Source organism: Nelumbo lutea, chromosome 2 (assembly GCF_056320005.1).
Source record: "Nelumbo lutea isolate HS-2025 chromosome 2, American lotus-T2T, whole genome shotgun sequence".
Taxonomy (NCBI): domain Eukaryota; kingdom Viridiplantae; phylum Streptophyta; class Magnoliopsida; order Proteales; family Nelumbonaceae; genus Nelumbo; species Nelumbo lutea.
The window spans coordinates 55,442,415-55,514,503 of record NC_142685.1 but is presented as its reverse complement, the minus strand read 5'-3'; the positions used below and the strand labels follow the sequence as shown (position 1 = coordinate 55,514,503).

The following is a 72,089-nucleotide window of genomic DNA, read 5'->3' as shown; positions in this document are numbered from 1 at the left end:
CATCAGCAATTTACTAAGTCGGGTGGTTGAATAATCAATCTATTCAACCTAAACAACGGTTTTAGCTGTTATTTTGTTTTAATTATTTTTTAATTTAAAATAGATCATTCATTTGAATCGGATGATCAAACCATTAATTCAAAAACTAGTAACCAAAACGGTTCTGATTCCAGATAGATTTTTAAAACATTGATTTGGAAATGCATTTGCATCTATACATGCATTTAAAGAAATCCTTTTTTTTTTTTGAAAAAGGCACTTTTTTGGTATTTGAATAGATGTTTTTCCTTAAATTTGAGAAAAATATAATAAATACAAATATATATACAATAAATATATATAAAATAATATAAACTATAAAATTTTGCACTCTGGGTATTTGTGTTTATACACCTTCCAAACTGAACCTAAATAATTTTTTATTAGTTTTCACTTCTTCCATGTAAGAAGGTACAAAAAAATTGGAGATATATCCCAACGTGTGTACGTAAATGAAAACAAGTGATGTCAAGAGAGGACCACATACACATGGCTGTCCAGAGCCCACAGAAATAGCGTGCAATCTACTGAAGATTGAATGGATTTGACCCTTAGGAATGGCAATTTCCACACAATGGAATGGGTTTTCCTTTTGTTGAGAAAAAAATAATAATAATTTTGGGACGGAGATGTGGTATTTTAAAACCTGTACGGACATAAATAGGTACAAGTTTTGGCTTAATCCAACCCTCCCTAATCTGTATGTTGAATTTATTAAAATGCCTCTAATATTTAAAATAATTAGAAATTATTTTAATTATTGAATTTTTTATGTTTATCTATGTTATTTTGATTTTTTTGATAAACTTATGATATTTTGATTGTTTATTTGTTTATTGCTAAATTGTTATTAAGTTTAGAACTTTATTAATTCTTACTAATTTAAGTTTTTTAGTAATTTTACTAGTTTTATTAGATATGGGTTCTGGACCAGAACTTTCAACCTAACCCACCTCACCCTCAAATGTGATGAGCAAATGGCTAACGAGCAAGCCAACACCAGAATTGCTTTTGGCCATTGGTTTTCAAGTTAACGGTTTGATTGTCCAGTTTGAACAATCAATTGATTCCAATTTTAAAAATAAAAATAATTAAAATAAAAATGGTCAAAAATCATTGTTCGGGTTGAAGAGGCCAACAGTTTCACTGCCCAGGTCAGCGAGTTGTGACCAAGTCAACAGTTTCCTTGTCAATGAACTGATTAAGGGTGAAATAGAACCAGTTGCATGCCTGGAGGGTTCCTATGCCAAATGATCTGATCGTCTAGGTCAATGATGGTTTGAAAACACTATGGAGAGAATTGTACATTTCCGGAGAATTTGGGTTTTAAAAGTCCAATCCATTTTGGATTTTGAGTAGAGTAGAGGTTGCAAAGTTTGTGGAGGTGGGGACGGTTTGGAATTTACAAAACACCTATGGAATATGTCCCATTGCTAACCTTACCCCGTTTTAATGCTTCTTTTTTAGTGCTCATTGGAAAAAGTTTTTAAAAGATTCGAAAAGCACCCAAAAAACATACTTTTGAGCATTTGGTAAAAAATATATATCCAATAAGTGTTTTTTCAAGACAATAAACCTATTTTGGGGAAGAAGCCCAAATTTTTGAACTTTTAATAAGCATTTTTTAAAATTAAAAACACTTATTGTGTTTCTGACCCATCTTGGCCTGCCACCTAATTATCAAAATACCTATATAACCCCATTTGAATAAAAACACTTTTTTCACCAAACACTCATAAACTACTTATTTAATAAGCACTTAGTTAAACAACAATCACTCTCAAACATTACCTTAATTACTTGTCCATAACCTAGTAGTCAAGCTTAATATAGTCGCACTACACCCTTTAAAAACTCAATCCACGCCTATCCACAAAACACTACCTCTTTGAATTAAAATTTGAAAACATCAAACATCTCCCAGATGGGATGTTTCGCATGTGTGGTTGCGATGCTACGTGAGTAGGGGGTGGGTAGAATAGTCGTGAGGCGCAAGATCAAGTCCATAACCAAAAAAAAGAAAAATTAGTGATTAATTTTCCTCGAATAAAAGAGTTCACATCTCCGCCCCATAAACGGCGGGATGTGCTGCGGGGCGTTTGAGGGGGAGCTCCTTGTGGGCGGAGATGTGATCTCCGAATAAAATAAACCTGTAGAAGGTAAGAAAGAAATTATTGGTGAGTCTAGCCGCGAGTCCATTATAATTCCGACTCGGTCCCTGTCCTCCTGGGCCCGGCTTTCTTTTAAGACCACGTCCACTGCTTTTTCAAAACAGTGACTCGGTTTTTTTTAAGGACGACCCAATTTCAATCATCCCACGAGAAATTGGAGACAAAAGCTGAGGAGGCCACCAAGTATGTATACGAACTTGTTTGGTATTACAGTTTTACTCAAAGAGATTAAATTAATGCCAAAACAAGCTTTTTTCTTGGCTGTTTTTTGTAGTTTTATGTGGAATTTCTTTCACCAACCCACTTCAACAACCAAAGAAAGAAACAAGTTTCTTCTTTTATCTGCCCATCAATATTCAATACCAAACTTGTATCTAATTTTAGGTGCAGAAAACTTTGGGCGACCTCCTTTCATCTCCACCAATGAAGTGGGAAGATTCTTATACTTTGCTGATATTTATGTTATTCCAAAAATATGGTCAGATTTTATTAAATTAATCATCTTCTAATGCTTTAAATTAATTTAAATGTTAATGAGCTAATAAATTAATTTAAATGTTACACTGCAGATGCTGGCCGGCCCACCCGGCACAAAGTGGTTGATAGTAATAATTATATGTAATAGACAAGGAATGCAAGGGGACTTCACATGAAAGGCCCACAGCATAATCCAATCATGTATGGGGAATATCTCTTCATCATAAGAAAATATGAGGGCATTGTTTTTCTAAATTTTGAGATAAAATAATAAGGGTCATTTATTAAAACATCCCCTGTAGTTTAATGGTTTTACTAAAACTTATCCTATAGTTCACAACTGAATTACTTAATCGATGTTTCATTAGATTGAAATAAAAAGTGACAATTTTAACCTTAGCATCTGTTATGGTGACCAGTTTAATATAAATGGGAATGTCATTCTTGCCCGTAGTAAAACATGGGCAACAACTCTTTTCAATCAATTTTATTTTATATTTGAAAAAGGAAGACATGTTGTTGCAAACCAATAACCTAGGATGCATTCTTCTGTCTTCTTCTTCGTTTTATTGAAATCAAACATGTGGTAGATCTGAAAATCAAACATAGGTTAATTTTAAAAACTCATTATAAATAGTTAGGGCTACTGTCGAAATAAGATTCTATAGGTTCATGCCTTCGAACATTTTTCACTCAGTATAGGTGGTCAAGTTACTATTTTCAGACAACAATATAAAAGATTCTTGATAGAAGGTCGATTAAATAAATCGGTTGCAAACTAAAATGGGACTTTTAGTAAAACTTAAACTATAGCATGGGTTTTAGTAAATCCATACGGATTGCTTTAGTAAATGACCCATAAAATAATTAGTTGCATCATCATTTTAGCACAGATGAGCAAAAGTTATGTTTGTCTATGCCTCTTTATCTTTAGCATATATTGTCAATATTTGCCTTGGCTTTATGATGCAAAAAATCTAATCCATTTATTATCCTCTCTCTCTCTCTCTCTCTTATAATCTGACACATTAGAAAGCAAAGAAGAAAACCACTTTTATGATTTATACAGTAACAAAATTAAAGTTAGCCATCAGTAACAAAACATCTTCCAAACAAGCAGCTAATCACAAGGGAGGGGGCCACAACTATTTGTCCGTAATACAAGAAGAGCTGGCCAGGAATTAAGGGGGTGTTCGACAAGGTGGATGATTTTCGAAAACAAACCATCCATGTTGTAAAACCCCCCTAAATGCACTATATAGTTTTCAATCCTAAAAATATACAATTTCAACTGTTTGATTGGGTGGAATCAGAATCCAATTCCGATTCTTGATGAAATGGTATTTTCCCATTTAAGGAATGACCATTCCCTCTTCACCCCTTAGGAGTTGGGAGTGAAAATCTCATTCTAACTGATTCCAATTCCAATTCCCATCTGAACCAAACAGGCGGGGAAATAGGGCATTTCGTTTCCAATTCTAACTGCAAACAAACAGACCCAATATGTTTTTACTGATGTGGCAGTTGTTTTGGGAGAAAAAAAAAACCATTTTGTGGGACACCCCCCTAAAATAACCACTCTAATGCCTAGATTAAACCCAAGCAATCTCACAAGAGATCGATGCATGGGCCATAGATTCATCACTAGAAGGCTATAATCACAGGATTTCCACGGGAAAGCCTTGGGCATTACTCTGAACTACCATAAGTGCTTCCAAAGGATTTTTAGCTTCATCCAGCAATAGATCCACTAGCTGAGGATCCACAACAATCTTTCTCTTCAACTGCCAAAAGTAATAAGCAATTCTAACAGAAAGAATTTGCAAAAGTTGCTTTAAAACCATATCATGCTATCATTTTGCTTACTATAAGGCATATAGATTCTTTTAACTTCCTTGGCTATGCCTTGACGAAATAAGCTAGCTGTTAAAGAAGACTGCTATTACAAATATGATCATGGTGATTGATGAAACCACTAACTGAGATCACTAGACAAGGAGATGGTTTATCAATCTGGACTTCTAACTCTTGGGATTGTGGGAATCCGGGGATCATGTCAAATTTTTATGAAGCACATCCTCCTTTGGACAATATTTTGCCTTCAAAGCCATAGCCAGGCCCAACAATGTAATAGGCGATTCAATGGAAGGGCGTTTTGGTTATTGATGGGATTTGGTCCAATTTGATCTGGTCCACTGTGGACTCATTACATATGGACCAGGTCCAATCCAATCTGATGAATTAGACTATTTTGGACCAGTCCAATTCAAAGTCTGAATTGTCCAATTTGTTCAAATTGGTTCCAACCCAAACCTGGTCCATTGACACCCCTACCTCTTTTTGCGATTTTGCATTTTTCAGGCCCGTTAAAGATGATGAATTTTCTAATAAGTCTAGAACAAAATTACAAAGTTGTGTTTTAATAAGCTTGAGGATTTGTGCCTTTAAAACCCAAACCACATAACTCCAATTTTAGGCTTTGTACTTCTTGGCTAACTTTAAATTAACTTTTTTTCAAAAGAAATACTTATCAAAGGCTTAAAACACTTCTTATCACAGCAGCCCAAAGCTCAAAAGCAGAAGCTTATCCAAACATAATGTCTATACTATATAAAAAAGTGTGAATGTGTGGAAGTTTTTTTGGACTAAAATTATCCTCTATTTCTTTGTTTGAGTAAGGGTATAAAAGTCATTTTATTATAGCTTTAATGGCTATTAAATGCCCATATTTGTGTATTTAATCCATCTCTAATAGTAAGGGTTGAAAATATAATTTCAATTACCCATTTAATCTCCTCTAGTTAATTAAATCTTATACTTAAGGTATTAAATCCCATATATATATATATATATTTGAGCTGCCTTGCGAGCCTCACGAGCCAAGCTCTATTAGAATTATAATAAATAATAAAAATTAATAAAATATAAACATAAAAAATAATAAATACATATGTTTTGCAAAAAAAGCATTTAGACACATGTGTAATATCATATATTTATCATATTAAACAAAAAGTAGGTGTAAAATATCATAATTAATTTTACACATAAAAATACAAAAAAAAAACTATAGTAAAAATTGAACACATCTATAATTCTATATTTACACTATTGTAAAAAAAATGAATAAAATTATGGAAGTTTCCTTTGACTAAAATACTCATTTTTGAATTTAGTCCCTATTTAATTGTGAGGTTTAAGTTGTAAATTGAACTACTACTTTTCACCACATTCAATTCACTCTATTTAAATCTTACTTTTTTTTTATAAATGAACAAAGGAATACACCAAAAGAATAAAATTTACAAAATGAAGAATCTAGCCAAATAGTAGGGGTGCAAATGGAACAGATCATAATTTGATCCGGTCCTTTTTGTCGAATTCGGGAATCCCCAGTCCGGATCTTCAGATCGAATCGGGTCAAATAATAGGATCCAATCAAAGAACTAGATCGAATTCAAATCACTTCCTATCCAATCTGATGTGTGTGTGTGTGTGTGTGTGTCATGCTATTTATTTATTTAAAAGTATATTATTTATATTGCATTTTTGTAAATTTGTTATATTATTTATTGTTTTATAAGAATTTATATATATGATGAAAATAATTGAAAAGATACTTGTATTTTTTGTTTTTCTTTATTTAAATCATTATATTTTAATTTTCTTTTAATATTTTATTATTTTTTAAATTAAATTGGAACGAATTAGATCCAAATATCTGACTTCCTCATTGGATTCGTATTCAAATCCATTTTTGTGAGATGCAATCAGATCGGTTGTTAATAGTATTTGATCAGATTCAGATATATCATAATTCGAATATGATCCAATCCATTTGCATCCCTACCAAACAGGTAGACATGTTAATGATGCTTAAAACTTCACAACTCAACCCGATTATCACATATTTGGATGAGATGTTTATATAATAAGATTTGGATTTTACAATCTACATCCGATTAATGATAGAAAATATAAAATATAAAAACAAAAAAAAACTATAAAGGTTTATAGAAATATTATATATATTATTATTATCATTATCATCATCTAGAATTTCCATGTGCAAAGCACATGCATGCTTACTAGTACTATATATAAAAGTGGAAATGCAATATAATTTTTTTTACTGAAATTACCCTCTACTTCTTTGTTTGAAAAAGGGTATAAAAGCCTTTTTGTTGCATCTTTATGCCCGTTTTAATGGCTATTAAAATACACATAATTGTGTATATAGTCCATCTCTAATGGTAAGGGTTGAAAATGTAAATTCAATTATTACATCACACCTCATTTAATCCCCTCTCATTAAGTCTTATACTTAAATTATTAACTCCTATTTTCTCTTATTAAATTAGATCTATGACAATGTTTTTAACAATATAAACTCATATGTTTAATTCGAGTAGTGGTTAAGCAATTCAACCCTCCAAATCAAATTGATCAACCTACAAAGTCATAGTTAGGTAATAAAATTTTTAAAATAGAAATTCACAAAAATGTACACATTTATGATATTTTTATTAATCAAATTAAAAAAATAAGTGTAACAAAGAAGAATGATTTTAATTGGTAATGAAAATGAAATACATAATTTATAACCGACTAAAAATGAAATTGTTTTATCGTTTTGCAAAGATATATATATTCGAGCCGGCTCACGAGCTGAGCTCTATCAAGCTCAAGCTCGGCTCGTTTATTAATCGAATCTATAATCTGGGCTCAAGCTCGAGCTCAAACTCGATTGAAGTCGAGCCAAGCCAAGCTCGCGTAGCTCGTAAAGGACTCAACTCATGGCCACCCATATCTAAATCCAATGGTCATACCGGGCTCTGACCCACATTTTCTATTGATAAAGAGGCAAAGCCTGACCCGACCCAACCATGAACACGTCTAATGCTGAGAAAACCAAGAAGAAGAATTAATCAAAGATTAAAAATTCAGAATTAGATAACAATGGTAGGTACGAAAGTCAAAGATTTGATAGTAGGTTAGGAAGTCGTCATCCATTCGTGGATGCGCACTCAACCTAATCCTCTCAGAAGCTAATAAAGAGTTAATTGTGGTTTTCGTTAATTGTGACAACCTAGTTTTTTAATTAAGACTTGAGAATGTTCGGTTCCAAGTTCAACCATTAGCAGTAGGTTTGCATGTCAACCTTATCTAACTTGTGTGGGTTATATTCATATCTTGGTCTTTCTTGATTATCCACTTCTAATGTGAAGTAGTTGAGCTTACATTAAAATTATTAAAACTTGATTTAGACCTATTTTTTGGTATTACATTATTAAACATTGTAAGGGGATTAAGAGGTTGACGGACGGGGGATTAAGAAATGGGGAACGGAGCAGGGTGCTTATGAAATACATTAATCCTATCACATAAAGCTTGCAGTTCTACGGGTATCTAGCCTGCGTCAGGGTCGGGGATGACAATTTTTGCCCCAACCTGATCCCAATTATATATATTGAATACTTTATCTATAGTAAAATATATTTAAAATGTTATTATTATTTAATTTTTTTTCTTTATTTTAAGTAAATTTATCTTCAAAAAATTAATTAAAATATTCTGGGAGTCTGGTCCCTATGAGGAATCCATCTCCATTGGGGATTAGGGATGGGGGATAACTTTCATCCTCATTATATATATACATTAAAATTAGGCAATCCATGTCAGCATGTCTCTCCTCTAAAGGAAGCTATTTATCTATTTTCTCTATTTTTTGTATTTTTTTTTTGTTTTAAAATATAAAACAATAATCATTGTTTATCTTGATTAGATTAATAAAGTTGCACATTATTAGAGAGTGACATTTGGATTTTCTACAGCCTCTTATTTTAATGCATATCATTATTACATTTAAAAAAGACATTTAAGAGAGAGATACCTTTGGGTTTTCAAATGCCTCTTACTTTAATGCATATTATTATTACATTTAAGAGAGAGAGAGAGATAGAGAATAGTAATAATATGAATCAAGGTTTTTAAAACCGAATTGGTCAGAGGTTTGGTTCCTAAGTTGAACGGTCCAACCATTCGAACCGAACGGATGGCCCATTCTGACAAAAAATTTTAAAAAGTGGCCAAAACCGTTGGGCGGTTCAAATGGTTTAACCCCTCTGGTCAGCAGTTTGTTGACCAAATCAACGGTTTTTGGCGAACTAATGGTTCTGGGGTAAAACGAAACCAATCACCTAACCGGCTCTTGGTTTTTCCAGTCTAGTCCGATTTTGAAAACCATGATATAAATCAAATAATATAAGTAGGTTGAGACTAAACAATCAAAAAATTATTAATTTAAAAATCCACTAAACTTTCACTAAAAGTAAATATTAACAAAACATAGTAAATATTAAAAATGTATTTCAAATCCACTTACAAATCCAATTTAATAAACGCTAATAAAAATAAGAAATTTAAATATAAAAATTTTAATTGATAGTTTTAATAATCTTATTAGATAACTTATCAGTTAAGACATTAATAAATGCTAATAAAAAATATTAATTAGTTTTAAAATACCAAAAATTAATTAAAAATCTAAAAAACATAAACATAATTAAAATACTAAAAATAATTATAAAATATGGAAAATTAACAATATTTTATATTAATAAGGGTATTTATTGAAAATAATTAAAAGTACAACTAATAGTATTTTATTATTAAAAAATAACCAAGCCATAAATTATTGAAAATTAGTTGTATTTTTTATTAAATATGGTATTTATTTAGTTATTTAACTTATTTTTAGTGAAAGCAATTGCAAATTAATTTTGTAGTAACTAATATACAAAAATAAATGATGAAAATACTGCAAATTATTGAAAAATACTCATGCAAAAATTTCTGAATAATAACGAAGAAACCAAAAAATAATTAAAATATGAAAATTCTGAAAAACCTAAAGCTTAATTAAAATACTAAAAATAATTAAAGAAATCAAATTAATTGTATTTTATTGCAAAAATAATGAATAATAATGAAAAAAATAATGTATTTTAATTATTAATAGTAATATAATTAACAATAATTATTTTTAAACTATAATTAACAGTAATTATAATTTAAGCTATAAATAGTAGAAAATTACATTTAATTTCCAAAAAGTTATATTTAATTAATAGAAAATTACATTTAATTAGTTTTAGCCAAGAAATTAGCAATATTTCTGAAATATGATAATTTTTAGAAATTATTGTATTTTAAATAAATACATTAATTTAATAATTATAATATTTTAATAGCTAACAATTTTTTAATAATTAATGATAAAAAGTAATAAGTCATTTATAACTTAACCTAACCCAATTAGATCTATAAATTTATAGGCTCAAGCAACTATTTTCTTTTAAGTTAGGTTTAGCTGAGATATTTATCATGCCCACACATTATCAGGGACACTAATCAGATTCGAAGTCTAATTGGGTATCAAACTTTTGGAGTCTAATGATGGCTTTAGCGGATCGAGCCCAAGTTAAAAAAAAAAAAAAAAAAAAAAAAAAAACCTAATAAGCTCAACATGGAAGTTATATGCATATATGGTAAATATTATTATATAATATTTAAATAATAAATTTTATATTAATATATAAATATATATATGTTATACATTTTTTTTATTCTAGACTAGAATTAAATAAAATTTTAAATTTATAAAAAATCATAGTTTTATAATTAACACAAGCCTTTTTATCAACAGAAAATGTGCAAGTCCAAGCCCAACCCTTATATAAAGCCCGAAGCTCAAGCCCAAGCCCGAAGCCTAATCTATACACAAAATGTCTTATTTTTAAGGTACTTTTATAAACCAATTTATATTTCCTAATAGTAAATTGATATTTATTAATAATTTAAGAAGCATAAGTACTTTTTTATATAACAGGTTGGGCTTATTTGAGGCCTAAAATTTCGTCCAAGCCTGAAAAATAACAAGTCAGTGGCCTAAAATTGTATATATAAACAATTGTATACATCAAAAATCATATGAAATAAAAATTTAAACATACTTTTCAATTTTTTTTTTTAAATGGACCTCTCATAGCTTGGCCCAGTCTGTGGCCTGACCCGGCCCAATATGACCCGATTTACACATCTACTTGAACCCACCCAATATTGGACACAGGGCAAGAAAATTCGAGGATTTTCCATCCTTGATGAGGAGTGGGGTGCCTTGCCTTTGAACTTGCTCGACATTGAGGAGTGGTTGCCTTGCCTTGAACCCACCTGACACTGGGGATGGGGCGGGGATGGGGTAGAATATCATGACTATGGGGCAGGGACAGGAATGGGGTTCCCTACCCTGAACCCACCCCGTTGGCAATCATATATAATTGTTCATTACTAGTGAAATTAATAAAAATGTTAGTTTTTGTAGCTGTTTTTACTTATTTAAAATTAATCAAAATTACTATAAATTAGTAATAAAACTAAATTTATTAAAAAATATTTATTCATATTAAATTAACAATAATTATTTTTTGTAAATCAACATTAAATGAAAATACAATTATTAAATTTTTAGATATTAACAATAACTTTGAATACTTATGGTTAATTAACAACAATTTTTTATTATTAATTTAATATTAAATAAAATTATTAAATCTTTCAGATTTTTATGTAGATAGCACAGGTCCCCGCTAATTATATACATTAAATTAAATTCGAAGGAAATAAAATCCCGCTAGCCACTACAGTGCGGGCGGCAAAAGTGGACCGTCACGACCCGCGTTACCTACTTAAGCTTGGTTATGGATTGATCATTGATCATTGATGGAAGAGGAACAGGAATAGGAAAAAGTGTGCAACAAATTTAAACAATGTTAGTTAATAAAATTTATCTGCCCAAACCAAAATTTCTTTAAATTCTTATTCTTTCCATTTGATATTTGATACATGTATAGTTTATCAAGAATCGGGCGTGCCCAAATCAGCTCCAAGGCACCATTGCTTGGTTCAATCATAAAATCAAAACCTTTTTTTTTTTCTTGTTCTTTATGATATAAAATCAAAATCTTGGGTTGATAAGTGTAAGGATGCGGATTCGAGTTTACTTGCTGATTGGTGATTGCATTGTCTGGACTTGTAATTTGAGCATTACGGGTGCAATTTACGTGGGTTTGGATTAGGATTTTGGTAAATTTCCAACGAATTCGAATTGAAAGCTCGGGTGCGATGCAGTGTAAAATCTTTAAATCGAATGGTCGACTTGCACCCCTAGTAAATCTCGCGTCTGATCCACCCCCTCTCGAGACTCTAGATGGTTGGAACTAATTTTGGATAATAATTTTACACGATTGAACGTAAAATTGTTTTATCACAAGCAAAATCTATGATATCGGAAAGGCTTTGACCAATTACAATTTTCTATGAATTCTGGTTTAAACCCAATTGATTGATTTCTAGTTTTACAATGCGGTTTGATTGGTTGTAAGTTTTTTTCCATATCAATTTTTTATCATCATAGTCGATTAAATACAATTGAACCATTATAATGTGGAAAGAAAAAAAGTCTCTCAAAAAACTGTTTGTCGGTAAAGAACTTGGTGTATTGCGTTCATGGTTTTTAGAAACAAATCGAAAATAGAACCGATTGGGGGATCGATTTCTGATTAAGCAGTTCAATTGTTTGGGTCGAATAAAATAAAAAATATATTTATAAATAATAAAAAATAGCATAAAATTAAATAAAAAACAAAAAAAAAATACAGAAAATAAAACTAAATAAAAATAGGGTAAATTTCAAAGACCCCCTGTACTTTGTTTTGCGACAAAGACTCCCCTTACTATTTCCGTAAGACAAAAACGCTCTTCCGTTAACTTTCCGTTGAAATCCGCGGTTGTAATATTTTTTAATCCCACGCTATCCTTGTAATAAGAAAAACACTGTTCATCTTCCCCACGCGCCCAAACCCCCTCCAAGCAGTGGCCCCTTACTGTTTTCTCTATCTGTTGGGCCTATTGAGGTATCTCTCCATTTGTTCGGTTCTTCTCATTGATCGGGAAATGGGGAGAGCGACAAGATGGCTGAGGGGCTTGTTAGGGTTGAAGAAAGATAAGGACCATAAAGACAATTCCAATGCCGACGACCGGAAAGATAAGAGAATGTGGATTTTTGGGAAGTCTGGGAGGGATGCGGTGTCTATGAGCCAGATCCCAGCTATTATCCCGCCCAATGTACCTTCGGTAGATGCTGCCTGACTGAGGTCTTATTATAGCCTGACCAAGAAGGAGCAGAACAAGCACGCAATTGTTGTGGTTGCGGCAACGGCTGCCGCAGCTGATGCTGTCGTTGCTCCTGCGCAAGCGGCGGCGGCCGTTGTAAGGCTCACGAGCCAGGGCAAAGAGATGACGTTTGGTGGAAGGCGGGAAAACTTGGTCGCTGCGAAGATTCTGACTGTTTTCCGGGGGTATTTGGTGAGTGGGTTTTTGATATATTTAGAGATTTTCCCCTTATCTTTTGATTCTTATAATGGGAATTGTTTGCTCTCTCGACCGAGGATTTAGTTTTACTGATCTTATTCTGCTTCATTATTGCTCAGCTGAATCAGGGGCAAGCAATGGTTATTAGTATTTAGGTACACTCTTCTTTGTTTGAATTTGTAAATTGCCCAGTTCTTCGTTTATCTCCTTTTTTTATTGCTCTCTTCTTTTTGACTTTAATTCCGAGTTTGGAAGTTGTTGATTCAAATTTGGGCTGATTGATTTCCTTTTCGTGTATTACTTTCGTTGCTCACTTGGTCTCAAACTCGTAACTAATCCGACCATATTCGACTGATCTTCATTCCTTTAATCTGTTAAAGCACTCGTGGCTTTGCCTACTTCAGTAATTAGATTTTATCAGAGTTCATCATTTCTTTCTGTTGGAAATTGTTTCAGGCAAGAAAGGCTCTTCGAGCTTTAAAGGATCTGGTTAAGTTGCAGGCACTTGTTAGTCGTTAGTAAGAGTTGGGAGAGAGAAAGAATGAGAGAGAACGGTGAGTAGGGGTGGATTCGAGCCGAGCCGAGCTGAGTAGTGTCATGTTCGAGCTTGGCTCGAGTCGAGTTTGAGCTCGAGCTCGGCTCGAGTCAAAAGTTCATAAGCTCGATCTCGGTCGGCTCAACTCGTTTTACATTTTACAAAAATATTTTATTATATATTTTATAAATATTTTATTATAAAAATATTTTATAAAAATAAAAAATTATATATATATATATATATATATATATATATATATAATACAAAAATAACAAATTACATAACAAATACAAATAGAAAATACAAAAAAAAAGTACAAAAAATACTGAAAAAATACAAAAAATAATAAATCTCGTGACCATACTAATGCACCTTACGCATATTAGCATAGCTTCTTAGATGCAATTGTTTTTCAACCAGCGAGTAGTGAAAACTGAAAACTAAAAAGGAGTGAAGGAAGGTTAATGATTAACGAATGAACCTCAACACAACTCCGAAGCCATCGAGAAGCTACTGAACATCGTAAATATTTTTGGCATTGGGATAGCAATTCCTCCCTTGGAACATACTACAGCCCCAGGTGGCGAAGAGCCGACATCGAGGTGCCAAACCTTCCCGTCGATGTGAACTCTTGGGGAAGATCAGCCTGTTATCCCTAGAGTAACTATTCGGTATTTCCTAGATCAAAAAATGAAATGATATTTATTAATACAGTTTTCTTATTCAACTCAATTAGTAGTACTTCTAGAGTCCACTTCTTCCCCATACTACGAGCGAAAGAGAAAATGTAAAGACTACCATTAAAGCAGCCCAAGCGAGACTTACTATATCCATGTGAATTATGTCCCCTATCTCTATGAATATGAAAGAATTTTTTCAAGTGTTTTTCAACCTTCGACTGCAAATTCCCCGCCCGCTGTTGCAAATTTGCCGAATAGCCATTGCAAACTCGCCACCGGCCGCTGCAAACTCGCCTGCCACAACTGTTACAATTGGAGCCTGGAAGTGCTGCAAAATACACTGGCTGCTGCTACAAATTCGTCATTACCGATCGCTATTAATCGCAGTCAGTAGCTGTGTGACCATTGGACGCTGTAGGTGCTGACCGTCGCAGGTGGTCGATTGGGTGTGAGGGCTGATAGGAGGGAAGGGTTAGAACAAAAATGGGGTTCAGGTCTAAACATTCGATTTGGGATAGGGATATTGAAGTCATTTTGTTTTTATTTATTTAAAACAATAAAAATAAAAAAGATAACTCACGAACCGCTGCCTGGGTTAAATGGTTAAGCGGCCCAACCCCGATTCAGTGGTTTTCTGACTTTTTCAACATATTTAAGGAATTTCTGATTTATAGTATAACCGAACAGCCAGTAATCGATTTTTCCGGTCCGACCCGGTTTGGAAAACCATGATTGCGTTAAGTACCACCAAACCGCACCATCGCAAAGAAACATCCGTGAGACAATGTTATCCGGCTTGGGCTTGGACCAGACAGAAAACGGAAACTAATAAAAGTTATCCTCATCCCAATATCCATTATAATGGCTTATAATGGGATTCCGTCAGATACAAGAGTTCAAATCAGGGCCCCCACAATGCAAACTCCCACAAGGGTAGTGGAAAAGACTAGAAGAAAGACAAAATACATAAAACATGGCCTCAATACTAGGAGAATATTTGTTTTGTGGAAAAAATAGATGCTATAAAGTATTCTAAAATACAAGACTAAAGAATGATCACCCATTATTTATATTATATTGATCGATTTTGTGTGATCACCCATTATTTATATTATATTGTAAATTTAGGTTAGCTTTTTAGTTGATTTTTTTTTTTTAAATTTCTGGACTTGTTATTTGATTTAAGAGATTAAATCAAATTTTATTTGTTAATAATAACCCATTTTTAGGTAATTAACATTTAAAGTTCATGCTTTAGCTCGCCGCTGGCTGCTTCGCTCCGCTGGATGCGTCGGATCCCGTATAACAAGCGAACTTTTTACCAAAAAGTTCATGTCGGCGCAAAATGCTATCCTGTTCTATTGTTGCGTAGCAATACAAGCCTGCTCAATTGCTCCTGCTGCTTCGGCGGCGCTTTTTCGCATTCTCTTCGCTCTGGACAGGTGCGCTAATGGACACGTGGAGGGAGCAGGCGAAGCACAAGTTTTGATAATATCTGCAAGAAAAAACTAATCAGCAACCACCTTAATTATCTCCGATTCATTGTCACTCCAAATTCTAATATCAGATGCTGGAAGAACAAAACTAGTAGTGCATAACATTGCTGTATTAACTCAGGAGTTCCTCCTTTGAAGTTTGACACCCGCAACATGGGCATCCGTATTGCAGCCACCGCACCCGGCTCACTAGAACCACCGCTGCTTGCAAGACCGAAAGCTGAGCCCGGCATCAAGATCTTCACTTCCTTGTAATCCTTAATCTCCCTTATATCTGGATCGTTTATGAGGACGGTAGGACGAGAACTCCTCCCTATCAACTCGTGGGTCAAGTTCATCTCTGTTCTGATCTCATTGGTCATCCAAATCGCACAGTTCTGCAGTCCCAAAGTATTAGATAGCTCAACCAGAGGGGTATACACGATGGTATGCCTATCCAATGACTTCCGAATCTCTTGCGTCAGCATTCGGACATGGCGGCCAGCTTCCTTCTGTCTGATCATCCTATCAACCTCTCTGTCAAGCTCCCAAGCCGCCTTCTTCAAGAAAAGCTCTCTCACCACCTTAACTTTAAGCAGCAGAGGGATGAGAGTTACAAGGGTGATCGCAGTTGAAAAAAAAAAAGGATAATAAGAAATGAAGAGAACAATAGGAGAATCGGATATTTTTGGTTCATCTGCTCTGCTATGAACTACAGAAAGAACCCAGAACCCAGAACCCAAAACCGCTTTTCTCCTCCTCCTCTGCTGGGTTTCAGCGGCCTACACGGCGCAACATGGCCGGTTTTATGTCCAGAGAACCAGACTGGTGGAGGGTGGTGTTCACGACACTGGTTTTGTAGGTTGTGCTCCGACACTGGGTTTGGTTTTCTTGGAGGAAGGAGGTGGAGGAGGAGAGGAGGGGTCTTGATTCTTCTTATCGTTGTTGTCTCTGTTTCTGCTGTTCTCATTGGAGATTGGTGGTTTCTGTGTTCTATACGTTGCATGATTGGATACGGCGGCAGGTGGCGAAGCTACTACTGAAAACCATCAAAATCAATCAGTGTTTTAAAAGCTTAAAGGTTGGCTCGTGAAGAAGAGGAAAGAAAGAAAGAAAGATCCGAAGGTGTTACATTGAAATCGTACTGCTTTTAGTTGCCTTGCATTTCTGGTGTTGGTATCTGGGCTTTTAAAGGTCGTTAGTAGTGGTCCTTCTTGACATTCTTTTTGTTAGTGGTGTCGTGAGTTGTAGAGATCTCGTGCTCTTCAAATCCGCTATCATACGCAACCACTGAAGATGGAAAACAAGTATATATCTTTCAAGTAGATAAACAGAATTTAACAAAAGAGGAAAAACAGAGGAAGCAGAAATTTTCAATTTTGGTCTTTGGAGGCTTTGAGACCTGGAAAATGGGTTTCTTTTAACTCTGGTTTTTCTCTTTCTTTCTTTTTTTTTTCCTTTTCGGGGTTTCATTGATTTCCTTACCACTGTAGCCTATTTTTCAATCCCTATCGAACTCCTTTGCTTCGTTAGCTGCTCCAACGTCCCATTCAAATGGGTCCTGGTTCAGTTCATCGCCTTTATAGTCCTTTGTGGGATTCGTACCCAGAAAAAGAGATATTATTATTTATTTTTTTTTTTTGTCGTAAATGAGCATTTTTCTTATTCTGTCATGGCTCAACGAATAGTGACAACTGATAATTCTGAACAGTGCATTAAGAGACGATGAACAGTGTTGCCTTCTCGTTTCAAGATGTCTATTGCCTTGATGGGGAATTGCGTACAGTGAAAGGCAGTTTTATAGCCGGCCATCAATTTTGATATCGTTGCGTACGTTGATTGCTCTTTTGAAAGTACAAGTTTTGAGATTCATTTGATAAACAAAATTAGATGAAATTTAAGGGGCAGAAAATTCGGATATTAGATTTTCGCATTTTTAAGTTCGGTATTAAATTGAGACTTAGCCTAAAATAGGCCTAAAATACAAGGTAACTATCGAAAATTTCCCTAAAAAAATGGTGCTATTTGTATAAAGGAGAAGCCCTCTGCTCGAATCAAATTTGAATCTACCTATCATCCATTTGTAACCCTATCCCAAATAATAAAGTCTTCTTTGTGCTTCCATAAATACCCAATGCACGAAACAGGATGCAAAATGTGATTTGACCATATCAAATTAAATTGTTCAAAATCATTTTTGTGTCAGCAGTTAAACTATTTTTATGATATTTCACATCGAATCATAACATCATGATGGGAAGTAAAACCAAAGGGCAAAATAAAATAAAAATTATTAATTTTAATAATTACTTTGTTATCATAATTAATATTTATTATAAGATAAATTATTATACTGTTCTGTATACTATATTGCAATTTAATCATTCAATTTACACTAGACCATCCGTTTTGTCTACCTTATCAAACATTAAAAACTTTTTTTTATTGGAATTTACGATGGGGATAGGACCATAAATATCTTGTTTATTGTCGTCAATATTCAAAATTGTCATTCTCTGACTCTAATGTTAGAAGTTAAAAGATATCTCAACCACCCATATTTGTTATAACTATTACTGTAATATTTTCTATGAAAAGAATTCAACAAGAAGTTATCAACAAAGTATTAGCTTGGGTAAAACTTTTTCAACTTACTGATTTGTTAGAAAGCACAAAAGCTAATAAAGTTTCTCTTCAAGTTGTGAGCGCCCAAAATTGCCACATATTAATAAATTTCATTTCATAATCACTCAAGACCATTGTCGTCATTGTAATGACTGGAGTTAATGGCATTTAGAAAAAAACGAAAATTAAAAAAAAAAAACAGAAAGAAAGAATTATGCTTGGACAACCTAGCCTTTAAAATATAAATATTATTTGGGATTTAATGAGACAAGAGAAGTAACAATAAAAATAAGGATAAATTTCTTAAACTATCCCTACTGTTTAGCTAATTGACTAACTATACCCTTACTGTTAATCTATTGTCTTGCACCACCCTTACTTTTTCTGACAATTGGCATCGTCGTTAAGTGCTAATGGAAAAAATGAAATGTCAAATTTCCCCTCCACTATTCCTTGATTTCTATCTCCACTTCCGTTTTCCACCTCCATCTCATCTCCATCTTCCACTCTTTTAATGAACCCTAGATGTGAAATGCTGAGGGTTTTCTGTCCCGTCTTCCACTCTTTGATGAATCTTCAGTTGCGAAATGTTATCCCCCAAACACAAAGCCTGGGATGTCTCAAAATATAAGTCGCTAGCATGTTTATGCCAAAACCTTCAAAGTCGAATTTTCTCTTTGACATATTTGATTATTTGGATGGTATTGAGTTGTATAGAGGTTTGACACGGCGACAATCTATGAAATCTGTGAGAGGAAATTGAAAGTTGAAGATTGGAATAAGAGTAGAATCTAAGAAGCACGAAGATGCAAATCATGATCGAGAAGAGATGGTGCCGATCATGTAGATTGTAATTGGCTCGATAGTGTGCCGTACATTGAGTTCCTACTGCTGCTGATCCCGCCATTTAGATCTACTTTGGTCAAAGAAGTATCGCTTGCTCCTCTATTACTTCCGGTTACTATCTACTCCTGCCGTTTAGATCTACTTTCGTCGGAGATCTTTCTCCTCCTCCCTCCTCAACGCCCCTATACAATAGTGTACCGTACACAGAGTTCCCGCCGGCACCAATCATGTAGATAGTAATCGGATTGATAGAGTTGTCGTCTAGATCTACTCTCATTGGAGAAGTATCACCCGCTCCTATGTTGCTTCTAGTTACTATCCACTCCCGTTGTAAGGTTCTGTTGCAGGACTTCGCATGGAGCCTCTATTGTTGTTGCTTTCTCATAGAGGGAATAAAATCAAGACCATGAAATCTAATCATGGTTACCAAATTATTTTAATAAACTTTCTGATTTTGATAATCGCTTTCTTAGGAGCCTCTATACCTCCTAGCCCTGCTTCAAGACTTCCCCATTATCTCCCTGTCAACAAACACCTTCGTTCATAATGACGACACCTTTTTCTACCTTTTAAATTGACTTCGGGCCTCTCATGCCACACTTCCAATACCCCTCATCATCTGGACTCCGCAAGACTACCCTATTGCTCCCCTGATTGTCTTCCTCTCACCGACTTCTGATCACCCAATTGTTCTCAACCACCCTTTTGTTTATCCATCTGGCTTAACACATTCCCTTACCTCAACAACTGGAACCGCTCTCGCTCCAACCTCTCTGACCTTGCATACAACCTTGTCCAAATCTTCACCTAGGTTCACTAACCCCTTTGTTGCCTCTAAGGTAGAGCTTTGACATTGGAAGTTGACGAGCTGTAAAGTTGGTTGAAAGCTTACCACTTCAATTCTATTGTTGCAGCTCAGAGAGGGCAAACAAACAAAAAGGGCATTTTGGACCATAAAATGGTAAATTAAGAATTTTTTATAAGTATAACAATCACGTGATGGCACATGTGAACTTTTTGACAGAGCATTAACGGTAAAGGATGTTTTAGGCAATTGTCAAAAACACTAGGGATGGTGCAAGACAATAATTAAATAGTAAGGGTATAATAAGTCAGTTAACTAAATAATAGGGGGTAGTTTAAGAAATTTATTCTAAAAATAAATTTTGATACATCTCTAAATACAAATGGTATGTGCTCATATGAATGCAAAGTTAGGAACCAAAAGGATTTTTGAGTTGCTCATGCAGAAATGTTGTACATCCCTAAAAAACTTTACTTGATGCGAAGACCCACCATCGAGATCTGAACACTGAAGTCTAAATCGAAGTGTCAAAGGCTAAAAGAAGAGAATAGGTTACAGGTGACAGATTCTCATATTTGGGGGGAAGGTAACCAGTTCGTAGCTTGGCTCACTAACGAAGGTCATGAGCACAGGTAGGGAACTGCTACCAACAAAATGCTCTCAACAGGCCACTGCAGTGCAGTGGATGTAACAGCTAGTTGGGACTAGACCTATTTACGAGCCAAGCTTCGGGTCTGACATACTGTGTTGGGTTCGGGCTTCAGACTGGGTCTCATTCAAATTTTGGTAAAAGTCAAACCCGAGCCCAGCCTATAAACAGGTCTAATTGGGTCTATTGGAAGCAGAACTGAACTCCACGGGTGCTCAATGAATCTTCATTGCAACAACCTGTGGGATCAATCCTATATTGGTATAAGGAGCAGATCCGGATTCAAACTTTTTTGCCAGGTGTTTTCTTTCAATAGTTAAGAGGTTTTTTTTTTTTTTTTTGAAACATTGGTATGTTGACTCGTATTTGAGTAAACTGTTCCACACAGGGTGGGCTATTCTTGGGGTATGCAGAATTGGCCCATAATATTGACAGTCTATTGATGATTTTGTCATGTTAACGTGGCAAATAGCTGCTGAGATGGTCACTCAATGTTCCTCCACAAACAAAGACACAGGATCAAACCCGCATCCTGGTAAGGTCAGTAGATAAACTCCCTTACTCAAATAAATACAAAGGAATGGAGCCTTAATTAAAAAAAAAAAAAAAAAAGGGAAAGTAGACAAATGAAAAGTCCAGAAGCTAGCTACGAGTAAAGAAATACCATCACATGATACTGATTTACCCAAACAATCCCTACAAAAGTACAAATGCTTATAATACAACCATCACGGCAAACTCATGTAATACAGCACAGTATACACTATAAACCTCTAAGCTTGTGGTTTTTCATGGTCATGGGCCTGGGGTGGCACTGGAAGAACAGGTGGAGGCCCATAATACTGTGATGGAGCAGGCCTTGGCAGAGTCTGACCCCGGGCCCTTCCAAGAAGGTAACAAGCAATGGCTAGTATCAAGATGAATAGAATCACTGGTAACGATATTACCACCACGAATCCCATCTTTCAATTTCCCTTAATCCCCACTTGATTAATTTGAACGCCTTCCCCTGAATTAATCGACACCGAATGAATGATCAAAAAACTGATTTTCTCACAGTAAGCAACAAAGAAAGTAGCTTCAACGATTAATTGAGCGAGTATTGGAACTTCTGACTGAATAACCCCATGAACCCAGAAACTACCCAATCATACGTTGAAGAAGAAGTTGTTTAATTTCAAGATCAACCAGGATACAACAGAGATCCACTCCACGTAGTCACAGAAAATTGAAAGAAAAGCTTCTCCGTCGTCACAGAAAAATCATAAACCATCCACCCAGCAATAATTCAAGAAAAGAGGAATACCACGTACCTCTTCCGTCCCCAACTGAGATTGAACTTCAGAACTTGATCGGAATTCGGAAAGACCTGAAACAGTTGTCGAGCGAGCGAGCAAACGGGTGATCTCGTGTGAGAGAGAGAGAGAGAGAGAGACATATTAGATGAGGACGAGCGACGTGTCATGTTCAAGCTCAACCGACACTCCATCGAGGAAACTCGCTTGCGTCCTAACATTTTATTGGCCCACGTCGTTTCTTATATCATATCAGATTAACGAATGACGTTAATTTTCAAACACCATTATTTATTAGGTTGTTAATCGACTAAGACTATAACCATGGGCCTTGGTTTTGCCGACTAATCAGGCAGTTTGCTGATTTAGCCTGTAAAAAAGAAAACCCATAAAAAACGTCATTTTAATGAGACCCAAAAAAGAATTCAACGTCCGTTTGGTTTATAGTCAAAATTGAAATAGTTTATAGTTTATTTGGGTCAGAATGAAAATAAGAATTGAAATCTGTAGGAATAGGATTTCATTCCCAAGGGAGGGGCACATAATGGTCATTCCCTCAAATGGATGAATATCATTCCAACCAAACAGTTGGAATCGGAATGGCTCATTTTCAGAACCCCTATTCTTGTGAATCAAAGGGAGCTTTAGATCTCCTGCCCACATGACGCTACAGTTATACATTGGGAACATCTCCTGTGTCTTACAACCATTTGGACCAGGCTGAGTCTTACAACACTGCTTTTACCAATTTCTACCGACTTTTCAAAACCTCCAAAAGATTCTCTTGTTCCCCATTTTGGGTGTCCAGCTATAGCATTAATTATTCTTAATGACCAAACTAACCGGGTGCTGTTAAATGGTGGTAAAAAAATAAGTAAAAGAAAAAAAAACTGTCCTCCAACCCAAAGGTCCCAACCACATTTGGTCAAGGAGATAAGCCCCCAAGTCTTAAATGCAGGGATAATAAATTTCATCATCGCACACCCGGATTTCCTACACTGGGTGCACTTTCAATCAAATTCAACCATGTCACACGTCACACGCCTCCCCATGTCACATGTGTGTTGTGCCTCTAAAATTTATTTTTTAAAACTTAAAAGAAAAAGGGAGAAAAAGGGGACTTTGACTATGGACTACACAAAACAAAACAAAACAGGAAACTCAAGCCATGGGTTTGCTTTCCAAACCCTAGATGAACAGTCGCCATTAACAAATGATTTATAGGAATAGATCGTTCTTCGGTCAAGGGGCAAAATTTGTTTTGCAAGATTCTTCACTGTTTTGTTTTCTTCTTATTTTGGTGTCATTTACAAGAGATTTGCAGACTTCTCTCTCTTCTTCAGATTTCAGCCAAAGGCAAAAGCCATTTACGAGAAACCATTTGATTTCATCCGTGTTTCTTCTTCTTCTTTTTCCTGCAAGAGTATTCTGCAACATCAAGCCACAGAAAAGTTCTCTTTGCATATTACTGAGTTGCTGCATCAATTTAGGAATTTTCCTTTAGTTTGTTATTGGTACTCTTCTGTTATTAGGGCTAAAATGCGAGAGAGCAATGAGTTAGTTTCTCTCTGTTTGAGGTGACTAAAACTTCTAAAAGAACTTTCGTGGAAAGAAAGCATAAGCTGTCTTTGCAAAACTCACACCCTTGCAAAATGATTTCTAACACTTGGATCTATTTGCAAAACAATTTCCTGCAAAAGAAAACAAAACAATGAATAGCAAACCCTATTTCCTACAAACTGATTTCCACCTCTTGACCGAAGAACGATCTGTTCTGCAAATCAGTTGTTAATGGTGTCTTGTTTGGGTTGAGTTTCTCATGTTAGATGAGGAGACGTGAAGTGTGACGTGATTGAATCTAAGTAGAAGTGCATAACATCCCACACTAAAACGAGTGCGGGAAATCTGGGTTCCAATTTTGATTCATGGCAAACTTAAATGCAGGAACAACATGGTAAACTTACAATTTACGAAGACCCAACCCAAAAAGTCAGATTGGATTAGGGATAGGGTTGGGGCCTTCGGTTCCAATTTGCACGCTTACCTGGCCCATAATCACTACCGTTATACCATATGAAATACTGGCAAAACAAAATCCATCCCCATAAATTATCAAGAAAAAAAAAATCTCACCCAACTTCGGTGGACGTTCCAACTTTTATATACCTATGAAACCCCTTTTACTTACACATCCAACTTTTATATACGAGAGAGCGTCATCCGACTCTTGCAACAACTAGAGAGTATTTAATAAGACTAACAAAGTAACAGTATATAACTGCGTACTACGAAAGAAAATCATTAAAATCCGTTTATAAAGCTCAGCTATTATTAGTTATGACAGATGAACGTCCAACTCACTTCACAAACAAAGATTATGCAAATTTGCAGCAGATTAAAACATCAGTAGTATCAGAAGCTTGATGGGAAGTTACTCGTTTTCCAGAAGCAATGCGACGAACAAACTGCTTTCGATCGATTGAAGTTATGACCAAACGAACTAACCCCAACAAGATCTTTATTTTTTGTTTTTTTTCTTTTTTTTTCACTTTCCATGCAACTGTGATTTACACATCACCATCTGGTAAATAAAAGAAAAAAAATGGTGACAAAAACTACAGTCACAGCGGAAACAACAGCTACATAATACGCTTTTCACCTTTTTTCTACCCATTTTTTCGCTGCAATCACAGTTCCAGTAACTTTTAATATATGTATACATAGTATACATGGAAATGAAATTTGCAGCGAAGACTTATACATCATTGACACAACCAAGCAACGGTGATGCACTGTCTGGCAGGAGCCTCATGAAACCAATTTTCAAAAGCAAACAGCCCAATCTCCCTGATGCAAGTTTGCTCAAAAAACATTGGAACACTACGAGGCATATGATGCAAGTATAGGAACTTTACGTGAAGCAGAACCACCTTCCACTGCCCCAACGGGTTTGTTGGAAAGCCTACGCTTGTAGCGCTTGAGGACTGAAGCCAGATTCTCCTTACCTTTGGGGAAAGCCACATCCCCTGCTGCAGTGCCCGTTCGACCCTTACGGCAAGAAACTGCCGTCTCAACATCCCTGATTAAATCAAGAAGCATGGATGCACTGGTGCATTTCCCCCTTCCTGGTCTTCCAGACGGGGCATTACAAAGTGGTGGGCTTGACCTTCTTGCATGTGCCGCCAGTACTTGGAGACAGAAACAGGGAGGCAAGGGAGTCCTAGGCTTGGAAAATGCCATATCGAGAACTCCCTGTTGGGGAAAAGTCACAATAAGAAACTTCCAATGTTCCAATTGTAATCATTATCAGCAGAAAATAAATAAATGCAATCTCCAACAAAAGTGCATTAGGGGAGCCACCACTCAATAAGATCTCCTATGCCAAATTCAACTTGGCCTGAACAATACAATCACTTTTTTTTTTTGTGGCAGATCTTATTAGAACAGTTGGCCCTAACCTATTGCAGGGTTGTTGGAACATGTCTTCAAAAGACGGTCCATTTTGCCATCAGTTGGCAGCTTGGTAATTTCATCTTCTTCCACCAGTGACAATTTTTAATAATTTAGATTTTGCTATCTTTGAGTTCTCTTAAATTTATAAATGTCTTAGGGATAGGGTTGATCATCTTAAAATGTCAAATAAGGATCCTTTCCAGAGTTAAATATATGGTCATTGAGTATTTTCTTTTTTACACAGCAAGTCATTAATAACTAGACATACCTGAAGGCGATTAAGAACGTAAGTATATTTTCCCCAAAGCTCTGGCCGGCTTTCCATCAATGACAACTCCAGTATTCGATGAATGCACCACACTCCAAAGCTCACTATCAGATCCACTCGCCAAACACAACCCTCCCCACAATGTGGAACCAAGGAAACAAGAAACCGGGAAAGACTGGCATCCTCATTCTTGAGCCCTGGACTGATCTTCTTGTCAATAGATAGATACTGAGACTCACCCATGTAAACTATTTGATTAACCTCTCTACTTTCAGCTTCATAAAAGCAGCTCTCCCTAGTGGCAACACGGCCAATCAGATCCTCATCAGCCCCGTCATTCTGCCTAAATAACCAATCAGATCCCTCCAACTTCAAGAGCTTCGCAACACAACATCTGAACGACTGAAGCAGCTTAGCCTCCAAGTCTACTTGAGAAGGCATTTCTCGCATAACCAAATTCTGTCGGGTTCCGGTTCCATCTCCCACACACTGAGTTCGACCGGCAACTCCAAATAATTGTTCAGAAGGCTGTCTAGACCAGAGTGAGGTGTCTGAATTTGGAGTCAACTGTACAGAGAGGGCTTCTCTGTACAACTTACTAGGAGAGAGTTCATCAAACGGCAAAGGAACTTCTGCCCTGGATCCAGTATTTGAATATAGGGATTGTTCATATGCTGTTTTTCCAATAGGAGTGCCCCACTGAGCACTCCTATCGGACAAATATGAATCCCGAAGAGGAACTGCAAGGCCAGAAATGTCAGGTAAGCTGTGGTACTTCTTTGTTGACCCAGGATTTTCGACAGGCCCATAAGAACAAGAATCATAATAAGGACTTTCAGCTTGTAATGAGCTATTTCTAGATGCCATTGGGTTATGCATGGTGGATGAATTTAAGGAGGTAATCCCATCTTGTAGTTTTTGACCCAGAGCATAAGTGGTTGAGTCTCTGTAGTTGGTAGGGACAAAAGATGAGGTTTTAGGGGTCAGTGGGTCCAATGAAGTGCTCAAAGCATCGGCATTTCTGTCTAAAGCCATCTTAGCAAGATAGGATGCCATCTGATAACCATGAACTGTTGCAGGCTGATAATCCCAGCCATCAGAAGACTGTGGCAGTCGCAAACTAGAGTACCTCCTCTCACTGGCATCAGCAACACTGCAACTGGAACTTTCTGCATATGCATCCAACAAATGCATGCGAGTAGACCACGATGCAGACGAACCTGTTTGAAGCCCATAAGACAATCCTACATTGCTTGGCATCTGCTGTTTCTTTGGGGAATCATATATACTAGAGTTTATCAGAAAATCAGATCCACTTTCTGCTACCAAAGGAAAGAATCCAGAAGATTGATTCCCAGTAGGGTCTATTTTTTGTGAAACAGAAGGGTTGGGATCCACTCCCAACAAAACATCTAATTTCTTGGACTTTGCTTCTTGAGTTATCTGCCCATGAAAATCATACAACTGACCCCAGAACTCATCAAGAATAGCAGCTAATTGACGTCTGGCAGCACGACCCAGCCCAGAAAATCTTGAAAGACTTCCACCGCCACTGGTACCTTCATCAGTTTTCCCACCAAGACTCCTAAAAGATCCTGAACCCTCAGAGGTTGAAGTGGGTGCACCTGCAGAAACAGATCTAGATGATTCTTCTGGTGCCCATGTTTCCCCCTCGTCATCATCCTTGTCAGTTTGCAGGTCTCCTTTCACCCCCCCAGTCTTTCCAACTGGGTCAACAGGTTCAGTCTTCTGTACAGAATCAGAATCAAGAGATCCATTATCAGAAACCTCATTACCTAAATTTGCAACTGGAACCGACTCAGTTGTGGACACTGATTCTTCTGATTGGTGTTTTGGGGAGCTAGGAGCTTCAGTGGTAGCAGTAGTATGTTTCTCCTCACTCAAAGTAGCAGGAGCTTCTTGGTCAGAATCCATAATTGTTTCAGGCAAGTCAACATCGAACTCAGCAGCTAGACCATCAGAACAACTCTCCAAAGACTTCTCACATGCTGGTTCTTCTGCTGCAGTCCCCTCCCCATGATAACTAGTCCTAACTAAACCAAACTCTTCTCCCTCCATAGATAACTTGGGTAGAGTGTTTTGTATATCCCAGTTCCATGTCTGTGCATCTTGATTGATGCTTGCAGATTTCAGTGGAGTGGTTGCCAACCAAAGCATCATACAGAGTGATGTAGAGGCAATGATGAGAACAACAACATATGGGAGTGCCACACTACTTCCCATGTTCCATCGCAAACTACCCACCCAGTCACTTTCCCCGAATAAGACCTCCACAAAAAAGACAAATTCTAAACCAAGTATTCCAATAAAGGCAGCCAAAGCTAAGAATTCCAGAAGCTGAGAGATTCTGAAGGCACCCATTATTGAACTTGATGAGGCCACCCGAAAAAGTGGGATTACAGAAGGTGGAAGTAGCATAGCCACCACAACTTGAGCAAAAATAAGCAACCGGTATACTCCTTCAGCTCCAGAATTCCATGCACAGTAAAGAGCTGGAACAATGGCAATCATTCTGATTGTTGCACGATGAATCCAAGCAGGTAGGTCCACCGCAAATAAATTATTCAGTACTACTTGCCCACCAATATTCCAAGTTAATGTTGTAATCTGACTAGAAATGAGAAGGACCAGAAAAAAGGCAAAAGTTGCCATAGGACTCCTAAATACCTGTAAAATGATAAAAGAAAAAGTATGCACCACAATAACTCCTAAAAACTTGTAAAGAAAATACATTGTAGGTGTATAATTCAACAAAACCCTTAAATGGCAACAGAAAATCAGAAACTGGTTTCTTGCAGAACTAAGAAAAATACCTGGTCCATAAGTAAAAGTGCATCCTGTAAAGTAAGCACAACGAGGCCAGCACTGTGGAAGACAGTTGCTGCTGAGTTCATTAATACAGAATTCACCAAGAAAATGCCGCTGAATATACATAATATGGCAAAAAAATGGTCATGACATAAGGCACCCTTAGATACATATGGTGGTCCGTGTTGCTGCTGCAGCTGCATAAAGGTAGTCAAGTTAGACCATAACAAAAGTTTAGGTTGGCAAACAAAACTATTATTTTATGGTAGACAAAGATATATGCAATTTTGTACAAACAAAACTTTTTTGAGGATGGCCTTTTTTTGAGGTCCTTCATTTTGTACAGCTTCTCTTTGTACACACGACCGTATATTAATACAATCATACTTTACCTTCTTTCGAAAAAAGATATATGCACTTTTTGTTTATAAACATGCCAATATGCAATTACAAACTAAAATAAATTGATACATATGGTGGTCTTTGCTGCATACTGCTCCTGCTGCTGCTACATAAAGGTCGTCAAGTTAGACCCTAAAAAATTTTAGGTTGACAAACAATATTAATTTATGGTAGAAATGGATATATGCGTTTTTTTCGTTAACAAACATGCCCATGTTAAAATAAGATGTGCAACTGCATAGAGAGTGTTGGAATGTTAACTTTATTTATTATGTTTGTATTCTGCTGAGTTAGGGTCCGTTGGACAGATTAAAGCAGTTTTTTCTTTTGTTTATTATGCTGTAACTTAAGTAGGGGGCATAAGGGTCCTTTCCCTTCTGATTATGGTCGCCCTATATATATTAATATAAGCTGGCGCCGCCAGCACTGTAGCAGACTCCAAATCTCTCTCTTCTCTTCTCTCCTCTCTCCTCTCTTCTCTCTTCTCTTCCTCTTCTCTTCTCCTACCTCTCTTCTCCTCTGTTTGGCTGTTAATATGGTATCGGAGCTGTTCTGCTAGGCCTGTGAGCAGATCGAACAAGCTTCAACCTGCTGTCTTCTTCAACTGAGATCAACAAAGTGCAGACCTATGACTGGTACAGATTTTTTTGTGTTTTTTTCCTTTTCCTTGGTCATGTACCAAGAAGAAACTATATGACTCCAGACTGCTGAATGTTTTCTGAGAAGCTGTGAGGTTCGAACCTCTTTTTTTTATGGATCATGTGATCCCATGTCTGAGAATTCAGATCTGTAGGTCGTGGATGACCTGACCTTTTAACCCTTGTGGTGTAACCATACTGGTTTATGACCACTCCTAGCAGTCGATGTGTTTGGGGTGTCTGGAAGTTGGTGGAGTGTGACTGCTAGGTCAAATCAGCTCTGAGATCACCCTAAAATCTTGCCTTTTTTGGACAATCTAAACTGGTTTGTGGTCAGATTGTGTCCAGATTTCAGTGTGTGCATATGGGCTTCATCCTTGGTGTTTCTAGGATTGTTTGTTTGGTGATAGGAGGGATCATAAGGTGTGTGTAAGGTCTGAAAGGTGTTTGAATCATGTCCTCTGATAATTCTGCAACTTCAGGAATTTCAGGAGGTCAAAATGGAATGAGTGGGGGGATGGATATGAGTTTCCTCATGGTTGTAACCCCCTTTGATGGACTGAACTATCTTAAATGGTCTAGGGAAATTAAACTTTATATTACTGCTAGAGGAAAAATTGGGTATATTAATGGTAAAATCAAGGAACCAAAGATTGGTAGTGCTGAACATGACAGATGGGACCAAGAAAATAGCATGGCGATGTCATGGCTCTTGGTTTCTATGCTGCCACAAGTAAGGAAGACCTTTATGTGGGTTGAAACAGCTTGTGAAATATGGGAACAAGCAAAATCTACCTATTTAGAACAGAGGCACTATGCAAAGATAATATCAATTACAAGCAGAATCCTCCACTTGCAAGCTAGGGGAGAGAAGTCTCTCAGTGTACTATTCAGACTTGACATCAATTTGGAAGGAACTAGATCATTATCGAAATGTGAATTGGAAATGCGATGAGAATGCAAAGGCCTACAAATCGCTTGTTTCCCTGCAACGGATATTTGCCTTTCTTTTGGGGTTGAATCCTACATATGAATCCATGAGGGTACAAATCTTAGGAAGTAAGAACCTACCTTCAGTCCAAGAAGTTTATGCCCTAGTTCAATCTGAAGAGAGCAGAAGAAGTGTGATGAATTGTATAGAAGGGGAACCGGTTGCACTAGCTATCTGAGGGGGTACAAGTTCAAATGTTGGAGGTTCTTTTAAAAAGGGAGATTCACAGAAGAGAGTGGATGACAAAGACAAACTTTGGTGCACTCACTATCAAAAGTCCAGGCACGCTAGAAACACATGTTGGGATCTTCATGGCAAGCTGAAATGGCTCAGGAATTGAGTAAGAAGTCTAATCCGAGTAAGAAGCCAACCGAGCAGAGTCAGAAGAAATATAACTCAGCAAATGTGGCATCTCAAGAGACTAGTCCCATGGTACCCCAAGAGCGACACTTTGGTTCTGACTCCAAGGAAGAGATCATCAACTCCTTTCGTGACTACTTGGAATTATATGGTAGGACACTTCGCCAAATGGATTCTGGCTCTACTCCTACCTCCTTTGCGTCAACATCAGGTAACACTGCCACTACCTTCCATGTGTCATCTCATACATCTGATTCCCCTTGGATAATTGACTCTAGAGCCTCAAACCACATGACTGGTAAGTCAAATTTATTTCAGGCATATAACCTCATCCGATTCCCCTTGGAGAAATAAGGTGAGACTAGCTGATGGGTCTTATTCCACCATAACCGGTCAAGGAACCATCTCCCTTCCTCTTGGTCTTACCCTCTCTAATGTGTTGCATGTTCCTAAATTACCTATCAATTTACTTTCCATTAGTAGTATTAGTCATTCCTTGAATTGTTCAGTGATCTTCTTTCCTTTTTCGTGTATTTCAGGATTTGACCTCGGGGAAGACGATTGGTAGAGGAAGCATGGTGGATGGCCTCTACGTGTTGGAGAATAAAGTTGGTCTTGTGGCTACAGAGTTTTTAAGTTCTTCTAGTGAGAGTCATGCCTATTTGTGGCATAATCGTCTTGGTCACCTTTCGTTTGAGTCTTAAAAGCTTATGTTTCCTGAGTTGTTTAAATCTTTATTACTTAGTAAGTTGCAGTGTCATACATGCCAATTGAGCAAACGTTGTAGAAATTCCTTTCCTTTAAGAAATAAAAGATCTGAATTTCCTATTCATATTGTCTATTCTGATGTTTGGGGCACTATTTCTCTACCTACTGAGACTAGATATAAATATTTCATTATTTTGATCGATGACTACTCTAAATATACTTGGGTGTATCCTATGCGGTCTAGAGATGAAGTGCCAAAGATTGTGAAAAACTTTCAACAAATGGTTTTCACTCAATTTCAAACTGAAATTCACATTTTCCAGTCGGACAATGCAAAAGAGTACTTCCATAGTGATCTCACGGAGTTCTTTGCTTCGTGTGGATCTCTTCATCGAAGCTCTTGTGCTAGGACACCTTAACAAAACGATGTTGCTGAAAGGAAAAATCGGCATTTACTTGAGGTAGCTCATGGTTTATTACTTCATATGAATGTTTTGAAACGTTTTTGGATGGATGTTGTTATGTGTGTTGCATATACCATCAATCGTATGTCATCTCGGTCACTAGAGTATAAGGCCCCACATCAACTCTTGTTTCCTATAGCTCTGTTGTCCCCTATTCCAATGCATGTCTTTGGGTGTCGTTGCTTCGTTCATGACTTGTCTCCCACTCGCAGTAAACTCGATCCCCGTGCCACTCCTTGTGTTTTTCTTGGTTATCCATTATCTCAAAAGGGTTACCACTGCTATGATCCTGCTTCACGCAAGTACTATGTCTCCATGGATGTATCATTCTTTGAGAGTCAACCCTTCTTCTCGGTTTCTCCTCAGGGGAGAGTAGGGTTGAGGAGAAACACACTCAGGTTCAATTACCTCCTCTTCCCGACCCTTCTCCATTTCGGGTCTTTCTTCGCCACCATAAGAGCCAACAGAGTTCAAGAGTCATGGAACCTAAAACTATGCAACCAACATCATTGGACTCTCCAGAGGTAGATCCTCCTCATCAGCCAAGTACACTTGTTCCCATTGATATACCTGAACCTCTTAACATTGATCCTCCTGTTGTTAATGATCTTGATGTTCCTATTGCTAAGAGAAAGGGTGTTAGGTCTTGTACTACAAATCATCATATCTCTCACTTTGTGTCCTATGATCATATTTCACCTTCATACCGTGCATTCCTTTCCTCTATTGACAGTGTCTCTGTTCCTAAGAATGTGGCAGAAGCTTTATCCAAACTTGAATGGACAGATGCAATGAAGGAAGAAATTAATGCCTTACACAAAAATGGCACCTGGGAGTTGGTGGATCTTCCTAAAGGGAAGGAACCAGTGGGTTGCAAGTGGGTATTCGCAGTAAAGCATAGAGCTGATGGTTCAGTAGAAAGATACAAAGCTAGATTGTTGGCCAAAGGGTTTACACAAGTGTATGGAGTAGACTATGCAGAGACCTTTGCTCTAGTAGCCAAGATGAATTCAATCAGAATCCTCCTCTCACTGGCAGCTAACCTTGATTAGGAACCTCATCAGTTGGATATCAAGAATGCATTCTTGAATGGTGACCTAGAGGAAGAGGTTTACATGACTCAACCTCCAAGTTTTTGTGCCAAAGGTAGTGAGCAGAAGGTGTGCAAGTTAAAAAAAAATCTTTATATGGGTTGAAGCAATCACCTCGGGCCAAGTTTAGTAGGTTTCATTTAGCAGTGCAACAGATGGGATTCAAACAATGCCAATCATATCATACTTTATTTGTGAAAAAAGGTGAAGGAAAAATTGCAGCTTTAATTGTCTATGTTGATGACATAGTAATCACAGGAGACTGGAAGACTGAAATACAGAAGCTGAAGAAATTCCTAGCCACTCAATTTGAGGTGAAAGATCTAGGCCCCTTACGCTATTTTCTTGGAATTGAAGTTGTCTGATCAAAAAGGGGCATCTTTATTTCCCAAAGAAAATATATACTAGATATATTAGAGGATATAGGCAAGTTGGCAGTGAAACCAATTGATTCACCCATTGAACCCAACCATCAGCTAGGAGACAGTCAGGGAAAGTGCTTGAAAGATGTAAGGAAGTTCCAGAGACTTGTAAGGAGACTCTTATATTTGTCTATGACCAGACCTGATATTGCCTATGCAGTGGGTGTTCTTAGTCAGTTCATGCATAATCCTAAGACAACTCACTTTGAAGCTGCAAAAAGATCCTTAGATACCTCAAGAAGTTCCCAAGAGCTGGTTTGCTTTTCCAGAAACATGAGCATTTTAAAGTGGAGGTGTATGCAGATGCTAATTGGGCAGGGGAAATCGATGACAAAAAATCTACCAGTGGGAGGAAACCTAGTCACCTGGAGAAGTAAGAAGCAAAGTGCGGTGGCTAGATCCAGTGCCGAGGCAGAATACTGAGCCATGTCTCATGGAATTGCTGAAATGATGTAGATTAAAAATTTGTTAGGAGAGTTGGGTTTTGTAGTTAACAAACCTATGTTACTCTACTGTGACAACAAGGCTGCTATCAACATTGCTGCTAACTCAGTCCTCCATGATAGAACAAAACATCGGCACTGTAGCGGACTCCAAATCTCTCTCTTCTTTTCGCTCCTCTCTCCTCTCTCTCTTCTCTTCCTCTTCTCTTCTCCTACCTCTCTTCTCCTCTGTTCGGCTGTTAATAGAATGTGCAGACACTCTTGTATGTAAGTAGAGGCCCTAGAGGGTGATTCTAAAGTGGGGATGGGTTGGTTAAAAAAGAAAGGAAAGGTATCTTTGCAACTCTGCAGCGAGATGAGGAAGATAAGAGATATGGAAGGGAAAATGTAATATAAATATATAGAAATCAATTTAATGAGGGAAATAGTGGTAAAGCAAGGTTATGGTAGTCAGGTAGGCACACTTGGTGAATACACCAAGCATGCACCAAGTAAATTTTCTGATACCTGTCCCATAAATACCCCCCCCCCCGTCTACCCTTGATGATTCAGTGAAATTTTTTAAGGCTGCTATGAAAATATCTATTGAGTGCTCACAAGGGTGTGCCCACTAGATCTAGTCTCCTATATGGGGTAGGCTACATGAATCCTGTTTTGTCATTCCTTTCTGTTTAATGTCATATCCTGTTTTGCCATATTCATTGTTTAATGCTTGGCATCATTTTTTTTTCTTTTCTTGATGAATAATGCTTGGCATCATTTTAGATATCATTATTTATTTATTCTCTATTAATCAATAAATTTCAGTTACCAATAAAAAATAAATGAAGAACTCAAGGGTATGGGGTAAGATTTTCAGGTGCATACTAGAAGCCATTGTACAAGGCCTCTATGTACCCATGGACTTGTTTCATTTTTTTTTAAGATAAAGAAAAATTTTATTAAACAAAAAGCAAGGTGCCAACTAGCTGGTTGGTAAGGTCTCCTGCTGGTCGTAGCTAAGACTTGGGGTCGAATCCCGCATGCACCTGGGTTGGGGGGTTATGGGTTTGGGGATGGGCTACCCCCCACCCCCCATTGTGTAGACCTTCAAAAGAAATAAAAAAAAATATATATATATATATATATATATATATATATATTAAACAAAAAGAAGATATAAGGGAAGGTGATACGCAATCACCCCAAGAGAAGAAATGACCCAAAGGAAACCCAACTGAGGCTGACAAAAAACTCAGACAAGCAGGACCATCCCAACTAAATCAGAACGCCTTACAAAAGCAAAAAATAAAATAAAAAATAAAAAAAAAAAAGAAGAAGAAAGAAAGATATGAAATAAAACAATAACAAACAAATAAAACCCAAACCATCAAAACACCAAACCGACACCCATAAGTAACCCAAAGCAAGCACCCAGCCCCCCAAGGTACTCCTCCCCCCTCAGTCCCAGAATTCTGCTGACTCACACTTCCCTATTTACCACTTTTTCAATGATCACTAGCCATAGGAAAGTGAAGTCAGTATTTTAAAAACGCAAAGCACAAAAAAGCACAAGGGGCATTTTGCACCTAAGGTGCAGGGGAAGGATAAGGCACGTGCCTTTTCAAAGCAAGGTGCAAAATTACAAAAAAATGCCAAAAAAGTTAAAATATTAAATATTATATTAATCAAAAATATAAACTTAAGTTTTAAAATAAATGTTTTAAAGAAACCTATTATCTCAAATTAAAACACATAAACATAACATGTAAAACATATTCAAAATGAAATTTTAAAAATAAAATCAAACTTAACATATAAAACATATTTAGGCCAACAAATAAATGCTTTTATAATTCTAATCGTCTTTTAAAAATATCTTCTACTAAGATGAATGAATGAATGAACAACATTAGCAAATAGGGGGTTCTCAAAGGTTAGGTGAGCAAGCGAATTATTTTGTAGGGGGGTTAAGAATTTAAGATCCTAACAATAACATGGACTTGTTTGGGCTTCATGGGGTCCACGGGCACTATCCTGGCCCAATCACTAGGCCTGAAAAAGAGCAAAATGTGCAAATTTCAAAAAGGTGCATGCCTAGGCATGTGCCTTTTGGAAGTGTTGTGCATAGGGCCTAGGCGATGTGCATACCTTAAATGCACCTCGTTGTGTGCCTAAGCGCACCTTTTAAATCACTGTGGAGTAACCTTATGAATTGGCATTGCATTTGGAAAAAGTAACGAAGAGATTTTTTGCTACTTTTTTTTCTTTTTTTTTATGCAGTCTCTAGTGATTCAGTAAGAGTTGAGACCCTGGCCTTTATTCATAAATACAAGACTGTTTTCCCATGGGTCTTACAAGGATGGTGGTGGAAAGGGACTCCCACATCAGTTCAAAACCTTAAAATTTACAATACAGTTTACAACTCAAATCATGAACCCCAAGGGTTCCAATTTGCTTACGTCCAAGTTTTTCTCTACAGAAGTCTTACAATTACCATCTCAACACTACAATTTAATTCATGAATCTTATGGCTTATAATGATACATATGAATCAAATAAATTAAGATTTAATTCTCCACTTTGTCCAACTCTTTGGCTTGAATCCACCCCTAGTGGTGGCCATGTATTCGGGACCTATTAGAGTGGGAGACTCTCTGAGAGCTGAATTGGTGGCCTTGCTACAAGGCCTAAGATTAGAAAAGCAATCTTGTTCCTACTTGGAAGTAGAGGGGGACTCAAAGCTGATGATCACTTGGGCAGAAGGCCTAAGCTAAACCCCTTGGATTTACATGTATATCTTCAAGGAGACAGATTGTCTATCAAGAGAGTTAAACACCTCCTGCATTTGGGTTAGAAGGACTGCAAATAGCACGGTGGATTCATTAGCAAAACATGGGGTAAATAGACATCAACTCTTTTGGACACTAGTGTGAATCCTTTGTATATTGGATGGTTGAAATACCTCAACCTCATATACTAAACATCTTTCATATAATTAATAATATCTTCTTTACCAATAAAAAAAAAAAGCTCAAAAACCAAATTAGAAATACTTATGCAGTTAGCTGCTCAGCTTGCCTGTACATAAATATATGGAAAAGATACAGCACTGCAAATTTATAATTGCTGCGGACTAACCAATAAATGTCAATGCAACATATATAGACAATCACACAACATAGCATAAAGCTCAATATTTGCATCTATGCAGCTGTTCTTCGGTAAACCATAACATGGGCAAAAGCAGTGCCCAGGAGGTCTGAATATTCAAACACGAATTTTCACTCTCACATCAGAAAGGAGGAAGAATAAATCCAAAGATTCAACACTACCATTAGAAGCAAAATCCAAAGCCCAAACACATTCAATCCAAAAATGAACTCTCATCATTAATTTGGCGATGAGCAAATCATGTTACAGTCAGGATATGAACAAAGTCAAGTGGACATGCAGTCAAATGCCCCAATCAAATTAGATTTTTTTTTCTGAAGAAGGATAGAATCTTTAGCTACTCCCATGCCCCCCCCAAAAAAAAAAAAAATGATTTTTATGTAGCATGTGAGATTCTTAATTTAATCAATATATCAATGCAAAATTCTGACCATGTTTAGAAAGGAAGGAGGTGCAGAATGAATAGAAAAAGAAAAATAATAAACAATAAGAAAAATGGAAGTACCTGCACAATAGAAGAATGGAGGTAGAAATTGTGAGGCATAATAGCTGCTCCAAGAAGACTCATCAGGGTAAATGCACTCTCCCCATTTAACCTTGTAAGCATCCCATTTATGCCAAGTGGGATTTCAGGTTGATTTATAAGTATTCCAAGAATATAAGAAAGAAATATAACTGCTGCCATGATCGAAAACGGGACTTCTACCTTGAATTTCTCCTGAAAATTGAAGATCAAGTAAAAAAACAGGTTGGTGTCAGAGTAAGAGATTATCCATTGGCAGTGATAATGGAAGATAAAATAACTAAAAAGCTTACCAAGAAGGTGGTAAAAAGAGGAAATAAAACAGCATCAAGTGCAGTCAAAAAGATACAGATAAACAGGTCCACCCCAAAAAGGAGATTAAGTGCATGTGCAACACCCAGAATCTAGCATAATTCAGGAAAACATGCATTAGAGATGATTCATATATAGTGGTAAATAACGTATTTCACCACTTTCGTATTGTTTTTCCATTTCAAAATATTCTTAGAGAAACATGAAATAAAAAAGGGTAATGCAATGGAAAAATTAAATGGTTAATAGATAAAGCAGAAGAGATACCATAGTCAGGTCCAAAGCAATCACAGAAAGCTCTGCTTGAACTCCAAGTAATATGCATATGGACTTATTGTACTCCTCACTGCAAATCTTTTGCATTAGAAGGTAAAAAAAGTAATTAGTTATCAATGAATGATAAATAATAAGATAAAAATGCAAGTGACCATAGAGGCATAGAAAGAGAAAAGAGAACTGAAACACCCACAATCATCAATAGCTAGAATGAGGAACTCGTAGGTTGCACATGTGAATCCAAAAATAATAGCACAGTTAAATTTCAATACAAGGGTAACCAAAATCACCAACGTACCAAAGTTTCTGTCAAAAGAAAAGGATAACCAGACTTATATAGCCATGACCGCTAAGAAATATCCTTTGCACTTTCAAAGATTTCATGGTATCTTCTGAGCATAGTTGTCAAGGCATTGCCTAGGCAGCTAGGCACTGTTGGTTCGGTGCCTCACCTAAACACCTTGAATAATAGTAACTAGGTGCCTGCCTAGGCAACCAGGCATCCACCTAGGTGACAAAAAGCACAAGATGGGCGCCTTACTATAATATCATTATTACAGCTGCATGACATCTTCTTACTAAAATGTGTGCCAATATATTCCATTATCTACTATATATTATTTATACTTTGCTTTAAAGTTTTACTATTGAAATTCAAACTACTCAATGGTTTTGGGTAGAGAAAAAGAAATAAAGAGAAGGAGAAGGAGGTATATTTTTCTTTTTCTTCTGTTTTTTCCATTCACTCTCTCCTCTTAACATTAAATGAAACAGTAGCACCATCCATGTTCTTTTTCTCTTTTACTTACTATGCATCTTAAATTTTTATTATATAAAGTTACAGTTTTCTTCATTTGCTAATTTGATATGAAATTTCTCTATTAAACACTTATTATGTTAGTATTAACTTTGAAAATATTAAAGTTAACATATTGAAAATGCTATTGTTTCTAGATCTTTTTGGAGAAGGTAAGTATAATTGTACTAAAACAAGGGGTGAGCCCCACATTTTAATGGTGATGTAGAAGAACTCCATAAGAATTTGACTAATTCATGTAGTGATATAGGAGAAGAAAAACCAGGTTTCCTAACTTGAGTTATAGTATCCTTTTTCTTTCCTTCTTTATTGTCTTAAACTTGTAGCATTTTCCAAAAAAAAAGTCAAAAAAGAAACATGAAGTTTAAATAATCTAGAACCATGTTGCCAAATAATGCCCGCAGTTAAAACATCACCAAGCCTGTTGAGTTAAGACATAAAATTATCGTGCGTTCTAGTTTTTCCACTCATCCATCTTAGGATTCGCATTTCTATCACATTCATTTTCTAGACATGTTATTTCTTGACTACCCAACAGTCCAACACTCTGCTCCGTACAACATAGTTGGCCTTACAACTATTTTATAGAATTTTCCTTTTAATTTAAGTGGTATTCACCTATCACAGAAAAGTCCAGATGCACCCTCCGTTTTGCTCAACTTACTCTAATTCTTTGGGTGACATCCTCCTCAATCTCTCCCTTGTCATGAATTATTGAACCAAGGTACTAGAAATGGTCACGTTGAGTTATCCATTGGTCTCCAATCCCAAGTGTATCCTAATTTACACTCCTAGTATTACTAAATGTACATGTCATATACCCTGTTTTGGTCCTACTTATTTTAAAACCTCTTGTTTCTAAGGCATTTGTCCATAACTTAATTTTGCGTTTAATCCTTTATTAGTTTCATCAATTAAAACAATATCTTCTACAAACAACATGCACCATGGAACTTCTTCCTGAATATGTTTAGTCAGTTCATCTATGACTAGTGCAAATAGATAAGGGTTAAGTGATGAACCTTGGTTAAGACATAAAATGACAATAAAAAATTCAGAAAAAAAAAAAAACCATCTTCTTAAGTACACTGAAGTTATCTGGATAACCTAAAGCTGCAGAAAATAAATGATACCTGTGCAAGATTCTTTCCAGTAACCAAACCAATATGAACTGCAAGGTACTGACACAGAATTGCAGAAGAATTGAAAACAAACATCAGTAATATGAGATCAGAACCAAAATGGGCACCTCCTTCAATAGCTGAAGCCCACTTTCCTGGGTCAATATATCCCATTGATATCAGAAACATGGGTCCAACAGCTGGAAATAGCCGAGAAGCAATACCCTTCTTCTGGTAAATACAGGTAGTCACAGAGTCCATATCTCCAATTTGGTTCTAGGCGTGATCGGTGCAACAATTGAATATATAAGTATGGATATTTTATGAAGCTTCAAACAATAACCAAGCTGACTGAATTATGTGCTCTTATGTAAAAACAATTCGTACAGCATCCCCTTACAAGTTACCCAACATGATATTTGAGAGTTCTGTGGTTGACCATGTGGATGTAAAGGAAAGAATGAAATATCTTATCTTCAGCAAGAAGCCATTACAGATGCATACATTTCAAATTGACAGTAATAAAGCAAGTCCTATGGACCTCTGTGGTGTACTAGCAGAACTCAAACCCCACTGCCTCTCCTTTAAATACATTTACATGTTAGCGAAACATTCTAATGGCCATCTTTTTTGTCTCTTGATTTTTACATAACTAGGAGGATCACCCAGAAAGATGCAAGATTCCTAACCATAACATAAATCTAAAGATCTCTTAGTAAACCAGTTTCCAGTGAGAAGTGTAGCAAGGGCAAACAAGTCTAAGTATCAATTTATTTCCCCATTAATCCGTGAAAGAGTCTCCTATTCATAGTTGTAGCAACAATTGCTTCCCACCTAGGATAACCTGTAACACCAGATTGTCAGTCAATAAACCATACCAATTATTATTAAAAATGATGGGAAATGCATAAAATAGGGAAGGCATGATCATCCTCATCATCATCATCTAAGCCTTATCTCAACTATACATCTTGCAAATATAGGACCCCAACTCAATAAGAACAGCATGGAATCTTAAAAACAGTCAAAGACGTACTAGGGGTAATAAATTTAAAAAAGAAAAAAAAAAAGTAAGAACCATAAAGCAGAAAATATCTTTTGAATTTATGCCTACTAGGTCTGTCCAATACCAAAAAAAAAATCCACATCTTCATAAAAATTAGAATTCAGAATTGAGTAAAAACAAAAGGATGCCATGAATTCCATGGCATCGCTTGTTATCAACTAAAGTTTCATCAAGGTTGTGCATGGAGAGGTCAGTATTCGACAGCAGTATCAAGGTCGCCAGTGCATTTATCCCAGTATTCTTCTCTTACGAAATGACAGTTCTTAGTACCCAAGAGGAAGAAAATTGAGCTCACATACTTAATCATGTATAAATAGGGATCTTATGTGTATTGAGTGCGATGAGCATCGAAAGTATCGATAATAAATAGGTAAAACCAACAAAAAATTACAAGGATGAACGCATTCAAACATCCAAGCGACACTTGTCGACATTTTAAAACTCCCTATTGGAATAAGACAGTTAAAAAAGAATTCTATAACAATTGTTACACCTCAACAAGATCAGTTGCTCATTTACGATAGCAATTGCTGACAAGAACCAAGAAATCGAAGATACCTACGTAAAACCTCAAAACCCAAGCTCACAAATATGAATTGAAGAAAATTTTTATAGTACTAGTGCCGAACTAAATCCTGCAACTTCCACAATCCAGAATATCGCTCACGTAACATCAAAGAAGCCAAAAATACAATTCCAACTCCTTTTGCCAAACAAGAAACCCTAACTCCAAGAAGAGGGAAACAGAAAACCCCCCGACAAACCCTACAAGGTTGGAATGAGAGCAGCAGAGAGTCCAACTCCAGGCGACCAGAAAAGATCCGAGCTTGAGGCCATTAATAGCAAAAGAGAAAACACAACTGACATATCTACTCTCATGGATCTGCTGCTGAAGATGAAATTAATAAATGAATACAAGGAAAAGAGAGGGACCAATAATAGACGTAAGAGTCATAATTCTCGTGGTTTTTATTGATTTTCCATTGAAAAAAAAAAAACTGTTCAAGTCAGGGTTGCAAATGCCTTACCTTTTTAATGTTCCCCTTTTCCTTCCTCTGCAATTTCTACTGTAAATAGAAGCAGAGGCTTTAAAGAACGAGAGAGAGAGAGAGAGAGAGAGAGAGAGTTTGTCTGTTTTGATAGCTCGGGGAGAGTAAAAGGAGAGAGCGGTTGAAAATGGAAGATAAAAAATTCACATGGTTAAAAGCCCAGAAGCTTTAAATGACAGTTAACGCTTTCTCTACTTTTCCTCTTGTTTTCATTTTCTTTTTTTTTTTCTGCTCTCTCTCTCTCTCGCTCCTCGGCGGCTCTGCCACTCGGGCCACCCCTCTCTCTCTCTCTCTCTCTCTCTTTCTTCTCACTCTGTTTTGTTGACGATGACGACTTGACGACTGACGAGGGATGAACGGATGAGAAATGCTCTCCCTCTTATTTCGCATTTATGACAAGGAGATAGTTGTTGAGAAATGCTCTGAAAACGAAAACGGTGACCAAAGGCAGGTTCGGTTCGGAATTCCACCTCCCACCGGGTAACCGGCCAAACCTATTATATAGGTTCTGCTTCAAAGGTTTATGTCCCAATTAATTAATTGGGTTTGGGACTGGTTCTTGCCGTTTGGAACTGTTGATTATATTGTTAATAATGTATGGAGGTCTACTGATTTTTAAATTTGTTATATTTTTGTTAATAAGGGTAAATTTTATAATTTTGATTTTTATCAATATTAATCGAAATCCGATTTTAATTTATGGTGGAATAGCATTCTCCCATTTAGGGTATATTCCTTGTTTGGATTTTGAGGGGGAGGGGGAGGGAAGTTGGTCAATGGGATCCAATAAATTCTTTTTTTTTTTTTGGATTTTATGTGAAGTTCATAGAAATTTTATTTTTCTTGAAAAAGTGATATCCAATCTTCTAGGTGGATAAATAACTTTTCCACCTAAGGGGAAAGTTGTCAATACTTGGATGGGACAAAATTACTCCTTTAATAATGGTTTTTTATTGCTAAAACGGTCACTATGTTATTCAAAATTGCCCATTTTAATAGTGGTTTCTATGGCTAAAGCAGTGGTTGTCTTATTTACCTGAAAAATAAAAGAATATGGGTAAATGCACTTACCAAGTAAGTGGTAAATTAGATAAAGAAAAATAGGGCCTTAAGAGAACGTTCATTCCCTCCCCTTCCTTAGGAATGAGATTTATTCTAACTAATTCCAATTTCTGTCTAAACCAAACAGGTGGAAGGAATAGACCATTATGATTCTAATTCCAATGGGATTTTAATTCCAATTCCAACTATGGATCAAATAGACCCTAAGGTAATACTATAAAAAATGATGTCCCAAGTTGTTGCATTGAAATATTGATACAATAAGCCTTGTATCAGATATAATGTTGTATCTATATCCGTGTATTCATATACTAGTGGGGGCCCATGTGATGCATAGAGATGCAGCACCCATTCTTGTCCCTCACCTCAGGGTTGGGCGAGTTCAAGGCGAGACACACATTCACCACCAGGGATGGGGAATCCCAAAATTTTCCCCACCTAGAGGTAACCATCTAAAAAAGTATAATTTATGGATATTGTACAAATAGGATTATGGGAATTTGGGGGTACTTTAGGAATTTGATTATGATAATTTGGGGGTATTTTATAAATGAAATAATTATTTAGTTGAATAATAATAATTGATTATTATTTAGATAGTTTTGGATAATACTTTTTTATAGATTAATTTATTAAATTTTAACTACTTATTTAAAAAATATTTATGAATTATTAGTTAAAGAGATTCCCTAAATTATTTGATAATTGTTAACTATAATTATTGATTTTATAAAAATTAGTAAATTATGCTAATTACAATGATTAATGTAAATTACACTAAATGTTGAAATTTTGAACATTTATTAATAACCAAAGATTATTAGATAGTGGATTGTTTAATAATTTTTTTGTAGATTATTTAATTATTTAATATTTGTTAAATAATTTATTATTTATTAAATAATTATTTCATAATTTTTGGTAGAATATTTTCCATAAAACTTTAATAATTTTCATAATTAATAGATTATTTAACAATATATTTATTTAGTAATAGATTATTTAACAATAATGGAAAATGCCATGAATATATAAGAAGTATCGGATTCCCCTTATTGTTAGAGAGAATAGAGGGGAATTAGATATAGAAGTGAATAAGAGGATAAAACACATATTGAACTAATTAAGTGGAGAAGTTAGGTTGTCATCAAAGATGAGAGACGTGACTTGTTGGGAGAGAGAAAGAATCCAATGGGAAGGGAGATGAATGGATGGAGAGATAGGGTGCTGAGATGGCAAATTGAAAGTGGTGGTATATAGACAAGAGTTTTAAAGGTTTTATTGCTTTGGCAAGAAAAATTGCATCATCTCATCCTAATCAAATAAAACATAAAAATAAAAAATAAAAACAAAATAGAGTCTTGATCATATTGGGTATATCTGTATTTTATAAAAAAGTAAAAAATAAAAATAAAAACAAAATAGAGTATCGATCATATCGGGTATATCTGTATTTTAATGCTAAAAATCCGGTTATTCCAATGAATAATTGGTTCAGTTCTAAACTTTTCTAGATTAATAATTGGTGTGGAACTGGTCCATTAGCTCTACCTTCCGGTTTTGCCGAAGGGTGAAAGCCGGTCGGAACAAGAACCTAGTTGTGGTTGAGCCAGACAGCCGGTTGTCCATCTCTGACATTCCACGTGGTGTATTTTGACCATAGAAGGACGAAACTTTTGTCATCGCCTTAGATCACCAATCCAGCTTATGTACATGGATGAGGATGACCTGACATCTCATGATCTCTTCATGGATCGTTCGTTTCTGTCAACGCTGTATGTACGGTGGTGATCCCTCTGTTGTTTTGTTGATGGTGATGAGAGATTTGGATCTGTTTTGCGTCTGAACGAGGCACAGGACACGAGGGGTAATATTGGCACTTGGTACTCCCGCTGAAGTACGCTAGCAGAGCCGTCATCCTTCACTCCTCTCGTTTTCTTTTTCGCTTTTCTTTCTGCTTTTTAATCTAAAAAATTTGATGCTTCTTGTGACACCAATCACCAAGTATTACACGCATCTCATCACCCCATCTATTTGACCAAAACTTGACCACTTGTTATTTTTGATTCAGCGAGACTTTTAACCGTAAAATTGGAATCTACTCTTTTCTGAAAGTGAACGAAAAAGCTTCTCATTTTATTTACTTTCTTTTTTTTTTATTGTGGCTCATCTTTCACCGCAAAACAGGAATCACGATGCCAACTACCCACTCTGGAGGCGAGTTCCTTTTTGACTCGGGATATTTGTTCTCGTGAGTCGTGACTGACATCCTTTTGCTTGTCACACGTGCACCATGAACACCTGACTGCTCTTACTCCAGCTTCGGGGCTTAAGAGGGGGAACGGGTCCGGATCTCATCACAACATAAAAACGTACCCACATAACATCTCATATCATAGATGGTGGGCCACCGTGGGTAGATTAGCATCTTTTTGTTTGGGACTAGTTTCACTTTGGTCTCCTAATTTCAAAACATATCAATCTAGTTCAAAACGTGTTAATTTGGGCCTAGTTTCACTTTGGTATCAGAATTTTAAAATATATCAATTTAGTATTTAAACTTTAAAAATGTGTTAGTTTAGTCCATGTCGTTAGATGTTCGTCAAGTATTTCTATCACATGATAACGTGTAATTTAAAATTTTTGAAAATGTCAAAATTATCATTTAACATTGTTCATCATATTCTTCCTTAAGAATCAATAACAAGATTTTAAAAATGGATCTAGGGAATGAACCGGTTAGGGGTCTAATTCCTGGGTCGAATGGTAGGCCCATGAAATATAAATTTATATGAAAAATGAGTTCATTCTTAGAACTAAAAGATGACTAATTTCAAGAAAATTGACATGAATTTTCTAAAATTGAGGGATTTCATAAAATAAGCTCAAAGTAATCACCTTGGAGAAACAAAGACTGAAGTGGATAGAATTTCCTTTAATACAAAATCATACACATTGACAAACACCTCTTAAATGTTTAACAGGTACTCCCGTGGTTTATAGTGGTGTCAATGGTTGCACTCTTCTCAAATTGAGCCTGGTGCAAATACAAATATGTATAATTCTACTTCTAAGTTCTAACCTTATATTTGCATTCCATTGTACATATTTGTATATGCATTATTCTGATCAAACTAAGCTTAAACATTATTGAGATAATCGGGATTCGATTCCAAAAAAGTTAAAGTCTTGTTTACACTTCACAGTCAAAAAAAAAAAAAAAGGGTTTTATAATTCAATCCACCCCTACAAATCTTAGCCCCACCCTATAGGTAAGGCGAATCCTGACCAAGTATCGATATCAAATCTACGAGTAAGATGTGGTTTATAGGGGGCTATTAGTAGATGAAGAGGGGGCCATGATTTCAGATTTCTGAGGTTGAAGTGGAGTGCAGATTAATTATCCTAAAAGTTTAATATTAGGGTAAAATACAACAACTTCCCCTGAAGATTTTGACAATCATAAAAACTCCCCTCTATTTTTGAAAAATTCAACAATGTGCATCTACTTTTACTAAAATAGCCTTGTCTCAACAACTCCTAATCCACTTGAATACTGTTCATCCTCTTCCTCACGAGTCACAACAGCAGATGGTGGGCACTCCCCCTCCAACCCTGCCTCTTCTTTAATTTCCCTCCGATTCTCTCTCTCTCTCCCCCCACAAACATTGAAGTGGCAATTGAATTCGATCTCCATGCCATCTGAACTGTCAGTCGTCCAACGATAATACTGGGAGTCTGGGATGGTGGACTAGCTGTTAGTGAGGGGAACACATTTGAGAATTCTTCACTAACAACCAGTATTTGTTTCAAGGAAAATGAGATGGATGACAATGTCAAACATCCAACGATGGTACTGGGAATTTAGTTCATCAATGGTAACGATACTTTATTTTTTAGTTTATTACAAGAGGAAGCATGGCATCGTCCTCGTCAACCTCGACGATTCCTCCGTTAGCTTCGACATCGCCACCGAGCCACCGCTCCATGGGTACGCACTCCACCTTATGGCCTAACTTCCAATCGAGCGCCTGACACGCCCGAGAAAAGTAGTTCACGGTGCCACACGCCAAGCAACGACAAAATTCATGTCGCCTCCCATGGACGAGGAATCAGCGCCCCTCGGCGATGTTTTGGCGGACGCCATAGCCATCTTGCAGACAGTGGTCGAGTTCCCGGAGGGCATCGATGTGGCTGAGGAAAGTGGCTCGTGCACAGAGAGCGATGACGGCTCGGAGGTCCTTGTCGTTCTTGGACCCACCGCTGCCATTGAACTGGATAACGGCAAGTGAATAAAGCGCCTGGAGCGTGAGAGCTGATGGCCGCTTTAGCCATCAGCGACGCCCCACTTCCTCGGTTTTGTAGACAATAGAAATGGATCTGCAATCAATAAGAAAGACTAATTAGATGATCGTTTGCGAGGCTCAGTAACGAAATAAACATTTATACAATTTTTCTTTCATCTGTAAATTTAGGTAATAATGTACTGACCATGCTAAGCGTATAACAAGCTTCGATGTTTCCAGCATCTGCGCACTGCTTCAAGAAGCGATGAGACGATTCAGACCAGTTCTTAGCTTTCACGGCGAAGGCTATAGGAGATGCTTTCGACAACACGAGGGGATGAAAGCCTAAACCATTCAGTCTCTTACACCTGTTTAGGAGACAAAACGAGAAGCAATTGAGAAGTCAGAAAAATAGTTATTTTCATTACACAACGAAAAGAGAGCCCTTTTTTTTCATAGCACTAATTTCAAAAGAAAGCTTTATTTGAAGTTGAAGAAACGCCGGTCCATGGAAATTGAAAACTTGTTATCAACAACTGAAAACAGAATATTTCCGACTAATGTTCGATAACGGAATCGCCTCTTCGGCGATAAATCAATTATTTTGTTGCATTTCTGCAGAACGACAAAATCAAAGCGAAAACCACCCAGAGCAAATCTTCATTACCGAAAAGGAAATGAAAGAGAATCGATATAAAACAACGGTTAGAGTGAGAGGGGTGCTTTATGAGAACATTAATGAAATCGGAAGGGCAACGAGCGGTGGAGCTGAACTTGCAGAGGATACAGACGATAAGGTCGTCAGGCAAACCATCAAAAAATCCGATTCTCTAACGTTTCCCGGAACCGTTCTCATCATTTCTCCACTGGAGCTTACGATTACCAAGCTTGGTTCTCATATCGATCCTTTGCACTAGAGAAACAGAAGCAGGGAAACGTGGTGTTTATATAAGAAAGAAATAAAAAAAAGCTCTCCTCCAAGAGAGATATGGCAGCAACAACGAAGTTCCCAGTACCATCTTTGGACGTCTGACATTGTCATCCATCTACCGTCATGGTTGCCCACCCATTAAAGAAGAGGGAAGGTTGGAGGGGGAGTATTCTACCGCTGTCCATCGTGAGGAAGAAGATGAACAGTATTTGAGCGTATTATGGAGTTGAGACGGTTATTTTAGTAAAAATATATGCATATTAATTCGTAAAAGGGTGAAATAGATATTTTGAAAAAATTGCTCATCTTTTTAATGTTTTTCGTCTTGATCATTAATGGAAGGGTGGTATTTATTATTTTTTTATGATTGTTAGAAACTTTATTCTTATTTTTGTCAAGTAAAAGGTAAAATTTGACCAAAATTGTGGTACATTAGACAAAATTAAACTGGCAGTGATAAATTAAAGGGAAGCCCATGCTTTGCCAAAATAATGTGACAGCATATTCAGTCAACCCATTTTGACCTCTTTCTTGTCCTACAGTGCATAAGGGAGTCCGGATCTGCTCCTCACAGGGCGCATCTCACACGTACCTCATAGCCCTATTCGGTATTGGGAATATCTTCTATCCTTTGTATTGTTATTCATGAGAAATATTCCTAATACAAAAGAGATGGATTTTCTCCAGGGAATCACACACCGACTTCACACACACATCCTATCATGCATTGAAAATATCTTTGGTACTTAGAAGTTATTATTCACGGGAGATATTCTCAATGCACGGTGGATGTACTTGTGAGGCGCCCATGTATGAGGAGTAAATCCCGTTCCAATACACAATTGAGTGAGGCTGTGAAGTCCATGTAAGGTGTGCTCTGTAAGGAGCAGATCTCAATTCTCAATAAGGACCAGAAATATCGGCATACTATAACAAAATCGGGGCCATTAAAATGAGGCCAACTAATGTGGCCTAGAAGGTGGAATTCTCAATGTGTTTTTTCGTACCGAATAAGTGAGTAACAAGGTTGTCAGTGGACTAGATATTGGTCTAACCTGACCTGGTCCAAAGAGTCCATTATAGGTGGACTAGGTCCAGTCCAATTTGGTGAAATACTTTGGACCAAGGTTTGTAAAACAGACCAGATAAAGACTCATTTTGGGGACCAGTTCCCAGGTCAAATGGTCCGACCATCTAATCCGAATGGATGGCCCATCCTGACAAAAAATAGTAAAAAAATAATAAAAACCATTGTCTAGGTCACCAGTTTGGCTGCTCGGATCAGTGGTTCGCTGACCAAATGAATAGTTTTTAGCAAAAAAGTGGTTTGGGAGTGAAACGATGACCAATTCTCGATTTTCTGATCCAACCATATGATCTAATCCGCTTTTGGAAACACTGCTTTGGACCATTAAATCTTCACCGGTCCACTTCAATATGTCATATTGGACCATCCAATCTATTCAATGTCTTTATCGGACCATCCAACCCGTTCGAATTGATTTTGTTGTTAAAGGGATCAACCCAAATCCGGTCCATTGACAGCCGTGTTGAGTAGGAATCTCTTTTAACGTATTAAAAATAAAAAATACAGAGTCCAATCTGTACAGGGTTGTGGTTGATCACAAACGGCTAAATGTAGGACCTACTTAAATGATCATGGCCTATTATCGATGTACGTTTTTCATGATTTTACTGCTGTGGCCCATCATTCACGTCCACTCAAAAAAGTACCCTTTCATTTTCCATCAAGTAAATAATTTTCCCCCGCTTTTCTCAAGAAAACACAGGAAAACCCAACTGTAAAATTGAATTCGGAAAAGATCCGAGGAGTGATGGAAATCGGAGAGACGTGGATGAACTGATGATTGAGCAATTTGTCAACGGGTCTCTCTCTCTCACTTTCCTTAGCACCCGCTGGGCCGCTGGTATTACCCAGTACCCACGCCACACAGTGGCCCACAGCTTTCGACATCAGCCCATCAAAACTGGAGACTGAATCTGCTCCTAATACAGGGCGCCTCACACGCATATTCTACCATACATTCGAAACATTTACCGTTACGGGAGATGTTTCCAATGCACGGTAAATGTGCATGTAAGGCGCCCTTGTGTGAGGAACAGATCCCGTTTCTCAAAACTGTAGTCGTGTTTCACTTTCACATAATCACATTCACTCACTGCTTTATGATGTATGATATTGATATCCGCTCGGGCCGGACAGTTACGGACACTGGAACCCCAACCACAAACACAAAGAGTTTAGACAGCTATTGTGGGGAGTGGGGACGGGCAGGGTAAAATGATAACCGGGGTTGTCGCCCATTGGACCAGGTATCTGGTTCGAGTTGGAGGGGCCACAAATAGACCACATAGCGCAAAACCAAGGCAGTTTTGGCAGAAAGGCTCGTGAGTGTGTTGAGTAGGATCCATTATGTTTCAAATGGGCTGGGGCGGTGGAAGGCCCACGTTAACGTGGGAGGCAGGGAGAAACAAGCAGAGAAGTCAAGAATGGTAGAACCGAAAAGATGAAGAGAACATAAACACGTGACCAAAATGTGAGGCGAGCACAGAACACATGAACAACAATGGTATTCAACTTACTTCATTATTGAAATCTACTAATCCGGTCAGAGCCTCTATACAGCGTGGCATTGTTTGATGCATGCTGAAATCTGGACTATTACATGGGGATGTCAATACGTCGGGATTGATACGGGTTTGTTCAACCCGACCCCGAACATGACCCAACAACATAAAGATGGGGTATTATTATATATATCGGAGTTGCAATGTCAATAGATGGGGTTTTACGCCATTAGGCTGTGTTTTTTAGTCAATGAAATTTTGATTCTCATTTATCAAGAAAATTCATGTTCTTTTTTTAAATTTATATGGGGATCAGGTAATGTTTATTTTCCTGGTATCCATCTCTTAGGTGGATAAAAAATTTTTCCACCTACAGAGAAAGTTGTCAATACTTGGATGAGACAAAAATACCCCTTCTAATAATGATTTTTTATAGTTAAAATGGTCATTGCCTAATTTATATGGGAAATAAAAGAACGTGGGTAAATGCACTTACTCATTTACTTGGATAAGTAATTTACCGAAAAACGAATAGGGCCTTAAGGCTAAGGCGGTCAATGGATCGAGTCGGACTTGACCGACTCAAACCAATTTGGGTTGGTTCTGGTTTCTGATACATTGTCATGATTGTTATCAATTCGGAACTAGTTCCACTGAGTCCAGAACCAATTCAGACCCAACTTGAGCCCCAAGAACCGATTGGTTCGGTTATGGGTCTAAAATTACAAACCATATTAGGTCTTGTTTGATTTTGGTCCTTAGTATTTCTTGTCAGATCAGATCCGGTTCTACCTAAACCCAACCCCAACCCTGACCCATTGACAATCCTAGTTAGGGCCAACTTGATGCTGATAGTAAGTGTGCAATTGAATCGATATCTAATTGAATAATTCGAGCTTGAATTCAATTAGAGTCGGTTCAAGTTCAATTCTAATCAAGATCTCAATCATCAAATATTTAATCACTCAAGCTAAAGCTAATAATCTTTCAATCGAACCAAAATATATCAAAATTAAGCTCGGCTTGGTTCGAGTGTTCGACTGCACCCCAATCTGATAGGTTGGGTAAGTGCGGATTTACCACTTAACCCAACTCAACCCAATCTACTCACATTCCTTAAAAGTACAAAGAGTGTTGATTAATGGTGCTCAATTTTTTTGTTTTCACATACAGTCTATTTAATTTTGAAAATTGGTAACGTGTAGCAAACCTTTCTTCTCATATCAATCAAATGCATGTCATATGACTATTAAAGTACATGTAACCACTCAAGGACAGATTAATTAAATTAAATGTTTTCTAAATAATGTCATGAAGGGAAATCAGAACTAACAAATAATTAAGAGTGCTAATTTTTGTACTTATGCCTCCAAAGTTCCCTGCAAAATTTATTAATCTCAATTCAAATATTGTACAATCAAGACAAACAGATCATTGAATTAGGTTTCTTAGGCCCACTTTGTTTCCTTAATTATTAAGGGGGAAAATTGGTTAATTGATTTTTTTTCTTGCTTTTTTTTTTCTATTAAAATTTAGCGGGACCCATAGAAAGTCATTTTCCTTGCGTCTTATTTACCCATTTCTTAGGTGGATATTGGATAGATAAAATTGTCATTGTCTCACTTACTTGAGAAATAAAAAAACATAGGTAGACACACTTATTCAAGTACTCTAAGCAAGTAAGGAAAACGAATGAGGCCATAGAGTTTTCCAGTTTATCTACAATGACAATAACTAAATACCAAAAACACCAACATGCCGATGATATGTAAAGATGAATTTTGCAGATGAAACCCTTTCCTGTTGATGATGAGGCAATAGTCAAATTAGGTATTTGGCATTGGTACTGGGAACAAGCACCGCTTTCTCAGTAAATGGTGCTTATTTTTTGTTTGGAATCTGTATAATATTGTCACATAGGCTTTTTTTTGGGAAAACAACACTGATTTTATTTGGTACCAGTGCTATAGAACCGTTTTCAACATTGGTCATATTATCTAACGTTTAAGATGATGCTACATCATTGCACCGCTGGCAGTAACAAGCTATTTTCTGAGAAAATATTGAATTTGACGTTTCTTTAGAGTTTAGACCACACTTCCCGATTTCTAAGATGTGGTTTAAAGCAATGTTTTTTCTAGAAAAATGATACTAAATAAAAGGCCATTTTCTAAAGCACCATTTTTTCTAATGTAATGCCTATGTGGCACCATTTTCTCAGAAAATGGCATCAATGCCAAACACCCGAAATGGTCCCCGATTTAGCTGTAATGTATAGTATGTAATACCCAAAGAGTTAAAAAAACAGAAAGAAAGAAAGAAGCTTTGCTTTTCTTGTTTAGTCACCCTTTTAATACAAGACATGTGCATTTTAATTTGAGCCCATTAAATTAATTTCCATACATTGGCCTAAAAACTTAATAAATGAAGCTGATGATAAGATTAAATGCATGAAGAAAGTAGGCGTTGCTTTCTATAAATGTTAGAGAATCTATTCTTGTATATCTTGAGAAGTTCAAAATTCTGTCTAAGGTGCCGATGTACCACACTAATGGGGGATCATGTATGTTTTACTTGCAAGTGTTCATTGTATTCAGATGATGGATAGCTTCTCTCTGACTTCAATTAAATTTAATCCTATTACTAAGTACTTATTGTATCAAATAATGATTCTTCGGTAATGACAATTAGCAACTTGAGAATTAATTTCCCAATTTCCGTAGTTACAGTTACGGAAACCAAACCACTAATGCCCCATTTGTATGAGTCTTCATGCATCTTTGGTTTCTGTTAAGGGTACAGGCTGTGTCTGGTTCGGGTCGGATAAATGCCCATTATAAACCTGACCCGATCAGTGGGGTTTCAACATTCAACAAGGGAGCAAGTGTATATCAGGGAAGTGAGTGTTTAAATAAGGGTTTAAAATCAGAATCACAATATTTCATGCCGTTTGATTGGGTAGAATTGAAAACCGATTCCGGCAAAATAACATTTCTCCATTTGGGGGAATGATCATTCCTGGCCCCCAGCTCCCATAGGAATGAGAATCTCATCACATTCGTTCCAGCCAACTTACCAAAAAAGAGGAGTGACTCTCCCAAAGCCTATTTCTTATTAATACGACCCTAAACCTCTTCTCCATCATTGATGAGGGGAATAAGCGAGGAGGGATCTGTTACTAATAAAACGCTACCAATTCTGTCCCAACAGGCCACTGCAGCCTCATATTAGGAATATCCCCTATGGCTGCAATGATCGGTTGGAAAATTATTAGCACCATATATTGGTAGTTGACCCAAGCTGGAATGAACCATTCCAATTCTGATTCCTGTTTAAATCATCAAACAGGTGGAAACGTAAGGCATTCCAATTCTAATTATAAATCAAACAGGCCCTAAAATTACTTGATCAGACTGAGCAGAAATCCAATCCCCATCACCGTTAGGGTTATAATCGGGTTAATGGGTAGGTCAACAGTTTTATGAAGGGGAGTTGATAGGAATATATGAGATTCGTGAACATGGGACATGGCACAAACAACCAAGCTGTCAAGAATGCAGATGCTTTCTTTGTTTACTAGGTTGCTCTAATGGGCGGGACCAAGAGATCTCGAAGCACGGATAGATTCAGATCTCTGGGGTAATGCAACTAATCGGTAAAGAGTAGATTCAGAGAACCCAGTAAGGTGATTAATTATTTTAGATGTGAATGAATGAATAGTGGAGGCAGGAACAAGCAGACACACGGTTTTCTATTCTGTTGGTTTTCTGTTCCCCATGACTAGGACACATGATTCCATAATTCCTCCCTGATATTAAACAAGAAGTTGGTGAACACTGAAAACTTCGCTTTATTCCTAGTGACCTGTTTTGATGTAAATGGCAACGAAAACAAAGTTACTTGTATTCAAAAAATGGCAAAATAATACCTCAGAGATTTCAGCCTGAAAAAAAAATTATCCATATATGTAAATTATATTAAAACATAAAGAACGTTACTGAATTTTGTTGGGTAGAACCCAAAGAAAGGTTCCTTCTAACTCCCATGTAATTGAAATTTAGGCTCAGATAGGAGCTGTCAATGGGCCGGGACTGGGCTTACAACCATCCAGATCGATTAATATAGAGCAGATTTTAGTGACAGTAATAAAAACCATAGTAAAATAGTAAATTATTTATATGTTAATAAGTCAAGCATTTTTAACTAAAATTATCTTATGTATTATCTATCAAATTAATTCAGGTTTGAATCAGTTTGGAATAACCAAAAACCAGAATCAACCCAATCATTAATCGGATGAGATCTCAAAACCAGAGCCGATGTAATCAGTTTGGTTTGGTTCTGTCAATCGGGTAAAACTGACCCGTTGACAGTTCTAAACATGAGCGGAGTCAGAAATTTTTTATGAGAGGGGGGGGGGGGTGAGAACTTATGAATTGACCAACCATTGGGTGATAAGTGAGGGGAGAAAAAAAAAATTATATAGAAAAATGTATTCAGTGTGCGGATTTCTGGACCATAGAGGGCCATGACTCCTCTGGGTCCCCCCTAGCTCCGCCCCTAGTCCTAGGCCCAGACTACCCCTAGCTTGGAGATATTAAATATGAATTCTGAAGTAACGCAGTTCTAAAGCAACAGATTATGGAATGCACGTCATTGCCCATGAGAAGTAAACCTACATAGATAAATACTAGGGCATGAAACTTAGGTCGGGTTGGGTTCAGCACTTAATTAAGTTTTTTTATTGGTTCGAGTCGAAATCTGAAACTTGTACGGTTGAAATTCTTCAAATAGGACAACCATATCTGCTTATACAAAGGACTTGCATGATTTCATGGAACATAATAGAAGTTAAAATTTCAAGGCCCATTCATGAGATAGTTTAGTGCTTGATTTAAGGATTTTTCAATTGAAATACTTGTTTATAAATATTTGTAGATTATTAGATCATAATGAAAGGAAGGTTACAGTTTACCATAACCAAGGTTTGAAAATCTTTAAATTCACTTGAGTAATCAAAAACATCTGAATTTTAATCCACAATTCTCTTTGAAAACAAAAGAGTCAAAAAGTAGGGTGAAAGTTCTTTTATTTATTTTGTGAAATTCCTCAAGAACTTGTGCAGTCTAATATGCTATAATACTTCACTTTCTTTAATTTAATAATTCCTGTGAACTTTGGGAACAAATTAGAAAAATAAAAAATCTAACAAAGAAACTAAAAAAATACTTAAAATAATTGACAAAATACAAAATGGACAATGAATTGGAAAAAATAGGAATTTTATTTCTTGAATTTGAACAGTACAACGATCAATGGACAATGGACAATGGATGAATGAAATATAGAAAATGGAATAAAATATAAAAAATATAATACAATTATAAATTGAAAATAAAAAACTATATTGTTGAAAAAATAAGAACTAATATAAATAAAATTGAAAAAAATGAAAAATTATAATAATTGAAATAATGAAATATTGAATATACAAAAGAATAAAAAATATTGACTTCATCAATTTTCTTCAAGGTCCACCTCCACTTGCATCTTCATCTAATCATCTCCTTGATTGTCATCATCTGCTTCAGGTGAAACATCAAGTGTAATGCTATGCCCTCATTTGTCTTGTAATTTATCTTTAGCATCCAACCAATCTTTAAGGCAAATGTACATCCTTGACTTTCACCATTCATACAAATTTTCTTGTTGTCCAACTCCCTATTAGCTACACTAAAACAAGACTCCAATAGAAATGTAGACATTGGAGGGGTTAGTAGATCATGTGCCATGGTGGCAAGGACTGGATAGTTTTTTTCATGTTCTTTCCACTAGGCTAGGGGTGGCAACGAGTTGGGCTTTTCACGAGTCGCTTGAGCTCAGCTCAGCTTGGTTTCAATCGAGTTCGACTCGAGCTTGAGCCCAATTCACTGGCTCGATTATTAAACGAGCTCGAGCTTTTCAAGCCTTGTAGAACAGTCTCGAGTTGAGCTTGAGCCTGGTACTATTCGGCTCAGCTCGGCTTGAATCCACCCCTACACTAGGTTAAAATATCAAAATTTTCCCATCCCTCATTGTCGCATGAATCAATTAAAGTAGAAACACTTACTTGTAAATAAAAATTAAGTTCAGTAAATGAATTTGCTGATGAACTGGTAGTAGATTTCTACCTCTTATGTAGTAGAGACCGAGTTTTGTTTCTATTACTGGAAATAGAATTAGCTGTTTCAGAAGTGGAACTTTCACATGTACAATATTTCTTATGCCCAACCACTCGATATTCATATAAACTATACATTTCAAATAATAAATTATTATCCTCTTCTATTTTATTTCCAACTTCAATATTCATATTTTCACAATATGATTCAAGTAAAATTTCTAAACCATCTTTCCTAATCCTAGTATCTAATACTATAGCTAAGCAATAAACGGGAGAAATTTCCATTATTTCAATAATATTTTGAAATTGTGGATTTTTCCTATATTTTGCAAAACATTCACTAATTATAAATAATTGATTAACTAAAAGACATCTAGTTGAGTAATAAATACCTGAAAATTCATTAGTTGCATTATAAAAAAAATTGTAAAAAATCTTTTATATAAATTGTCATTTCCTAATCTTCCTCAAGTAGAGGATCATGTGACAATTTTGCATTATAAAAATCACTAAGAATTTGTTTGTATGCAATACAACTTTATAGCATAGAATAGGTAAAATTCTATCTATGTTGAACATCTAATACAAAATGTTTATATTTTAAACCATAATTTTGACATAAATATTTAAATTCATGTTTTCTTGCTCCAAAACTTTTAATATATATTATACAATTTCTAATTTTATAAATATGATGAGAAATAATATTTAAAGCATCTTGAATACGTAAATTTAAAATGTGACATGCACATCTAATATGAAATAATTTACCATCTAAAAATGATTTTAATTGAGATTTTAAAATATTTATTACTGGCATTATCAAAACCAATAAAAAGTTTATTTTCAATTCCATAAATATGTAAAGTATTTAAAATACTTGCAACAATAATTGGGTCAGTATATGGCCATTCAAACCTAGTAAAACTTAAAATTCTTTTATGTAAAAGCTATTTTTCATCAATAAAATGACCGGTAACACAAATATAACTTATGTTAAATCTAGATTTCCAAATATCAAAAGTAATTGCAATTTTAGAATTAAGATTTGATAACATAGAAATTAAAATTTGTTTATATGAATAAAAAATTTTAAAAGCATTTGTTCTAAGTTCTAATAATATTTCTAGAAAATTTTTTAAATTGTGGATTTATAGATCTACGTAAAAATTTTTCAAGTTTAGTATCTTCACTTAATAAAAATGGATGTTCAACATATACAATATATTTTGCTAATTCTTGCCTAATTTTTTCTTGAAAATATTTAAAAATATAAAAAATCTTACTTCTTATTTGCACTTGTGATGTTTCTTTCCCTTCTTCTTTCATCAAATGTCATTTCAAATGTCTGCCAAAGTGTCTACTACCACCACTACTATTATATCTAAAGTCACTACTACACTTTTGACAAGCGACTCTCTTTCCCTTCCCCTCAACCTCCTCTATTTTAAATATTGTCCAAGCAGGGCTAATCAACCTTGTCTTCTCCTTTTTCTTTCCCCTACATCTATTTGTAGTAGTAAGGGTGAGAACATCGGCAATATCAATAGCAACATCTATATTGTTGCTAACACTATCATATTGCGACTGAACATTGACATCGTCGACATTGACTATGTTGGGTAATTGGTGTCGAGAGTGAGAGGAGGGGCCAACAATTTTTTTAATTATAAAAAAAAATTAATTTAATTGCACTTATCTGGATTGACATTTCGGAATTTCAACTTGATTTCAATGGTTGAAGCCTTTAAGTCTCCCAAATTGCTAACTTGAGATTACCCGAGCAAGTATTCTTCTTGTTGAAACTTGAATCAAGTTGAGAATTGGAGAGTAGAGAGAGTATGAGAGAATATGTGAGAGAATGATGTATGAGAGAGACTAAGAGAGTATTAGAATTGGTGTGATGAGAATGGTGGAGGATAAAGCTACTTATAGAAATTAAAAATAATTTAATTCCTCAAAATACCCTAAAAACTACATGCTTTTTAGTTGTTGGGAGGGGTATTTTGGTTATTATAAAGTCACTTATCACTTTACCTAAATACCCCCTAAACTAGCTATTATATAGTTGTTGAGGGGCATTATTGTCATTTTATTTCCCAAAGCCAAAATACATAAATACCCCTCTATATAGCTATTTATAGCTGTTGGGGGGATCTCCAATGGCTAGTTCTTCGGATGGGTCGAGCACGACACGCTATGGGCTTGTAGGCCGGGTTGTGCCAGCCCGCGAGCAACATGACATGACAGTGCAGGCCATGTCGGCCCAGCCTGTCGACCTGAAACTGAAGCCCAACACGGCCCATTGGCCCCCTACAATCGTGTCAGGCCGTGGCATAGCCCATAAACCATCGAGACAGGCCAGGTCAAAATTGTGCCGGGCTGCCAGCCAGATTTACTCCTCTAACTATATACCCACAAAACAAAACAGATTTACATCAGGAACATATCCCCACTCGTATGTCATCATTCATGGGGAATACCAATGTGCAATGCCTTATGGGTAGAAGATAAAGACTTGGAACAAACCCTCACCTAGCTTTCTATTTCTCTCTTGTTTTCTATAGAACCAAACATAGGCTTATGGTATGAATAAGATTTTTTTCATTAATTTTGTGAATAATCAATCAATTACACCTTTATTCTCCATGTTTTGGCTTAGTCATTCTTGAGTTCTATATATGATTCATTCATCTATCTTCTCTATGGACCACTGTGCTAATAATTCAAACCAATACATATTAAAAATGGAATTGTGGTCTGGTTTAATTGGCCATCTGACTTTAAATTATTTTCTGATAGTGAAATATATATTCAATCTTGGCAGAAAATAAACAAATACCATGTAATTTGTTGTCAATTGGATTTTCTCCAACATTTTCTTCTGACCACACGGTAAATTAAACATCAACATGCTAGCAACCCAATTATTGACTTTTATCAGTTAGTTCCAGCAGACCCAATAATGAATCCAACCGTGTTGGTTCGGTTGGCACAAATAGGTAAAACCAAGCTGAATCGATCCATGTCCAGTCTTAAGAGTAAGTTAAACAAGAAAATGAGATAGGGAGTAAAAGAGGTAAGGTTTAGAGAGAAATGGGGTGAAAAGGTTTAGTATATTATAGATTTTAAGAAAATAAATAAATAAATAAATAAATAAATAAATCAATATAGGCAATTATAGCAACTATTTTATTAGAAGCGGGGGGAATATGTAGCTCATACAATCAATTCCTATTCGACCTTGCATCCAGATGAACTGGAGATAAGATTGTAAACACCTGGCTAGGCTACCTATCACGAGTGAACACATTAGTGTTTACTATGGGTCCCTTCTAGGCCCCATCTGTACGAAATACTGGTGGGTTCAATTGTGATAAATACTCCAGCCTGGTGTGGATAATATTGTCTCCAACTAATTTGGGCTGCCTTGCAAGAGGTTCTTCCCTGTGAGTCGTCCTTAACAAAGAATTGAAAGGGGTGAACATTGTTATCAACCACAAAATGAGGTGCGATATAATAGATTGGGAGAGATTTTGGAAATATGTAGTATATTCCGCATTAATTGTTAGTGATGATGGGCATTTTGGTAATTCCCGGCTGGTTAGTGACTCAGATGCCTAACTGAATAATCCCTACCTGGAATGTGGCTTAGACGTCTAGTCGAATGGTTTCTACTTGGAAGGTGGCTGGTGACAAGTTGGAGAGGTGGGTCTGATGCCTAACTGCATGGTGACGAGCTGGAGAGGTGACTTTGATGCCTGGTTGTATGGTGACGAGCTGTAAAGGTGGCTCTGATGCCTAGATGAATGGTGATGAGTTGGAGAGGTGACTCTGACGCTTGGATATATGGTGATGAGCTGGAGAGGTGACTCTGATGCCACGCTGTATGGTGACGAGCTAGAGAGGTGGCTCTGATGTGACTTGTAAGGAAAAAGTGTAAAGAGTGCTCGAGTTGCTTTACCTGGGGTGGGCACTCCGATGCTTAAGTCAACGAATGCGGAGATTTGTGAGAGAGCTAAAAGTAAGAGAGCTAGAGAGTTGCAAGAACTAAATTGCGCATGTACCTTTTGAGGTTGGAGGTAAGGCCTTTATATTGGCATTGTTTGACGTGGTCATCACGCAACGCGTCCGGGATCTCTGGGAAGACGTGCCTAATTGCTCCGAAGTCCTTGGAGGTAGTCATGCATGTAGGTCAATCTTTGTGTCTTACTCAGTTTCCTCCAAAACATTTGGGGTGAGAGTTGACCTTTGCGAGACCCAGGAGTGATGGAATGCATGTAGAATTCGACGACGAGCACGTCTTGCAGGTCGCCACCTGGACCTTAATCAGGTCAGCAAGCCCTTGAGGGAGGTTGCTCCTCATGTCGAGGTCCCTTCGGTCGGTATTGACAAAGTACCACAGGTCGGCCCTGGACAAGGTACTGCTAGCCACCCTGAGTTGTGGACAAGTTCGCCAGATAGGTTTCCACCAGGTCAGTGGAGGAGGTAGGTCGCCAGGTTGGTGGCGGAGGCAAGTTGCCATGTCAGCGATAGAGGTAAGTCGTCAAGTTGGCGATAGAGGTAGGTCGCCAGGTCAACGGTGGAGGTAGGTCACCAGGTTGGGAACAGAGGCAGGTCGCTAGGTCACCAGGTTGGCGGCAGGGTCAGGTCGCCAAGTCGGTGATATAGGCAAATTGCTAGGTCACCAGGTCGCCAGCTGAGACTCCACCATTTTGGCTAAGGCAAGTTGTCACCTAGGTGGTTCTGGGGTGTCACCCAATCGTTTGGAGATGCCATGTGTCATGATGTTAGTGGAGGGCCAAATCTACCCTCATTAATTGCCCCCCACTCCCGAGCTGGGATCAACTCAGCGAAGGGAGTAGATTTGTGCTTCGTCGTAAGTCCTTTGGTCTATTACCAACATATTTCAATGTCGGCTTAGGGGTCCTTGATGCTGAAAGCGGTTTGGCTTCCCCTTGTGATTTGTGTGTCGATGTTGGCATTTAAATAGCAGGCCAATGTCACGGTTGCACTGTGTTAGTCCTCTAAGGCGCTGGTCATCTACTCCTATGATAAGCCATGAGGATCTCAACCTGCAGGGGCAGCTTTACAAACTACAGGTTGCCAGCTCACATGGGAACCTTGAAAGGCTCAACCCGCAAGGGCGACCGCAGTCTGTTGGCCACTGACTCCCGCGGGAGCCACAAAGGGCTTGACTTGTAGGGGCGACCTTGCGAACAAGGCTGACAAGGCTCGTTCGGGCTGATTACGTATTTTTCCAAGTCGGAGGTAGGTCTCTAGGTCACCAGGTCGGAGGCAAGTCTCCAGGTTGCCAAGTAGCCAAGTCGCTAGGTTGGTAGAGGCAGGTCTCCAAGTTACCAGGTCGACGGAATTTTGATAGTCCAGTTTTTCTCTCAGCACCTCGACCTGTAGACTCCTCGTCACCTTGGCAAGACTGACCTATGAGGGTGGCTCCACAACCTACTGGCCATCAACTCCCATGTAAAGCATGGAGGGCTCAATCTCCGGTGTGACCTCATAGTTTGTTGGCTATCAACTCCCGTGGGAACCATGGAGCACTTGACCTGTGGGGTGGCCTCACATTCTGTTGGCTATAAACTCTTGCAGAGAGCACGTAGGGCTTGGCATATGGGGGTGGCCTAATAGTTAAGGAGATTTTGTCTGGGCAAGACTACGAGAACTCGCTTAGGCTAATCACTTTGCTTCTGCCCCCCTAGGGGGTTTCGATCAAGCGATGTTGTTGTTTCTTGAATATGTTATTACTTGAGGCTTAGAGAATTGGGTGAGAACATAGCCTTTTGTGGTGTTTCTCATACACGATGCCAATTGATGATGGGCGTTTGGCAGTTCCCGGCTAGCTAGTGACTCAGATGCCTAGCTGAATAATCCCTGCCTGGAATGTGGCTTGGACGCCTAGCTGAATGGTTCCTACCTGGAAGGTGGCTTGGACACCTGGCTGAATGGTGACGAGCTAGAGAGGTGGCTCTGATGCCTAGCTGAATGGTGACGAGCTAGAGAGGTGACTTTGATGCCTGGCTGTATGGTGACGAGCTGGAGAGGTGGTTCTGATGCCTAGATGAATGGTGACGAGCTGGAGAGGTGACTCTGATGCCTAATTGAATGGTGACGAGCTGGAGAGGTGACTCTAATGCCTGGCTATATGGTGACGAGCTGGAAAGGTGACTCTGATACCTGGCTGTATGGTAACGAGCTGGAGAGGTGGCTCTGATGCGACCTACAAGGAAACAATGTCAGAGTGCTTGGGTTGCTTTATCCAAGGTGGGCACTCCGATTCTTAAGTCAACGAATGCGGAGATTTTGTGAAAGAGCTGAAAGTAAGAGAGCTAGAAAGTTGTGAGAACTAAGTTGCGCATGTACCTTCTGAGGTTGGAGGTAAGGCTTTTATATAGGCATTGTTTGGCGTGGGCATCACGCAATGCGTCCGGGATCTCTGGGAAGATGTGCCTAACTGCTCTGAAGTTGTGCACGTATGCCAATCTTTCTGCCTTACTCGGTTTCCTCCAAAACATTTGATGTGAGAGCTGACTTCCGAGAGACCTGGAAGTGATGGGATGCGTGTAGAATTCGTTGGCGAGCATGTCTCGCAGGTTGCCACTTGGACCTCAATCAGGTTGGCAAGCCCTCGAGGGAGGTCGCTCCTCACGTCTAGGTTTCTTTGGCCAGTATTGACGAGGTACCACAAGTTGGCCCTAGACGAGGTGCTGCTAGCTATCCTGAGTTGTGGATGAGGTAGCAAGATAGGTTTCCACCAAGTCGGTGGAGGAGGCAGGTCACCCGGTCGGTGGCGGAGGTAGGTCGCCAGGTCAGCGGTAGAGGCAGGTCGTCAAGTTAGCGGTGGAGGTAGGTCACCAGGTCGGTGCGAGAGGTAGGTCGCCGGGTCACCAGATCGGGCAGCGGGGGCAGGTCGCTAGGTCGGTGACAGAGGCAGGTCGCTACGTCACTAGGTCACCAGTTGGGATTCCATCATTTTGGTTAAGGCAAGTTGTCACCTAGGTTGTTTTGGGGTGTCACCCAGTTGTTCCGAGATGTCATATATCATGTTGTCAACGGAGGGCCAAATCTGCCCTCATCAGTTAGAGTTACCATGTCCATAGGTTCATGGTCATGTTGTTGAACACGATCTTGCATTTATTGGGCTGTTAAGGGAACCGGGCAATCTGAAATGTTAGAGGCATCAAAGTCCTTGATGGGTGGACCTTTTGATTGCCTCAAGAATTCTTATAAATACAGACGGTCACCACTCGATAAAGCATCCATCTCAATCACGCTTTTGCTCCTATCTTCCTGGAGGCTTGGAGTCGAGTGGAGAGTGTCTGAAACCAGAATTGTTAGAGGTAGAGTTTGCAAGATCAAATCAGCAGTCAAATGGAAGGTATGACTCCATATATCTTAAACACTTGTTTGCACTTTTTCGTTGCTTATTGTTGTTTCAAGCCTATTTCTTGTTAAATAATTCTTCATTAACAATGGGGGAGAAGAAGAAATAGTAGATGAACCAAAATGTGCTATTGCCAAACTTGAACCATCTTCAATGGCAACATGATCAAAACTCTCATAATCAGTGTGAAGTTGCAGCTTCTCAAGATCAGATGTTAGATGATATGTGGCACTTGAGTTCGAGAACCAAATATCATTTTGACGAGGAGTATTCACAACAGTAGCATCGAAGGCACTAGGTTGGTGTTTAGAGTTCTTCAAATTTTTGATATGAGGAAGTAATTTTCTACAATATTTTGCAAAGTGGTTGGACGATTATTATTATACTAAGAAGGTTTAGAAGGACCAACTCTTAAGTAGATTGCAAAAGAGATTGATTGAGGCGATGTTCATGAATAAGAAGCTTATATACTTTATAGGTTTGCGAGGCATCATAATCTAAGTTCAACCCATCAATGGTATGATGGATAAGTTGTGAGTTAGTCATACAAACTTGTCATTGAAGACCTTGATCCTCTGTAGATAACTAGCCATAGGCAATTCACATTTATAGAAAGAGTTGAGTTAATTGCGAATACAACCTGCCAACTCTAGTCCAACCCTAACCTTAACCCAATTCGACCAACGCAACCCTAACCCTAACCCTAATTAAATTCTTTCAACCCTAACTCAACCCAACCCAAAGCGAAGTCAATTTCGGGTTGGGCCCAACCCAACCATCTTCCCATCCTTTAAAACCTCATAGAATTTCTCGATTTTAGATCTTAACTCAATTTCACTGCATATATTAATCCTATTTTCATTAATATTTGTTTGTTGACGTTATTTTTTTTGTTCTTCTAGTACAAAATTCAGAAAAACAAGTTTAAAAATTACTATATTTTATTATGAGTTATGACTTACTATAGATCTTTCTTGGGCAGCAAACAACATAAAGGAGATGAAGAATAAAACTTTCAAAAAACATGAAATAATGTTATTAAGGTTTTAGTCATTATGATTAAGATTAAGTGAAGTGATTATCTAAAAGAAATACACGATACTATGTAGTGGGGGCTATACAAATATCATGCATCTAAACAAATTAATATATGTTATATATTACACATAACATATATTTATATATGACATGTACTATAGAGTCAGGTTCGGGTTCGGGTCGGGTCGGTTTGGCTATGGGGTCAACCCAAACCCAACCCGAAGTAAAATCGGGTTCATGAATTTCAACCCTAACCCGAACATCAATCTGACCCAACCCAACCCAACTTTTTCAGGTTGGGTTCGGGCCAACCCGGCCCAAGTTGCAGCCTTAATTTTTTGGGGAAATTCTGGCTGTTGGAAACGTCTTCGACATGACATGTTGAATTCATATATGCGCCCCACAGCATATCCAACCATGTATTGGGAATATCTCCCACTGACAATTTTTTGGAGATGTTTTCAATGCATGCTGAGATGTGCATGTAAGGCGTTTGTGGGACACTGTCGACAGGTCACCATGAGTGTGGGGTAAAATAGTAATTACTCTCAATATTCCTTTGATCAAAAAGACAAATAAGGGACTGAATGGATTGACGTATTACATGTAGAAAATGCTTCCAATAGCCTAGGCTATTGTCTCACTATGGCCAAAGTTTTGTCCACTTTTTAAGCCTAGTTATACAAGTTAATAGTACTATTTATAATATTGACAATAGATGTACTATGTTTTTTATAAATATGTGTGATAACATACGAAAGCCATATGGTACCACATTTATTCATTATTATGACTTTATAGAAAAAAAGTACATTTCAATGCAAACGAAGGGAGAACAATAGCCCCAACAAGACACAATAGGATATTGTTGCTGTATGAACCATAAGTACTAAACTCATAAGAATATGCTCTTAAATGTTATTATTAGCAAGAATTTCTCAATGACAATCAACTTTGTCCCCAATAAAACATGGGTTGATGTTTCATGCAAGAAGCATCTCCCCAACAATTAGTGGGCATGACATGTTACCATGGGTAGAGGTGGATTGAAGCCGAGCTGAGTTGAATATTTGGTTATTTGAATTTGGCTCATTGAAATAATATTAGGCTCGAGCTTAATTCAAGTTAGAAACTTGAGCGCGAGCTTGGTTCGGTTCAAAGCTCGCAAGTTCGAGTTTGACTCAGTTCAAGATCAACTACAAGCCAAGTTTTTTCTAAAAAATAAAAATTATATATATAAAAACATTTTTTTTATTTTACATACAACAAAATAAGAATTATAAAAATTATTTACTATTATACATAAAACTTAAAAATATTATTATATAAGTAATAAAAATTATTTATTTTATATATATTTATATATGTATATGTATATGTATGTATGTATATAATAAAAAATATATTTATTTATTATACTAAGCTCGTGAGCCCCATGAGCCAAACTTCACTAGGCTTAAGCTCCGCTCAATTAGCAAACGAGCCTATAAATCAGGCTCGAAGCTCGATTTAAACTGAGTCAAGCTAACCTTTTTACGAGCCAATCTCGAATAGCTCGTGAGAAGTTCGGCTCGTGGCCAACCCTAACCATGGGTGTTAATCAGTAAAAGAATAATTGCCCTTAATATTCTTTTGGCCAAAAAGACAAGCATAGGATTAAATGAATTGATGTATCATGTGGAAGAATCTTGGGAATGTTCTTGCGCACGACACATTACCATGCATTGTAGTTGAATGGTTCCACCAACATTATAGTGGAGATGTTCCCAATGTGCAACTGGATTCCAGGTTATTAGAGTTTTTGCCTGCAAGAGATCCGGGCCCAATTAAACCATTAACCCATTCGACCCTTTACCCACTCTTTGGGTTATTTTATTTTTTATCATTATTACATCATGAGTTGACCCATTGATCCAACCGGCCAATAACTTGTCTACCTTCTGGTTGGGTTTTTTGAAACGTTGGATAGGACTGGGGCCTAAGCCATTGGGAAAGACATCCAAAGGTGAGAAAAATGACCATATGCCATTGGTTTGACAAAGAAAATAATACCATGAAGAATACATGGGATGGGCTCGAACTGGGCTTCTTTGAAGTCCAAGCCCATGGGCCTAAAATCTTGTCTAAGCCTGATCAATAGACTTGTTCATGGGCTGGGTAGCCCGCCGGGCCAGCCCCGGCCCCCGGACGGTCTTGAGCATGTATTTTAGCCCGCTGGCTTGACCTTGGGCCTAAAAGCCCGAGCTTGACTATTTTATGGCTCGGGCTCGGGATTTGTTAAAAAAGCCCGACTCGAGCCCAGCCCAGCCCCACTTTTGTATAAGTTAAACCCTAACCCTAAATATTAATCCCTCTCTTCTCAACCCCTCTCTTATCACTCATCTCTTTTTCTTAGCCGAACAAACTCCCTTCTCAGTCAGTCTCACATAGCCAAACATTCTCAGGAAGACAAAACCAGCGCAACCAATGAACTCCAACGGTGACTGATGAGTCCTCTTTCTCTCTCGTTCATCTTTTCACTTCTCCTTCTCTCTCATAATCGATCTTAGCAGCTCATTTATTAGATGTGAGTCACGCAAACTCAAGCACCAACTGTGAATCCTCTCTCTCTCTCTCTCTCTCTCTCTCTCTCTCTTTTCATTGTTCGATTGTTCTTCTTCTCATTTCTCCTTCTCATTCTCAGAATCTCAGCTCAATTCATTTATCAGACATGAACTCAGGCACCGGCGAACACAGGCACATGTAGCGAGTCATTTCTCTTTGCCCTCTTGTTCTATTCCTCTCTTATTTTTGGTTGGCAGCGAACACAGACACAGGCACTGATCTATCTTTTTGTTAGGTCGGGCTTCGGGCTTCGGGCTCGGGTCCGGGCTTTGGGCTTTTTATTAAACCCATTGGTTAGGCCGGGCTCGGGCTCGAGCCTAACAAAATCTTATTTATGAAAAATAAAAGCCTGGCCTGGCCCAGCCCATGAACAGGTCTATTGATAATAACAGGCGGACCCATTTGGCTACCCATTCCATGAACAGATATAATAAAAAGCACAGTACCATTCCATTTTTTACACATACATAAAAAATTCCTATATACCCTCTTAGAAGTTCCGGTTTGAAGCTTCCATAGATCATAGAAGTGGACTTCAATTCAAAGAATAAATAGAAAATGAAAAGTGAAAACAAGAAAAGTGAGGTAATATCCCATAGAATCAGAAACCCTATGTGAATACCGTGTGCTTTATGAAGCATATATAGAGAGAAACATGACTTTGTTCTTTTGTTTTAAGAAGTGACAACAAGAAAAACAATTCATATTGGAAAACACCTCGAATAGCAATACTCTAGTGGTCAGGGTATAAATGTGGGGAAAAGGGCAGAACACCAGGTCCTTTAGTCTTCATCTTTTTCTTGCAAATCCGTGGTGTATGACACTGATGGTTCCAGGCCTCAATTCTTACTTATCCAACCTTAATCATGGAGGCCCACCAGCCCAGCACTAATGGGCCAGCTGCTATCTTATTGATGATCTGGATCTATACATGCTTGCAACAATTGGATTGCAAAGGAACCCCACAAAGGCACAAAGAATGAGTTGAAATCTAAGAAGCTTGATTCATTGATCATAAGTTCATAACTCAGAAATTAGAATACATCTCCTGTTGTGTTGCAAAACATTTGAATGAAAATCAGGAATATCAAGATTAGGCTACATGGTGGATCCACATTGTCCACCAACAGAAGATTAGACTCTATTTGTTTGAAGTACAAATCTAACCAAATACAAATTTTGTACCCGGTTCAGGTTTATATCCGTTTTGTAATTATAATTTGCATTCTTATCTTAGACAAATTTTTTACTTCATGCCTCATTTGCACCCACGGGCAATGCAAATTTTGCATCTCAAAAATCGATACAATATTTTCACAACATTCTTCCTACCTCAATTCTCTCTCATATAAAATGAGGACTACATTTCATTTCCTATTTTAATTACTTCTTACAAACAAGTAACACAATCAAATATGAGACAAGAGTAAACGAGAATTTACACATTCTACTTGCACTCCAAGCATTTAAAAATCGCACTAACAATGGGCAGAAAACTGTAATGAGAACCACCAATATTATTTACACATTATAAATTCATATACTATTTGGCTGATGTGGCCGTTGCAACCGTAAGAAATTTCTTTTCCTTGGTATTCCAAATATGACTTTGGCCACCATACGGGTGCAAGGGTTGGCTCCATCTAGCATTTTAGATTTTACACTCCTTCCAGCTGGGCCTTCATGCTCGACCCATTCAAAATTTGACAAAAGCCCAACTTGAGCCCGCCCAAACTACACCCTTAACAATGGCAAAAAAAAAAAAAAAAGGCTGTATGCTAGTCCTAATTTATGGTGGGTTAATGACAAGGCTCGCACGGGGGCCATTGATATCACATGATTCACATCACAGCACCACGTTATATGGTCACCATCTCAAAACTGAGTCTAAATTAAAAAGCTTCAACGGGAGATTGGCTAATTGGGTTAAAAAAAAAGAATAATTTCTATCACATGAAACATTGCCTATTAGTATATAGTACTCCATACTTGTTTTCGGCATCATTCGGTAGTTTCATCATCAATCCACTTGCTATTAGGTAATACTGATACAATATAGTTTGTTGAGTTCCACGTTCAAGGAACAACTATAGAGTGGAAAAAAAGACAACGAGGTTGTACGAGACCTATCAACTAAATGGGCTGGATTGGGCCGAAGTTGGTAAGTACATCCTGGATGATTACGGGGTCAACATGGGCCAGACGAGGGCTTTAAAGAAAATATGAGGGTAGGTTTCGGGCCATGCCCATGTACCGATCGTTGTACGGTTCATTTTTAGGGAAATATTTAGGGCCGTTTGGGATGGCTTCTGCACGATAATATTACGGGAAAGTAGGGGTGCAACGTGGGCAGGTCCAATCCGAGTTTAAAATGATTAAAAATAAATTTAAATGTTTGTAATAAATGTGTATATGCAGTGTACATGGAAATTTTAAATTATAATAACAATTATCATTACTATTATTATTATTATAATAATAATAATTATTATTATTATAATAAAATACAAAATTCTCTTGAAATTTCTGACAATCATAAATTTCATTTAAACAAACATTGATATGCTGCTTTACTCAAGGTAAAAAGGAATTTAAAGAATGTCTCTTACTCGATCAAGCCAAAGCCCCTCTGGTGGCTTTGTTAGATTAAAAAATCCTAACTACAATCAGCAAACAACACCATTTTATTTTACCGGAAAGCTACTGAAATTCATCGTAGAACTTAGAAAACAGTCAATTCACCAATCTTCAGACATTCAGTCAAGAAATTATTGCACTTTTGAAGCTATCTCTGCACACCATTAAACCAGCTGTTGACGTAAAACCACTACTCAACCAATCAATCAGAGCCAAGCTAAAAGGTTGCTAATCGTACGACAATCTACCCTATCTATATACATAAGATCGAGCAACAATACACCAAAGAATCACAGACTCTTGGTTGTGAAATTCCCCCGATCAAGAGTAACAACCGGGATCCAGACCAACAAATCTACTACTGTGGTTATAAAACTGCTTATCTGTTTGTGTTTTTCCTGCCCCCCAAAAAATTAATGTTGTGAGTTTGATTAGTATAATTTAATGATAAAAAAAAATATATCTTAAATATAAGATTTAATGAGAGAAAATAGAAAAATAGTTTTATTTCCATTTAGTTTTGAATGTTATATTTCATTTTCATAATTAATAAAATATTTATTATTTATCATACTTATTAGTGTTTAATATGTCAAATATATTATTTTAAAAATGTTTCCAATTTTTTAATTTCTATATTTTTACATTTTATCTAATTTTGAATTTTATTATTTAATTGTGGTAACATGGATTGACCCATTTGACCCAAAATGGTTTAATTTCTTACCACCACCTTGATGAAAACACTATTTTTAAGTAGATTTTAAAAGTATAAGTTTTTATTTTATTAGAATTATTAATTTATTATTCATGGATTTAATTAATAGAATTTAATGATGAGAATAAACAAAAAATGCCTTAAATATATTATTCAATGAAGGTAAATGCAAGTAAATACCTTAAATGTTGGATTTAATGGAATTCGGATTGACTGAACGCTTTAGTTGTTCAACGGGCCGT

The 72,089-nt window shown here is 37.1% G+C and overlaps 2 protein-coding genes, 2 long non-coding RNA genes and 1 pseudogene across 6 annotated transcripts; 1 reads left to right on the top strand and 4 right to left on the bottom strand.

The window, feature by feature from the left end:
* The first annotated feature begins 12,701 nt into the window (after positions 1 to 12,701).
* Positions 12,702 to 13,637, top strand: LOC148870838 (protein IQ-domain 26-like). Its single transcript, XM_088969995.1, has 4 exons — positions 12,702 to 12,881; positions 12,927 to 13,112; positions 13,238 to 13,258; positions 13,575 to 13,637. Exons 1-4 carry the CDS (start codon positions 12,702 to 12,704, stop codon positions 13,635 to 13,637), a joined length of 450 nt encoding a protein of 149 aa, XP_088826121.1.
* A 2,040-nt stretch (positions 13,638 to 15,677) lies between these two features.
* Positions 15,678 to 17,428, bottom strand: LOC148870837 (uncharacterized). Its single transcript, XR_016107096.1, has 3 exons — positions 16,944 to 17,428; positions 15,950 to 16,850; positions 15,678 to 15,831 (listed from the first exon to the last, which is right to left on the bottom strand). It is a non-coding gene; the product is annotated as an uncharacterized LOC148870837 (long non-coding RNA).
* Positions 17,429 to 21,389: 3,961 nt separating this feature from the next.
* LOC148870836 (uncharacterized) lies at positions 21,390 to 22,247 on the bottom strand. The gene is made up of 2 exons (XR_016107095.1): positions 22,050 to 22,247; positions 21,390 to 21,745 (listed from the first exon to the last, which is right to left on the bottom strand). It is a non-coding gene; the product is annotated as an uncharacterized LOC148870836 (long non-coding RNA).
* Positions 22,248 to 24,532: 2,285 nt separating this feature from the next.
* On the bottom strand, positions 24,533 to 42,702 carry LOC148870835 (ethylene-insensitive protein 2.1-like). 3 transcript variants are annotated; one of them, XM_088969083.1, is made up of 9 exons: positions 42,397 to 42,530; positions 41,927 to 42,254; positions 40,315 to 41,146; positions 38,356 to 38,442; positions 38,070 to 38,180; positions 37,759 to 37,971; positions 28,587 to 28,778; positions 25,753 to 28,440; positions 24,533 to 25,283 (listed from the first exon to the last, which is right to left on the bottom strand). In XM_088969083.1, exons 3-9 carry the CDS (start codon positions 40,561 to 40,563, stop codon positions 24,912 to 24,914), a joined length of 3,912 nt encoding a protein of 1,303 aa, XP_088825209.1. In that variant the 5' UTR covers positions 40,564 to 41,146; positions 41,927 to 42,254; positions 42,397 to 42,530; the 3' UTR covers positions 24,533 to 24,911. The 3 variants fall into 3 exon arrangements, with proteins under 3 accessions (XP_088825209.1, XP_088825208.1, XP_088825207.1); XM_088969082.1 differs by having other exon boundaries at positions 41,927 to 42,257; positions 42,397 to 42,514; XM_088969081.1 differs by lacking the exon at positions 41,927 to 42,254 and having other exon boundaries at positions 42,397 to 42,702.
* Positions 42,703 to 47,081: 4,379 nt separating this feature from the next.
* On the bottom strand, positions 47,082 to 48,168 carry LOC148870834 (F-box protein At1g67340 pseudogene; annotated as a pseudogene).
* Positions 48,169 to 72,089: the final 23,921 nt, after the last annotated feature.

Excerpts from the sequence above, each read along its gene's own strand:
- LOC148870835 (XM_088969081.1), bottom strand. The coding sequence starts at position 40,563 with ATGGACTCTGTGACTACCTGTATTTACCAGAAGAAGGGTATTGCTTCT. Across the intron at positions 37,972-38,069 it reads CTCTTTTTACCACCTTCTTG|GAGAAATTCAAGGTAGAAGT; the intron begins GTAAGCTTTTTA and ends TTCAATTTTCAG. Across the intron at positions 25,284-25,752 it reads ACGTTCTTAATCGCCTTCAG|GGAGTTCTCGATATGGCATT; the intron begins GTATGTCTAGTT and ends TTTCCCCAACAG.
- LOC148870838 (XM_088969995.1), top strand. The coding sequence starts at position 12,702 with ATGGGGAGAGCGACAAGATGGCTGAGGGGCTTGTTAGGGTTGAAGAAA. Across the intron at positions 13,113-13,237 it reads CTGTTTTCCGGGGGTATTTG|CTGAATCAGGGGCAAGCAAT; the intron begins GTGAGTGGGTTT and ends ATTATTGCTCAG. Across the intron at positions 13,259-13,574 it reads TGAATCAGGGGCAAGCAATG|GCAAGAAAGGCTCTTCGAGC; the intron begins GTTATTAGTATT and ends AAATTGTTTCAG.